At 41.7% G+C, this 60,948-nt stretch overlaps 1 protein-coding gene across 4 annotated transcripts; it reads left to right on the top strand.

Moving 5' to 3' along the window:
- Positions 1-415: 415 nt before the first annotated feature.
- Positions 416-32,900, top strand: LOC128837650 (uncharacterized). 4 transcript variants are annotated; one of them, XM_054028914.1, is made up of 12 exons: positions 430-497; positions 2,069-2,238; positions 5,704-5,818; positions 6,509-6,585; positions 9,359-9,467; positions 10,907-11,006; positions 11,423-11,493; positions 12,253-12,349; positions 23,836-23,934; positions 26,121-26,215; positions 26,370-26,443; positions 32,154-32,900. In XM_054028914.1, exons 3-12 carry the CDS (start codon positions 5,745-5,747, stop codon positions 32,198-32,200), a joined length of 843 nt encoding a protein of 280 aa, XP_053884889.1. In that variant the 5' UTR covers positions 430-497; positions 2,069-2,238; positions 5,704-5,744; the 3' UTR covers positions 32,201-32,900. The 4 variants fall into 4 exon arrangements, with proteins under 4 accessions (XP_053884888.1, XP_053884890.1, XP_053884889.1 ...); XM_054028913.1 differs by lacking the exon at positions 2,069-2,238 and having other exon boundaries at positions 416-497; XM_054028915.1 differs by lacking the exons at positions 2,069-2,238; positions 32,154-32,900 and adding an exon at positions 27,769-29,870 and having other exon boundaries at positions 416-497.
- Positions 32,901-60,948: the final 28,048 nt, after the last annotated feature.

Below are 60,948 nucleotides of genomic sequence, written 5' to 3'. Positions count from 1 at the left end.
TTTTGGAGCCCCCCCCCCCCCCAGATGTGAGCTAGATTAATCTTTTAGATTATGGTGTCTATTTCATGCATATTAGCAAAATTTAAAAAAATGCTGAAAAAATGCTTTTTTTAGCAAAATAACAAATGCTGGTGAAAGTATTAGTATTGTCAGTTAAATGTACACATGTGACTTAAAATATCACACATCAGGACTGGCCAAACATTTGAAATGATGTTGCCATGGGCTGTTGGCAAATGTAAGCATCTCATTTCCTTGCAAATCTACATGCATTTGAAAAAAAAAATCATAATAATATTCTCAGGCAGTAGAACCACAAAGACACTAACTAAACAAAGTTACATTTCACTCCCATAGCAACTATACATAACAACTAAACACTGCCCAGTCAGGCGGGACACTTATTACCTTCCTGACAAAGTGTATGTTAGTTGCCTTTATTTTAACAACATCCCCAGTTTTCTTCAGACTTCTCAAGCTTGGAACTTAAAAATAAGGTAAAATGTATATTTCACACTTCTGTTTGCACAGGTGGCAATATCCCATCATCACTGCTTCTTTTTGATATGTTTAGGTCTTGTTTCAACACAGGGTGGGATTTTATAATTTGGGGAGTCTTTTATGATGTGATAATGCAAAATACTTGTTAGAGAAAAACCTAGTCATCAGATGTTGAGCTAAATAATTAAATAAACCACTACGAACTTTTCGGATGCCTATTTACTTTCAGTTGAAGGAGATAGTTTGTGTGGAAAGATTGCGAAGTATCTAACTATTAAAGAGTAAATATCCAAACTAGTAGATCTGGATGGAAATTTTCTGATGTAAAAATATTTTATTGGAAAAAGCTAATTAATCAAAAGTGAAATATTTTGTGACACTGTGTTAATTTTGAGTAAATTTTGTTTTGAAAATTATGGACTGGAGCGTTCTGATAAGGTCAAAATATTCTGTTCTGACATTTTCAGAATGTAACATTTTTGTTTTCCATTGTGAAATTACTTTCCTTTAAAAAATGTATAATAGAATTAATATAATATAAAATGAATAAATTAGAATAAAACATTTTGATGTTATTAAAACAAAACATTCTGACCTTAATTTTTAAAATTTTGGGAAATTTTGACATTTTTGGTTTTCATTTCATTGAAATTGTGTTACTTTCCATGAAATAGAAAATCAACTCAGCTCTACAAACTAGACATCACTTGCTTTAGCAATCAATCACCAGGAGAGAATGGATTTGCAGATCGGGACCAAATTCTGTTCTCAGTTACATCACTGTAAACCTGGACTAACTCCATACAAGCTTATACATTTGTACCAGGGTAAATGAGAGTAGATATTAGCACATGGTTTCTTACAAAACCTACAGGAAGCTTTAGGTCCGAAGAGTTCTAACTCGTATGTAATTATAAGTTACACTATGTGTAACATCGTAAGGACTGGAATAGATTTCAAACTGAAACTAGGAGTTAGCCCTGCAGTTTGAAAATGCAACTCAAGACTCAGAGTTTATACAGAACCTTACACTTAATTAAATCACTGGTTGAGTTAATGATTATACTTGGCTTTTATGCAGCATTTTTCAGCTTCAAAGTAGCCTACAAAGTAATTAATTAAATTAAATGTACCATAGAAACCATATCATTGTATTAAAAGTAACGTCTTAATATATCTACAGCTAGTGCAGAATGTGGCTGCCTGTCAGTTAGCCAAGAGAGACATATTTCAGCAGTTCTTCAACAGCTTCATTGGTGTCCTATTCACTTCTGGATATAGTTCAAGGTGTTGATTGTGTTTCTATTTAGCATTATGTGACTTGATCCCTGGCTATCCAAGAAACCGCCTCTCTTCCCTGGAATCTGCCATGGCAGTTGAGGTCAGCTGGGGAGTTTACACTAACAATCCCTTACTTTCTGAAGCCTGAATTCAAAATTCTGTATCAACTGAAATAACCAATCACATCACAGGCATCTACATGGACATTTTAGATTGAGCTAGGCCATCTCATTTATTTGGTTTCTTTATATTTTTCAGTTCTAGATGTTTCTTTTTCTATTTTTAGATCTGCAAAAGTATTCTGAGGTCTTGTAAAGTGACGTTAATAGGAACCACTCTAATTCCTGCTAGATGAGTGACCCGGCCAGAGAGTTAGACCAACCACAACCACCAGACCATGCTGGAGTCCAAGCCATCTATCAGAAGCTGGTCTTGTTGACAAAGCACAACCTAAAAGTAACTATCCTTTACAGCAAGGATTTTTTTTTTAAGTGTTTAAGCGCTGGTTGGCAATTCATTTTGTTACATAAAGGAGGTTCTCTCTGAACAAAACCACATGTCCACATTGCAGCCCTAAGCTTAGGGCTTCAACCAGCTCTGTAATAACATACGTTACACCCAGCCCTGCAGTATTTTACTCTAGAGTAAGCTGAAAGTTTTTAGTTGTTTCCACTGTAGATCACTGTATATTTGCAGTATTTTATCATCAGAGGCCATAACCCAGTCCCAAACAGTCTTTGTAGCAGATGTCCCATGAGTCATGGGCCATTTTCCATGAGTTTCCACTCACGAGGGCCAAAGGTGCTGCCTGTTCTTAAGGGGAAAGATTTACTTATTCAGCCGGGGAGACCTTGCCCCGGTCATTTCAGGATCCTATCTTTGAAGCATAGGAGGAGGCCAGCCACACAGAGAAGCACACACCAGAATACAGTGCAGAGGCAACTAGATTGAAGTTAACCTTTAAAAGGTCTGGAGGCAGCTAGAGAAAAAAAAAGAGGGGTTGTAGTGTCTGAGGAAAAAGTGATTTAAGAGGACCTGGAGAGTAGAGGCTGAAAGGTTAGAGAAAGCAGAAAACGTCTATGCAGGCTGGATGGGTGGGGAGCATCATCTTCTGATTATGGTCTATAACAGGAGTGGCCAACCTGTGGCTCTGGAGCCACATGCGGCTCTTCAGAAGTTAATATGCGGCTGCTTGTATAGGCACCAACTCCAGGGCTGGAGCTACAGGCGCCAACTTTCCGGTGTGCCGTGGGTGCTCACTGCTCAACTCCTGGCTCTGTCACAGGCCCTGCCCTTAATCCTGAGCCTGCCATGCCCTCGCTCCTTCCCCCGCCCCCCCAGAGCCTCCTGCATGCCATGAAACAGCTGATTGGGAGGTGCGGGGAAGGAGGGGGAGGCACTGATCGGCGGGGCTGCTGGTGAGTGGGAGGTGTTGGGAGTGGGGTGTGGGAGATGATGGGAGGTTGCTGATGTATTACTGTGGCTCTTTGGCAATGTACATTGGTAAATTCCAGCTCCTTCTCAGGCTCAGATTGGCCACCCTGATCTATAACCTCCTCCTTTCCAGCCTCCTTGACACCGACAGGGCATTCTGCCATCAACAGAAAACATCTGCTATGATCTTTCTTGCCCATCGTCCTGATTATGTCACCCCAGTCTTTGAATGCCTCCGCTAACTCCTTCTCCACCACCTGAAGTTGAAGCTTCTTCTCATCACTTTCCAAGCCCCTCACACCTTTGCCCCTCACTACTTATCCACTTGGGTTTTTATTGAGTCACCTCTGCTCCCTTTTCTCTGCCATTGAATCTTGACTGCTAAAAGGATTGTTTTATGTGGCACAGACTACAGTCAACTGTGCCACCAATGTCTGTACTCTTGTGTTTATTACCATGGTCCAGAGAAGACAGCAAACAAAAAAGATGACAGTTTTACTTGACAGCAATATTATACATGCATTTAGCTAGAAAAGTTAATGTGCATTCTCACTCAATTAGCTTTCACTGATGCAATTACAGAATGGTCCTGGATGAGGAAGGCCAATTGAAGTATCAAAAGAGTAGGCAGCATCCCACAATCCCTCACTTCTGCAGGAGAACCTGGTCTATGTGCAAGTGGAAGAATGAAATAGACAAGCTTGGCTTCCTGTGTTAATTTAGTAGTGACTATATTGGGAAGAGATCCACCAAGAGCATACATTTCCCTATTACACTGGGTTAGTTGCTCTGTTTCTCCTGAGCTAACACCCATCCCTCACTCTGCAGTGACATGGAGGATGAAACAAGCATTCCACTGCACACTATTTATTACATATGTGGTAATACATTTGTTTATCCAAACACATCTTATCCAAAAAGCACTACTATCTGAAAATGTGCTGCATCCCCAGCCATGAATCATTTCCACTGAAAATTCCTCATTTATCAGAAATGTCATTAATCTGAATAAGTTCTATGTATCCATTCTATTTTAATCTACAGTTGTATATATGGTAGTTTATAAATTATTTAGGGATTCTTCAGGATGGAAAGTATTATCCAAGTGGAAGATAATATTGTTAAGGTAGAATTACCTTAGGCCAAGTGATTAGCCAATATTTGGGGACTTCCAGGTTGTTTCTGTGGGGAGGAGAAATCTAAAAGTCTGGTAATACAAGGGGAAAAGTAAATAGGGATTTTCAGATTACTGATATTTTTTCTTTTCAGATACCCTCTTTTCATAAATACAACACACCTTTCAGTGATGGGGATTTACAGCCTGCAAAGATAGTTGACCATTACCTGACAGGAAAAGAACTTTATAAAGAGATCAAAAAGTACTATGGACTGTCAGGAGTGGACTTAGTGAGGCAAATATATTCTGAGAATTTGCTAGAAGGTTAGTGGTACTGAAATTTGTTTCTAAGCACCATAGTCTAATCTTGATTCCAAACAAAGTCCAATGAGAAAGGATCAGGCCCAAAGTGAGGAATAATAGGCAATCCAACAGAGGAATTGTCCTATCAGATCAGACCACTGGTCCATCAAATCCAGCATACTGTTTCCTACAGTGGTCAGCTCACATGCTTCAGAGAGAATGGGTAAGAAACCCCATTATGTAGGGAAATTTCTTCCCAAGCCTAGGCAGTTAATCGTTGCTGTATCCACAAGTACAGGTATAAACTCACTGGGCTAGTCTTGTGGTAACTTCTGATCCATTATGTTTTCTACTTAGCTCATGTCCTTTTTAGAAGTTGTCTGTAGAATTTAATTTAAACAACAATCTTCAGTGGTCACCTTTAAAAGCATTCTGGTTTTGCTTTAGATAATGAGATGTTACCATGTTATTTACAGTATTGTCTTTAATATTTTCTTACACAGTAGACAAGATTTCAACGGCAATCATTGTAACAACAACAGAGTCAGCTGAACGAGGACAAGATAATACATTACAATATTGCATAGCTTTTCCCTCTGAGGCTTTGTACAGTTCACTTAATCTTTCTATTTCACTTTCCATAGCTGTAAAATTAGAGCTATTATCTAATTTATGGGGGTGTTCTGAGGAACAAATGGTTAATTTTTAGGAAGGGTTTGGAGGATGAGAAGTGCTAACTTCTGTTTTATGTTCTTCAGTTTTGCACTTATTCTCTATAGAGTTATAGTATCTGATTATGATCTCATCTGTGCTGATTTTACACCAGTGTAACTCCACTGACTTCTCTACAGAGTTACGCCTGGTTTACACCTAAGAATGCAAGATCAGAATAAATTGTTTTGTCTTTTTCATATAAATGTGTAAACAAACCAATGGGGCCAGATCCTGCATTGTTTGTGCATAAAACAGTCCCAGCAAAATCAACAGGAGTTTTGCATGCACAAGGAATATAATAGCATCATGCCCACTACTAACTTGAAGTTACTTAGTATATATTTTCCCTTTAGGGAACCAGTCCAATGCAGCAGTTTCACTCCCTAGCCAGAGGATGATTGATAACATCTTGGCCAGGAGAAGTATTCAACGGCTTGAAAAGAAAAGACAAACGGTCAAAATGATCAAGTAATAACATTTCTGCTTTGGTCAAGCTTTCTGTAAAGTTACTTATGACACTTTATATTATTGATATCTCCATGATTAATTCTCTATGAGCTCTACAGACATCTTATGTAACTTTGATACACTAGATATTATCTATTTAGCCTAGTCTTTTCTTGAAAGGATGAAAAGAAATTGAGTTTCCCTTTTTGCAAGCAAGCACCGTTTTGGAGGCCCAAAGAGAAATTTTAAACTTTCCCCACATACCAAGTAAGTATAGAAATGGATCACATGTTAATCAGAAAAAATAGTTTGATCCCATAATAAACTTGTGTAGTCTGTTACTGGCATCCTGATTGAGGAGCTCTGAAGTCATTTAAGACAAAGTTTCACTGCTCTTAATCTAGTTTTTACCCTTTGAAATATTCTCTGAAGGGGCTAGAAGACTAACAGCAGATTCCGACAGTATGTGTATTGCGTGCACTTTTTCATTTTAATCTCTTCCATCAGAATGTTTCTATTTTTGTATTATGGGAGCAATGGCTTTTGATTAATAGTAGTCTTGTCACAAATACTACCAAAGTAAAACTAAAGAACAGTCTAGAAACCGGGGAAAATAAAACAACCCAACACAGTGGAAGTATTCAGTCAAAAATCTAAGAAGGAATCAGAATGCAACCTTTTAAGAAAATGTCATCTGTTTTGGTTTTCCAGAAAGCTGAATGAAGAAAAAGTGTGTTTGGAGAAAATGCTCCAGGAGTTACAATTAGAAAAGAAATCCTTTAGGCATGGTATGGTATCACTCAATTTACATGACTGTAACCAGGTGGAGCCAGCAGCAACAAGGGCCGGGTTCAGTATCTAGGGGTTCCTTTTCAACAATACAACACAAAACCGGCTTGAGTCCCCACCCAATGACCTGGAACAATTACACACCACCCTATAAGAGGCAATACTTCCCCTCTTGCAAGCACAGATTCTGAGTGTAGCAAAAACTTTTAATAAAAGGAGGGAAGTAACTCAGAATTAATTTGGGAAAACACTGCAGCTAGGGTTCATAAACTCAAACCATGAGCAAAAGACCCACCCCCAAGTAAGTTGGGCAGTGTCCTTTTCCCCTCAGGTTCTTAAGTGCCCATCCCTTCTCTGTACCCCACTCACAGTTGCTGTCCTTGGCCAGTGCAGCCCCAGAGTTCAGAGGTTCATCTGCAGAGTTCACCTCCCATCCTATGTGGAGGGGCGGGGGTCAGGAGGCACCTTACACGCTCTGCTGCTCGGGCATTCACTTGTCGCCCCAATGGCCAATTGTCACGCCTCTGCGGGGCTCTGCTCTAGACCTCTCCACCAGCCTCCCTGCTGGCTCCTTGCTGCACCTCTCTGCCAGCCACCCTGCTAGCCACTTGCCACGCCTCTCCACCAGCCACCCTGCTGACTGCTTGTCGTGCCTCTCCACCAGCCACCCTGCTGACTGCTCACCAAGATGTCTTCAGGACACACACCCCCCCAATTAACACAGCACTCAGTGATTTCAGCTGTTAGTGTGGGAGGCAGAGTCTCACTGCTGGTGCACACTGGGCAGTCTCTTGCAATAGAGACACTGTCCCAAAGTAGGTCTAATACTTAGACATATGTATCAGCAATTTCAGCTCTGCAACATGTAACAATACTCTCAATCAAATCTAAATTAGCTCTTATTATGCCAGGAAGAAAGAAAGGCTCAAATGGTGTCTAGGACCATTAAACAGGGCCTACCCTCTCTCAACTCATTGGGTTTTGGAACCCATGTCTCCTGCCTAGTGAGTGCCATGTAGTTGAGGGTGAGTTCCTCCATCGGGGTATGCCAGGTACAGTTCTGCTGCTATTGGTTCACACAACAAGGATAACAACCCTTTATTACTCCTGCCCCAATAATAAGGAGACTGGGGATCCAACACAAGCCACAAATGATCATTTGGGCAAGCAATCCCATCATGCTGAGCACCTAGGCAGGGTGGGTGTGTCCATGCAAATGAGATCAGCTTTTGAAGTCTTCTTCCACAGCTCACCACTAGATGTCAGGGGAGAGCTCATTCAGACTCTGCTTACGTTACATTTATATAGAGCCTTTAATACCAAATATGATTACCCTGATCTAGATTTCTGAGTTAATAGGTTCCTTCTGTTGTATATTCTGCCTAAGTTCAAAACTTTTTCTGATTGCATTTTGATGTGCTAATATATGAGCTCCCTATGGTCCTGCTCCTGCAAACATTTATGCAGGTTGTCACAGTCCCAGAGTAACTACACCTCTGACCTCTTCCTGGCCTCATTGAGAGCACCCCTACTTAGGCCTCTGGCCACCACCTTTCTCTGGGAGGGAACTCGCATCCCTCTTCCTGCAGATTGGGGATTTAGGTTGCAATTCCTTCTCTTCTTCATAGTGATCACTTTAGTAGGTTACTTCAGCACTGTTATCTCCTAAGAGCTATGACAGGGAGATGAGTCACTAGCCAGCTTTCACAAAGCATAGTACATTTATTTAGGACAAAGCATTACAGAGAAAACATATCGTGAAAACAATAAACAGTTTAGATACATGCTTTTCCCACCTGGTGTCACCCATCTTCCACGTGGAGAACCTGGTAGGTTTCAAAGTCCTTCACACCTTTCCAACAGGGTTTTGACCTTGTGGTTAATGTCTTGTGTCAGTTCTTGCATCAAGTGAAGGTCATCACTCCTCTGTAGTAGGCTACCCACTTTATACAATGCTCAGTTCTTTATCTGTTGGGCTTCCTGAACCAAGTCAAAACCAGGGGCAGTACTCTGCAAACTAGTTAACCTATCTAAAGATTTGCAGTAATCACCCTTATTCCCCTGCATGGGCATGCAGCAGGACTCACAGCTGGGCCCACTCTGATTATACATTTAGTCAAAGGTTATTGCAATCAAGTTGTTAGTTTGTGTAGGGACTGGATGGCTCCAGGGATTTGTAATGGGTTAGAGAGCTTTCAGCTCTAGACTGCCAGTTGAAATCAAGAGCTGGTCAATAGTTTCCACATGTTGCTATCATCTCATGGCTGTATGATAGTCTGGATGAAATAATTTGGTAGTCACACTCCAATTTCCCAGTAGACAAGTTTATACCCTTCAGGAAATCCTACTAGAAGCGATACTAACTGTCAGGCTTGTTTGCTGCTTCATTAGAGAGGCCAAAGACTGAAGAGCCTAGAGAGAGATCCTCTTGCATTGTAGAAATGGTTCCTTTGGGGCAGGCCTGAAGCATATTTGTCAACAGGGAAATTTGGATAGCTGCATAGTGCTGTACCTGTTCTATGAGTAAAGAACATTAGCCTTAAGGGCTGTTAAATTGTCACCTTTCACAAATATTGACTTCAAATAATTTTTTGTAAATCTCATGGTTGAATTTTATTTTATTATTATTATTATTATTATTATTTACACAGAATGCTGTAGAGATCTTATAGTCTGTGATGTCCATGTTTATGAAATTTCTGGAAAATGTGTATGGTTAATGGATCCTGCACAAGATTAAGCCCCCTCTACTAATTTATGTTGTGCTTTTAGATTTCAAAGTGTCTCCTCGAGACATGGAAAATAAACGTACTCTACAGAATCGAATCCACTCTACAATGGAGTGTTTGCCTGAACTAGAGGCCAGAGTCCAGAACCTCAGGTAGCTTTCTACTTGATTTTCTCCACTGACGTAAAATAAGAATTGGGGCAAACATGCAGTATTTCTAAGACTACATCTCCATGGAAAGCGTTACTTTACTAAGAACTTCCCTAAAAGTTGTTATGAGGGTTTCTGATTAATTATTAATTCAAGTTCCAAATTTATGGCCCAATACTGTGCACAATGGCTATCTCTGTGCATAGACCTTGAATTGAAGTAAACAGCCCTTCCCCAAGTCAAGCGGCTACAGGATCCGGTCTTGGGGCCATTTCTTTGTTATATGTTGCCTCTTGAAGAAATATTCGCTGTAAGCCTTTGCTCCATTTCATTTGAGAAATAACTGATGTTTGCTATATTGTGCATCTGCCTTCAGACTCTCTGGATCTGTGATTTCACATCATATCTTAATTTTACCATTTCACCGCATAGTCATGTCACAATTGACTTAGTAGCTTAGGATATGCACATATTTCTCAAAATGATAAATCTCAGTTGTATTCTTTATATTATAACACATAAAATATACACTAAGTCACAATGTGTGTAAGACTGTAAATATGTGAAAGATGATAACATCAGGGCGAGAGATGTGGTATATGGCAGTATAACGCTAATCCAATCCTAATCTTCTATGATTCTATAATGAGGAACTATGGAATGAAATTTACAAAGAAAAATTTAGGCTGAATATTAGGAAGTTACCTTGGCAATGAAAGAATTAAAGTCTCAGAGAGATGGATAGTGAAATATATCAATTAGGCCATAGAATACTAAAGATGGTCAGGAATTATTCAAACAAAACGGTTTGTCAAAACCGTAACTAGTCAAAACCAATCCTTTTCCATGAAAAATCTCTCTACTGGAAATATTTTTAAAAAGTTTCTAAATTGTTGAAACTTTCTGTTTCAATATTTTTTACATTAAAAATTCTGGTTTTCCAGTTCAAAATGACTTTTTGTATAGAATTTGTAGCTAATTATAGAGGAAAAAAAAGTCAAAATCAAAATGAAACATTTTGAAGTTATTGAAATGAAACATGTCAATTGACCTAGACCAATTTTTGAGGGTTGAGGAGAATCAAACCCCCTCCCCCCGCAAATTTTGACTTTTTGTTCCAATTCAGGAAAATTTTCATGCGACAAGAGAACCATTGCCCACCCAGCTCTGTAGAATAGCCTCCCAAAAGAAGCCCCATTGTTTGGGACTGGACAAAATGCTAGCAAATGTATTGTGGTGACACATCCTAATTGGCAGGGGAATGGGCTTCCAATAGCTGGTAATAGATATTTTAGCCAGAACAAGTTTTTGGTTCTAGAGGGCAATTGGTTCTTTATTTAAAAAGACAGAAAGGGCCATTTAACATGAGTAGCAAGAACTTTTTTTTTTTAACCTTTTTGATTATGCAAAATAAGCTTAAACGATGATATGTTACTGTACAGAGAGGAGCTTCATAGAGAAGATGAGAAGAAGCTAAGGCCTTACATTGGAGAGTCCTTGTCAGTTGCTGCTGAGCCCTATCAGCTACAAGATATGAAAATGGTTTGTGCTTTGAATTTCTTATAACTTTTTTCATACTGTTAGAAAACCCAGCCTTTGATTCCATTTGAGAAACTAAGAATTAGAGTTGGTCCTGAACCAAAATATTCATCTGAGCACTCCTGAATTTTGGAAAAGTTCATATCCACATCCAAATTTTGTGGCTTTAGCTAATCGTTAGTAAGGCTGTTGCATGTGTCTTTAAGCCAAAACTGTAGAATGAATCTAACTGAAGGCTCTTATTGGCCTTCTAGATCAAACTTAGAAAAGACAGCTTTTGTTTATCTACAAAATGGTGTTATAATGGGTAAATTTAGAAGAATAATTAAATCATATAACACAAGAGCCTCTGAATTAAAACGATGTTTTCTAACAATGTGGTTAGCAATTTTACAAATAAGAAATATCCTGTCTCTAAGGTTCAAGAACTACTTGGTGAAATGGTGGAAAATCTGATGGATGACTACATAATACATGTGCCTCAAGACATGTATCCTTGCACCGTAGAATATTCTTTAGAGCTAATCAAAGTAATACTCGGCATTCTACTGTCACTTTCAAAATTTCAGTAGATTACTTTCAAAGCCTATTGTATGTCCAATTGTGTTTTAATGGTAGCTTCCCGCACTGTTTTGGTTTCCTCTGGATTGTACAATTGAATATCAATCAAATGAGAACAATAATTGTAGGAAAAACTGCAGACCTATCTATCCAATGCAACATATTTCCTTAGTGGGAGATAGACCAAAGTCAAAACCTAATTCACATTGTTAATGTATTTTCATCATCTCAGAGGTTGTTTTCAATGTTTCTTCCCCCCATCCAAGAGCCAGCTTGCCCTGGCTTTGTAATCTGAATTTCACAAAATCAAGAGATAAAATATATCTGGAAGTCTTGATGAGCACATGATGATTAAAGAAGGGCCCAAACCAGAACCTCAAATCCAAATACCCCCAAAATTACATTAGTCAGTTAGGCCCCTACACTCATGTGATGTTTATTTGACACAAGTGAACAGACATTGGGCCAAAACCACAGTACAACCCCACTGTCTTCAATGGTGCAAATGTGGGCAGAATTTATCCCATTGTGGTGCCGGAACTGGCTATGTGAGCTCATAACTGGGTATACGGCAGTAAACTGAAACACACAATGCAATCAGAATTTTTGGAACCTCAGCAAAACATGGCTTTTGGCAGGTTGTAAACGTTTTATCATTTCTGCCTGCTTATTCCATGACAACTTCCAGACAACCAGAGTGTGAAAAGGATAAACGAGTCAAGATACTTGAGGAAATGTCATTTGAAAGAGCAGTTCAGCTCATCATGGAGCAGTTGGTTTTGGAGGTCAGTATTTTTGGATCATTTTGTGCCTTGCTCTCACCTATCTTATGTAAGCAAAGCAGCTTGTCTTTTAGTCAAGAATCTGCTTATTGAAGGGATCACCTTTGGTCCTGGGGATGGGGAGGGCTGAAGAGAGTTTAGTAGAAATCAGCATTAAACTTTCACAAAATATACAAAGCTCTCTTTCTGTTCTGAGACAGTATGTTTATTTTCCACTGCCATAAATGCATACACAAATAATTCCTTCTTAGTCTGACTCTTCTATTTTATTGGCCTGTATTTTCCCCCCCTGTTTCTTAACTTTCCAGTTTTCATTACTGTGGTATCTGAAAGCCAAATACAGTAGTTAAACTGAAATTGATGTCTATTCTTTAACCCCTGGTTGTTTTATAACTATTTTCACATTACCAAGTATATCACAAGCCTATAAACTAACCACTACAAAGGTCTTCTGCAAGGGTCTCTTGTATGCACCTCTATAGAAACATACAAAGGAGCAAAACCTTTAGTTTTGACTGTGTATATTCAGTATAAACCTATGTTTTTACACGCTAGCACATTAGGTAGGTCACTTTCATTAGTTATCTTTTTAACAAAAGCAGCAGCTGTTGCAGGTTCTGCAACTAGAAGAAAAGCAGTGAGGGCCAAATCCTGAACCCCACATTAAACTCAAGTGAAGGGGATTAAGGCAACAGGGTTCCAAGGCAGTTGGGCTGGATGTAATCCTTGGATTCAGACCATTGAGGTGCAGGAATGGTACCTCTAAAAGTACATTGCATTAGCATGTCTTCTTACAAGAACATCAATATTACATGTATTAATTCATTCCACCTCAGATCTGGGAGGTAGGTGAGTATTTGATAGATGATGAAACTGGAGCAGGCAGAATAAATAACTTGCCCAGGGTCACAGAATGAGTTAGTGACAGACAGCAATAGAACCCAGAACTCCTATATTCCAGAACTATTTATTTTTAAACTATTTCTTTATTTAGAAAGTTTTAACAGGCTTAGAAATCCTAGTCACATAAATATTATAGAGAAGAGTGAACTTTTGTACAGAGAAACATTATACAGTAATATAATCATTGGATCTTCCTATTTCACAGTATTACCATGTTAAACAGAGAGCATCTTTACACTGCCCACATCATTTCTAGTGATTTTATTAAATTACCAAGACCATGGACCTGATCTTGCTCCCACTGAAGCCAATGACAAACTTTCAATTGATTTCAGTGGGAGCAGCATTGAGTTCAAGACACTAACAAAAATGTGGGCTTCACCAAAATGCTGGTTTGGTTTAAAATATTAGAGAATCACAGGTTAACATGCAATTATAGTCAGAAAGGCAATTCTTTAGAAAATATTTTGGATTCTATATTTATTCTATCTCAATTATTTTCATGTCAAATTTTGCAGAGTTTAAAAGTCAAAAGATTTTTTTTTCTTAAGTGCAAACTCAACCTTGGATCTTTTTTGTCTCTTGCAAATGAAACCTGACTGCAGACAATTCCTTGTTTATTCTAGTGATGACTTGATAATAGAATGAAAACTATTAAACTAAAGGATATCTTTTTAGATTCTCATTGTATCTCAGTTGAGTGCAGGCAAAATCAAATAGTTTTTCAAGGAAAATTGAGTGAGGGAAATAAAAGAGTGTCTTAATAGTATAGGTAAGAGAAGTTTTAATCTCTGCAATGAAATAATTATGTTGGAAGCCTATAAGAAGATATAATATTTTGTGCCAGCACTTTCATTATAAACTCCTAAAATCAGAAGTGTATAACCTGAACACAAACTAAAACGCTTTTGTTGAAACTTGCTATAGAAAGTCTCAACCAAGATTAAATGTTTAACAAACATTGGCAATGCCATCTAGTGGTTAGAGTAAGGAATTGGTAAAGCCCTACCAAATGTGCGGCCGTAAAAGTATACAAAAGAACACAGCATTTCTCAAACTGGGGATCACAACCCGAAAGGAGATTGCAAGCCTATTGTAGGGGGGTTGCGGTATTGCCACCCTTACTTCTGCGCTGCCTTCAGAACTGGGTGCCTGGCTAGCAGCTGCCACTGTCCGGCTGCCCAGCTCTGAAGGCAGCACAGAAGTAAGGGCAGCTTGGTATGAACACATCCATGAAATTTGCTATTTATGCTATGACCAACCCACGAAAAATGTATGATTTCTCCACGACTTAAGTAGACCTCTAGGAATTAGGAGTCGAGACTTCAGTTCTATTCCCAGAACTGAGACTGAGTTACTGTGTGCTATAAAGCTGATCACTTAAGTGCCTTGTGTCTCCATTTTCTATCTGTAAAATGAGAACCAAATGCTTAAGTGCCTTTGTAAAGTGGTTTGAGATCCTCAGATGAAAGGCTTTGTGTAAAGTGTCAAGTATTATTGTTATATCATCAAAATGTACTGGTGCTCTAGCAAAACAGAACCTCACTTGGTTTCCAATACCTTTACTGGCTCTGGAGTAGTAAGAACTTATTTTTGTCCATCAAGTAAGCAGCAAAGACACAGGGAACAATATACAGTATGTATTGAAGCATAAGCTTCCATGGGTGAATACCCACTTCGTCAGATGCGTCTGACAAAGTGGGTATTCACTCATGAAAGCTTATGCTCCAACACGTCTGTTAATCTATAAGGTGCCACAGGACTCTTTGTTGCTTTTTACAGATCCAGACTAACACAGCTACCCCTCTGATACATAACATACAGTATGTTGATTATGAGACTATTCCTCTTACCAAGTTGGTTTTCAGGTCATAACTATATTTTACATAAAATAAAATAGTCTAATATAAATGTGTATATTGTTGAGAAGGACGTCTCATTGTTTAAAAAAGTTTAAAATTACGGCTGAACTTGGATTAAACCTGTCTTTGTACAATCCAGGAAGGACACTGCAAAATGAATGAATAAATAAAAATAGTTATAAAAATTATTCAGTTTGCTTAAATCTGAATGCTGTATTAGGAAGATTGCTGTTAGCAGTGATAGTTGAGATGATGTCAGTACATGCACCCTCTTATTTTATCATTAGTATATTTTTTCATACAATCCTAAATGTTGCTGTCCTACGAAAATACACAGCACCGTCATCTATGCTGTTGTAGCACCCATAGTGCAAACACGGCCTCTGTTTGTTGGCAATTCTGTATATGTATCCTGGTTTTTCTGTCAGACACATCTTATGGCATCTACAGTAATAGCTTAATGCAGTATCTTGTTAAAAATAACTTTGTTTCATTCCGACGCACAAGCATTGCATTCACATACCATAGGTATTACCAGGTAATAACGTTTTGGCTTTTAAAATACTGTTTCTGAGTTTGTCATCCCACTCCAAAGCATGTAATTCTTCTGGATAAATATGTTTCTGATTTGTGATGGTATCCCTGGTGACAGTTGCTATAGTGCTTCCCAGGATTTCATTTCTGCTCATTCTTCAAAAGTAAATCTTTGGATATCTCTGTGGGAGGCTCTGAGTTCCACTAACCTCAGATTTTATTGACTTTACTATTCTGCCCCCACTCAGGAATAATCTTCCTATATATGTCATTATCATCTCTTTCATCTTGTTGCCATCTAGTTTATCCAAAATGCTTTTACCATAACAGTCTCTCTCTCTCCTGATCTAGGACCATATCACATGCCCGTTCAAATTCCTTTACTGGTCCCTGCTTGCTTTATCTCATGTTCAGGCTACTCTCCCTTAAAACACCATAAGGCCTTTCCAGTCAAGTCCCACCAAATACTGAATTTGAAATTTATTTAATCGATATTAAATAAAACATTTAAAAATACCAAGTAACCAACAAAAAATGTGATATTAATTTCCTCAAGTGATCTGCTCTATGCCCCCTGCAAGACCAGTTCACCGCTCACCGTGTATACAGATGGCAAGCAGGTGCTTGGGGCGGCCACTCCGGAGAGGGGCGGCAGGTCTAGCTATTCGGCGGCAATTCGGCGGACGGTCCCTCACTCCCGCTCGGAGCAAAGGACCTTCCGCCGAATTGCCACTGCAGATCGCGATCTCAGCTTTTTTTATTTTTTTTTTCTGGCTGCTTGGGGCGGACAAAACCCTGGAGCCGGCCCTGTTCCCAACCCTCTTTACCTTTTCCTACTCAACAAGGTCTTTTCTAATTTTTGTTGTTGTGCTCTTGATCTAACTCCTGCAGCCCAATTGCTGATGGAACTACTGGTATAAGGTCTAACCACACAGAGCCAAGTCTGCCACACTTACTCATGTTGAGTATGAATAGTACCTTGCCCCATGACTTAGTCCCACTGAAATTAAAGTTGCAGAATCACTGCAACCGTGGCAGAATCTGGCCCATAAGAGTTTGTAGGATCAGGGTCATGTTAACTCTCTAATCTATATAAAATGCTTATTACCAGCATTTTAGGGCCAGGACAGGATTCCTCTACTCACAGTGAATATACCATACTCCACAGAGTAGTCTTTTTATCTGAGTGTAATAGTCAATGCACCCCTGGTGCGCTATATAAATTATCCTCTTGTTCAGGGCAAGGTTTGAATATTTGAAGTGATTGAAAAAGAGACAAAAATTATTCCCATAATTTCACAACTGAATTTCTGAAACTGTTTAACCAAGAGCAAAGAACAAATCTACAGTACTATGAAAAAAGGGGCAGTGAAAGAACATTAAGGTTGGGATAGAAGTTAATGAAGATGAGGAAACTCTCAGTCACGGTTGGGCACAGCAGGAGAAGCCTATATGTGGAAAAGCTACGCAATAACAGTTTACAACTACTTTTGGGAAAGACACTGACTTTAGGCACAGCCCTGAGCAAGGGTGGTGCACAAATTGCACCACTTTAGGAGCAGCCCTGGGAAGCATTGTGCCTCAACTGATTCACTATATCTCCCCTGGTTCCTCCTTTCTCAAAGGAGGCAAGATGAAACAGCAGTGGGGTTTACTGCTGGTATCTATACCAGCATGCTTAGGTGTGTTGCCCAGCAACTACAGACGTTGCCTATTTCCCACCACCTCATCCACCTGCTTAAGTGGTGGATGGTGCTAGCTATCTGAATTGAGAGCCCCTGTCATTGTAATTTAAACTGAGACTATCTGTCAACCACTGCACCAAACAACTTTTCAGAACATTATTCAAAATATATATCAGTATAGAGGCAAAAAGGAATTGGGTAAAACTGTCTGTTTTAAAATTTTCTAGGAATGGGTGTATTTTTAGGCTTGCAGACTAAAAATTAGAGACAGGCATATGCTAACTCCCTATTCTGAACCCCTGAAGCTTTATGGTCAGGGTGGTATGGGATTCAGGATCCAGATGTGAATCTTGAGGCATTGGCCTACCTAGATGAAAAAAAATGGAAACCAAGCAATCAGGCGCATGTTTATCAATAAGTTTCTGCCTAGGTTACAGTTTGAATCAAAAGGGAAAACATTGTGTTAGCAATCCTTTCCTAATTAAACCACTCCGTGTTTAGTTTATTTCAAGCCAAAATAGAACTTCTTGCATAACTGGCTTCTTCTTTTATTTTGTATTTCTACCTCAATATAAACTCCTGTCATCCAAGAGGAAATTTCCAGAGAAGCTAAAGTCAACATTTATAAACATATTGTAGCAGATTTATTTTAAGACCAATTATATAATGTGTGTCTCTTGGAAACACCCAATAAAGATTTATAAATACTTTAAAAGAGGTTTTAAGTGCTAATGAAATAAATGGACCCGGGGCACTAGAAAGAGCCAGACATGGTACAGACAGGCGCCATGTAACCTTCCTCACATAGTTCTACCAATGCTCCTAAAACCTGACCTGCAACAACTCTTCTTTTCCAGTGATAGGACTCATGTGATTCAAGATCACCAGGGAGATTGTTTGCAACCTACACACCAGCTTTGAAATGTCTAGATTCCAAGCATGGTCCAAGCAGTGAGTGAGGAAGATTATTACATTAGCTGCAACATTTTTGATACACTGGAGGGGTGCGGTGGATAGGGCAAGTAAAGATAAAGGAAAGGATACAGAGACAAGAGCACAATGTACGGACAGGCTAGGTGGCTGTTAAAGATGACTGTTAAGGCTGGTATTCTGGAGTGAGAACAGAAAGATTAGAATATGATGATAGGAGCAGTTGAAGAGAAAGACCGTCTAATTTGTGCTACAATTTCACTAACTATCAAGGCAGCAGATGGCAGGGTTAAAAAATAGATGGCAAAATCAGTTCATTGACAAAAGTGATCAAATGGCAATAATCAACGTATAAAGTGGTTAAACACAATACAAGATAAATGACAGATCTGTCATATGGAGGAGGATCAGTTAATATGGCAGAATCAGTTACACAGCAAGAAATAATCAGATTCAAGATCAGTCAGTCAGCTGATAAAGGTCTCACTTAGATGCTAAAGTCTGTCAAATGAAAAATCAGTCAGCTATATCTCTAAATCAGGTAAGTGGCAAATGTAAGGGCAGAATTATTTACGTATCAAATCAATAAATCGGTCAAATGGTAAAATCCTTTTAACTGCTCAGGTTGTTGCTCACTTCCAGAATCATCACAAAATATTTATTGTGAGACACAACACAGCAATTTTTGTGGTTTTACAGCCACTCACTCATGTGTAGTAGGGTTCATTTGTTTTTTAAATGCTATGTAACAACTCAAATGGGAACCAAGTCCCAGACCCTCAAAAGCATCTAGGTACTAAATCCCCACTGAAATCAATGGGAATTAGGTGCTTAAATACCTTTGAGGATCTGGGGCCAAAGGACTGGCACTTGGCTTTGCAAGACCCTCAACTAAACCATGTGCATGAAGCTCAGATGGATTCCTCTACCCAATACATCTGAGGATTGGGTGAGAGTTTCCCAGCAGAGCAGGTTGGGGATGTAGATATTGCTATTTTGTTGTGTCAGAGAGAGGGGGAAAAGGATTTGAGTTCCAGTGCTCCTGAAAAAGAAGCCTGAGTATATGACAGCGCAACTGTCTGGACTAATCTTTTGAGAGAGAGAGAGAGCTTCTTTGTAGAAACCCTTTTCTCTTTGACTTCTGTTGTTGTTGTTAATGGAATTGTACATTCTTTTGAAGATGAAATAATTTTAGTCTTCCTGTTTTTTTCTTTTTTACCTCCCTGTTGCATTCACAATGTAAGTTAATTAAAAGCATATTTGAGTCGATAAAAGCTCTTTTATGTAACATGTTAAAAAGAAACATCCAGTATAGCCTAAGTAATTTAAAGTTGGAGAAACTGAGGGTTGTGTATTTATCTTTCCTAGTGTTGCAAAGTTTCACTATTAATGTGGCTGGTTTTAAATGACTATCAAGGTATCCTGATAGCATAAATTTCACCCAGTGTTTTAAATTCTTTCTTTAAGAAAGAGCCATTTGTCTTTTGGCCTCTGCTCCCATTGAAATTCACTTTTTTCCACGTGATAGCAGACAGTTGGGTTTTTTTGAGCTACTGGTATTTTTCTCTTAAAATCCTTGGTACAGCAGGGGTTCCACAGCTTCACTGTTCTTGGGATTCTTCCCCATCCAAGTCTGTTCTGAATTGTTTCTTTTGAACTTCTGTGTGTAGCCCGATTATATTGTCTGTGTTGAAAGTAGTTATCCTTGCTGATCTTATCTTAAACCATTTAACATTTTCATATACTTCAATTAAATCCTCCTTGAAACCCACCCCTTTACATTCTTTCTCTAGGTGGTATAAATGAAAGGTCTTTCATTTACCCGCCTTGCTCCTTCCCTCTAATCCAGACTATCCTTCTTGGTATGTTTTCCACTGGAATGTGTTGGGTTTTATTAAACAAGGTCAGCAATACTTTTGTTGTTGTTTTCAGTTTAATGTGGTTTTGCAAGAATAATAAGTTTTGCCTTTTCACAGAGTTTAGAAAGAAAGTTTTAACTGTTTTGACCTGGCAGCAAGGAAGCACTGTTGTTCTGATACCTTATTTTAACTAACCTAGAAGACAAATAGTTTCTGTTTCAAAACCCCAAATGTATACTGCCCCAGAAGGGAGTTGGTGCTTTATTAGAGACAGATGGAAATTTCATTGGAAAGTCTGCAGGTCAAACCTTTTTGATAAATAACAAAGAGTTAGAATCAGAAATTAAATGAGGAATGGCTCTATGGGGAAAGTAATTCACTTCCAGAGAGTTGTGTTTAATTTAGAGATGGGCTCAAGGGACAAAATTCTGATTCAAGCCCAGATTTAAAATACCCCCCAGTTTGAGATGTTCGGATTGGTGTGATGGTGCAATCCAATGTCAACATAAGAGGGCATTTTAAAATTCAGATCCTTGCCTCTACTAGAGCTATGCCAATTTACACCAGCAGCAGAGAATCTGGTCGAAGAAGCCAATTGACCTACGCCCGTTTACATCAGCTGAAGAGCTGAGCCCAACAAAGTTAATAAAGCTGCACTGATGAACAGCAGCTGAGGATCTAGCCCATTTTGGCTCAGAGAAAGAAAATCAAAAACCCTCAAAAAATAATGAAAAAGGGGAGTATCCTAAGTTGCTTTGGTGTGCAAAACTCCCAGTGATTCCAGTACTGCATCTCAGGAGCAGACCTATGACCAATCAAAATCTTGCTCTAGCTGTGCTGGGAAATGATACCTGTTTTTCCCATTTACTACTTGAACCCTTATTTTATATTTGTTCTTAAAACAGTGGACAAGATCAGGAGACATTGCAATTAAAAACTAAAATAAGTGCATTAGAAATTCATTGATATTTGCTTTTCTTCTTGTAACAAGTACTGAACAATTATGGTTTTTTTTTTAAATAAGAAAGAAAGATTAAAGCTTCACCTGGAATCAGAAGCAGAACATTTCTCGGAGTTCAGAGTTCAATCAAGGTCAGAGCTACAGTGAGTCGGAAGGGGAAAATGACTGCCCTCTGCATACACATGCAGAAGCCACACTTCCTGCTAAAGCCATTATCTGATCAGAGATTACTAAATTATTAACCAACTCAATCATAGGAAGGAGATTGTTAAAAGCTGTGAATGCTACTTTGTGGATGGCAAAGTTGAGGTAGTCATTATAAAGGTAGGACTTTGTACTGAGGATCAAATTTCATAAAAGCCTAGCTGGCACTTGCTAACAAGAGACCAATAGCCTAACCAGGCTATTTCTAACTATTGATTTGTGTCCTAAAAGCCTAAATTCTGGCCAAGGATCCTTCAGATGTCCCAACACCTTTAATATCTGCGCACATACTATAATGGATTAACCATCCATCAGGGTGTTCTCCACTGATACTTCATGTCCTTAGATTGCCTGCTTCCTGCCATCCATCCCCACCCTTCACCTGTAAATATACTGCATCACTCTCTTCCATTCTTCAGATTAAAATGGGCAATTTTTAGCCCGCAAAAGTATGTTTTTAAGAGTTAATTTAGTTCTATCTATTCAGAAGAAGTTACTTACCAGCCAGGTGGTTCTTTGAGAATCACCTCTGTGCATGCACATTTGCAGGCGACATTGCTAGGGGGCAACTCATAGCAGTGGGAATTCACACAGGCCCCCAAAGAACACCTGTTCTCTTCTTATACTATGTCCTTATGTCACTGTGGATCCCCACAGAAATGGCAGAATGCGAAATCAGCCACCAACCTAGATCTTTAGCAGGGTTAGAGCTGGTCAGAACATAGAATTTCCAACATTTCAAATTTTGCTCTCATTTCAAATTCGAACAAAAACAAAAAAAATTCCTGTGAAATGAAAATATGTTAAAGATTAGTTTTTGGTCAATTGGCATGTTTTGTTTTAATAATAATCTAAACTTTTTGTTCCTCTTTTGACTTTTGAAAATAATTTTAAATTGTTTTTAAATTAAAAAAATGTTTTTAAAAGTTGTTTTGAAATGAGAAATCAAAATGTTCCATATGAAAAATGTCAAACCAGAATGTTTCAGCATTATTAAAAACACTTTGCTTTGATTTTTTTTTTCAAAAGGAAATTTATGTGAAATAGCCGTGTTTCCACAAACATTTCAATTTGGACAAAATGGCATTTTCTGATGTCAGAAAATTTCCAAGCAGCTCTAAGAATGATACTGATGATGGGCTATGACTGGTGTGCACCTATTCCATTTTTTTGTATTCAGGTGACATGGACGTCTGTACACTCCACTTTATATGGAGAGATGACTGGCATAAAGAGGCTCCCAAGAGGCTAAGCCTGCCACACCATTACTTGATTTTTCTGTTTCTAAGTGTCTGTTTTGTAGGCAGTTCTTGCCTAAGTTTACCAACAGGCCAAACTATTTCACTGTTCCAGAATGAGACCTTCTAGGGGAAAGCACACACTTCCCACCCTCTTTAAAGTGGTGGCTGCCATGCAGAGTGTCCAGCTAGAATGTCAGTATGGGTGATCAGAATGAGAAGAAAAACAATCCACATACCATGCAGCACTTTGTAACAGGTTTAATTCATGCTGGGTGATTAATACTGTCTGGGGATTAGACCCGTCACACACAACTTGACAATTTTGTTTTGTTTTATGCCTGGAAATTTTTAGAATAAATGACATTCCACCTCACCCTCTGCTCCCCTTTCAGCACTATTCTGTCAAACAGCTTTCAAGTGGTTTATTTTAGACTTCTAGGAACATTTTGTGGAGTTGAAAGGCATTTTGTAACATACTGTATAAACAAAGAAATTTCTCAAAAAAGATCTACAAGAGGTATATTCCAAATAATTTAATTCAAGTTTTTATTGCTTGGTATTGTTAAAAAAGTATGTTTTAGATTAAAGGGTACATTGAGAAAAATTAGATAAACTAGCAAATATAATAGCAAAAATTAAGGCCCCAATTCAGCTAAGCATTTGAGTGCATGTTAACTTTAAGTATCTAAATAGTTCCACTGAGATCCATAGGAATTTTGCTGGAGTACAGACTTCAAGATTAGACATCTTTATAAACTTAAAATTTCATAAAAATCCAGCTGTTTGGGGGTTAAGAAAAAGAAATATACATGTTAATCCCAATCTCATCCTTCTTTCTTATACAGTGAAACCTCTACAAGTCATCATGGTTATTAGGCACTCTTCTGTTTTAGTTGACCGCATCAGCGTATCCCAAATTTTTCTGCGTACAATTTTGTTTCACATCTAATAGAAGGACATCTCCTTTAAGCACATTTTAGTCTGAGTAGTTGTTTAAGACAGGTTTCATTGTATTTTGTGTTCATAGGTAGCTGGACTAGGGACTTCTTCATGAAAGTTTTAAAAAATGATAGTTAAATGAGTCTTTTGTTGTATTTTAAAAAGGGGGGTTGTGTGTGTGTGTGTGTGTAAAACTGTTTTATAAATAAAGCTGTTATAAATGAAAAAAAAAAAAGTGGCCCAGACCCTCAGCTTCATCCAAAGAATGCACAGAGCAATTTAAGAGAAGGATGAGGAGCAATGGTGGCTTCTGCAAGACTTTCATTAGACACGTCATTTAGAGACTAGTAATTAAGAGTATTGTGTTGCAGGTAACGTTTGAGATGGCAAAGCAGCTGGGTCAGGAGACATTCACTGACAAGAGCCCAATGTGGACTTTAGGTTTTGACATAATCTTCAGAGCCACAGAAGTAAGCAATGAAGATCAGAAGTAAATGTACTTCATAGAATACAATATGTCGTGTTTTATGTGATGGCATGTATATAATACTAGCACTGTTCACTTTTTCTAGAGAATGTATGTACCATATCTTAGGTATTTCTAGATGATATCTAGAATTCACTCATATAACTTTACTTTTTCAAAGAGTTGTAGAAGCTTTACATAAACGGCACTTTTTGGGTTGGGGGGAAGGGTAAAGGGAAATATGTTTTATTGAAACTGTACAGTGGTGTATATGACTCACAATTCAGGATACAGTCAGATATAGTGTATCAAGCTATTTTATTCTGAAGAATTAACTTTTTGTGGTAAGTGGCCTCAGGCATCAATCTTAGTCTTATCGTGAACTGTCTTTTCAATTAATATTACCTAATGGACCCCGGATCCTTGAGGCAGTGACTAGAGGCACTAGACAGTGTTCAGTCTGGTCACAGTTTGTTCTTTTAATCCTTCATTACAGCTCTCATTCCATCCTACAACGAAGCTTTATGGGGCCTGATTGCTAGGTCACAAGATTAGCTTTTAGAAACCACTGTATTGTACATACCTGTCTTCCTGGTAATTTGGGAGACTTGAATTAATATTATGAGTTACATTATTATTCTGACTACTTGTAGCTGCCACAAATAGGCATAATTTTACCATCCTATACCCCCCAAAAAGTGAGTATGTTTTTGTACTTTCTACTACACCCTGGTTCTCAGGTGACTTCATATGCCTGGATATCCATTCCCTCACACCATGTGTAGGACTTTGCCAGACCTGTTGTCCCTGTCATCTTCTATATGATCTGATGGTAGAAGTGCCCTCCATCTGCTCATCAAAGTCTATCATTTGCCTTTGGTACTTTCCTGTACTGAGCCATGAAGCACAGAATGAAATGTCCCAGCTGTAGGAAATGCTCATTTGAGAATTAACAGATAATGGGAAGCTACCACTGGAAAGGAAAACAAAGCTGCATTTTTCACCCCACTCCTTGATTTTGTGCAGACCTGGATAGATGAACTGTTAGAGAAGAACTTTAATCCCGCCCATACATTTCTTTCACTCTGCTTTCAGCGACCACCATGCTCTGTTTTTCCTATGCCATTTAAAAATGCGTCTTTGGCAGCTTGTCAGAGACAGTCCATGTGTTCTAGAAAGCTGCTGCTGTGTTGTTCACAAGGGTAGTAAACAGTTGTGTAAAAGCAGGTTCTTGGACACATAATGTTACATGAAGAATATAAAATGGGGCCCACTCTGCTGAGCACTGCCAACTTGAGCATTGGCCAACACGCATCCCAGATTCATTCAATCACAAAGACCTTCACATCAGAATTGCAAAAAAGGGTCAGTTCTCTCTCTCTCTTTGTTTATTCATCTCTGAGTGAATGAGTGTTTCATGTATGAAACTCTCCACACTTTGAGAACGGTATGTCTGCAAGGCAAAAGTATAATTATCCATGGGGTAGGTAGACTAAGGTAAACGCCAGCTCCAGGTGCTCTGCTTTTGTGCTTATATTGGTGTGTGCTGGGAATGAATGAGTCTCTGTTTAAATGTTGCAACACGGGTGTCATGTTCTGGTTTTCTCTTTCATAATTAATTCCATGTTAAGCTGTTCCCCATCTCTCTATCATTACTAAATTAGCTGCCTCCAGTGCTGTCTTTGATGCTACTGGTCCCTGGGAAGTAATCTGGATTCTGCTTCCCTTCCCCGACCCTCCCTCCTACCCCATATGTTGAGTTTATCACCTTACTGATGCTCAGAATTGCTTGCATCCCCACAGAGAGCCCTATGATTATTCATTCTAATTTATACATTTTTCTGAAATGGTTCTTAAATTAAATCTTATTACTTTATCCAAAAAACAAGATCTGATTTTTATATGCCCTCTTTTTTATAGTTTGGAAATTTGAAACCCCATCTGCATAACAGAACTGTTCAAATAACTATTTTAGATTTAAAAAAAATTAAATAGGAAGAAATCAAATATGCAAAAGGAAAATTAGTGGAACTTTTATAATAAAGGTTGATAATGCATAAGAAATAAATACAGTCCTATCCAAAGTGTAAGTGATTAATCTGAGAATAATTTTGGAACACTAGAATGACTAACCTTCATGGTTGTAAATGTGAAAGGATGGGCAATAAGCAGTGTTATTTTTCTCATTAGGAAGCAAGTAACACCAAGAAACAGAGAGAGAAAAATCAAGATGATGTTCAAACCCATTTTATCCTACAACAAATCAAAGTCCGAGATCACCACAGGTACACAGCAATGTAAAATGAGAAAAAAAAATGGTTATTACAGGGCATTCATAGGTAATGCCTATGAATTTCCATGGTGAGAATTAGTATTTTGCTTTGGCATGTGAAGAGAATCCACTAATGTACACATTTTGTTTTCCTCCTTAATTAACAGGAAAGAAATGTGGAAACACACACTGGAGGAGCATACTAAGGATGCAAATGTGCAGAGAATTGGCTATATTGATGGTGGGTTGGCATAACTTTAACACGTTTATCTATAATGGCCCAATTCTACTCCCATTGAAGTCAGTAAGTATTTTCCTTTGCCTTTACTGGGAATAGGATCATGCCATAAATTAATTAGTTAATGCCAAAATGCTATCTTAAAGACAGTAATTTCATATTAAATACATATGAACATTCAGTGGTATCCAAAATATTGCCTGAAGCATCTAAATAATCTTTAAAAGTCATTCATATACCTACATTAAATGTATTCTATTATTCATTTTCATTCATGACTCAGAGCTTGATGGAAGGATCTTTCAAAAATCGTATGGGGACAGGCTTGCTTCGTAGATTGATTCTACCTTACTAACCAGCTATCTGTTCCCCCCACATTATGTGTGCATTCCAAACTCTGGCCCAGATCCTGCAAACACTTATGCATGTGCTTAATTTTGCTCACAAGCAGTTCTGTTAATTTCAGTAGGACTACACACACAGACACATAACGTTACTCATATGCTTAAGTGTTTACAGTAATGGGCCTTTTTCTCTCTCTAAGAAAAATAAACTGGACCATGCTCTCTTACTACAATGGATGCATTAGGATGTTTTATAACTGATGTAAAGACAATGCACCGGCCAGGAGATTTCTAGACAACTGTAAAATATTTAGTCTTTTTTTTTTTTTTTTTTTTTGGAGTCCAGACATTTCCTGTGCTTCAACCCAAAGCATAAACCAAGGTACAGTGAATGATTTCCAGACAAATAGCAAAAGTAAACTTCCAGTGAAAAGCAACAGAAAACTGGCCTAACTAAAGTAACAGATATAGGAAATGAACACATTTTCTTTACATACAAAGGTAGCAGAATCTTCATAAGCCAAAGAAGAGGACTTGTTAGAAACTTCTGGGCCAAGCAGGTAATTCATTTACTAGGTTCCAGCTATTGTAGTTAAATTAAAATCTGCAAGACAGAGATTTTCAAACTAGAGTGCTCTGGTGTAGAAGATCCTGCTGTTGGTGCAACACAGCATTAGGTATTTCAGAAACCTCTCACCTGGGGATGATTTGAGGAAAGCTGCCAACTCCTATGGGCTCGAAGGTGGGAAATGCAGACAGTCCAATATTAGAACGAGGCCCATGTAAATGACGTCTGAATAGTGGCTCCCTGTTGTCATGGTGTTTTTTTTTCAGGTCATTGATGGACAAAGTGCTCTGTGCTGGGTTCAGACTTGGCGTTAAGCATCTATTTGAGTCAGCTATCTGAATCCTATGGCAGTGCACCTAGTTGCTTAGTCATATGAAAAAATACACCTATCTGATCCCTACTTCCTTTCCTCATAGGAGATTCAGTCCTGCAGTTTTGTCATTGAAATCAATGGGAGCAGAACTGGACCTGGAGCAGTAGGCATTATAAAGGCAGCATTTCCTAACAGTTACTGCATGATGCATCTGACATACCTCAGTTTTTCAACAGGGAGCCACTATTCAGACCTCATAGAACAGGAAATGGTAACTGTGCTGTGCCTTTTGTGAGACATGTTTTTAACGGTGACTGCTGAATGGTGCACAGTATCCCTGTACATATGCTTTTAACAACTATTAAACTTCTTGATGACAACATTCATAGATCCAGTCCATAGTTTTGCTTTTGTGTTATGCAAAGGGCCAGAATGTAATTTATTGCGATATCAGCACTTGATGGGGAAGGTGACTATGCTACCATGGAGGCAGCTTTATCCCACTTTCCATGCTAGGTGTCCCTTTCACAAACCAACCTGATGGGACCCAGGAGTAGTTAAATTAAAATCTGCAACAAAAGGCTTAAAAGCTAAAGTACAATGCATTCCCGTTTTATTGTAAGAGGACACTTTTACAGGCAGCCAGGCAGACTCGTATCAGCCTCCTTCCTGACACTGCAGAGTGGTAAGGTCTGCTGTTAGCAGTGATATTATCATCAACCGGTGGGACCAGGAGAGAGGCATGTTTCAGTTCAACCCCATTTCTACTATATTAATTCAAAAATACATATCTTAAGTCAAGACGTCTTTGGACTGACCAAACATTAGTAGACTTGGTTAGTTCTGCAGCTGTGAACACTATGTAAGTGCATCATTTCAGAGAAATCCTTCAGCTTTAATCTACAACAGATGTTGTGGCAAGAGAGGCCATGTCAGTCCAGTCTAAAAACATGAATAAAAAAGTAATTATTTCCCTCTGTACATTTTGCATTTTGCAATTTCATTTCATTTGAAATTTTTTACTGTATTTATTGGTTGTCTCCCTTAATGTCTAGTATGGGGTCCCCAGTGATCGTGGTCATTGAAGCATTTTTTCCCATTGCTAATGGATCTGTGCCTCAAGGAAATGCGGTGGCGACTAGTGGTGGTTGGGATTTGAAGAATTACCCTCTTCTTTCATCATGTGGGTGGAGGAAAAACAGTGGCATTTGCAATGGAAACATACCATTGCTGTTCAACTAGTGCTTTGTTAAGCAAGACAGCAAAAGCATCTGGTTCTCCAGAGACCACTGTTGTTCAAACCCTGGAAAATGGTGCTGATTGAGAAGCTTATAAGATAGAGAGGAATGAAGTCAAATTACAAAGAGAAGCAACAGAAAAGCAAAATATGACATCAAGTAGTAATTAGGTAAGGCCAACTACAAACATACAAACCAACCTTAATCATGAATAGTCCATAATAGTGCAACCTAAACTGAATATTGGGAACTCTTTCCTGTCAGTGAGATCTGTTAGTCTGTGGAAGACTCAAGGGGAGTGATTATGTTAGACATTTAAATCCAGGCTAGCCAAAGTAATAGAAAATATATTGTAGGATATAATCCTGGAGTAGTAAAGGTTGGATTGAATACCCGGAGCAGGCCTGTTTCATCTCTAATACCTTTGAACCATGCCAAGTGTACCTAAGGAGACTATAATTTCATTGAGGGATTCTGATGACATTTATGATGCACCAATGTACTCAAGAGAGTCCTCTTCTAGGCTTGTTACTGCCTAGTTTTGATTACGTACAGTACATACTGCAATGTGAAGGGTAGACCTTGGTGAAGAGAAGAAAAGAGCCAGGTATCAAAGTCAGGATGAAAGAGAATGGGGAGATGTCAGCTAGGTGGCGGTAGTTAGCAACATGGAGGGAGAGGGGAGAACCATGTGTAATGAAACATTGTTCCAAAGAGAAGAACAAATGAGGACTGTCTGGAAGCGGCATGAGTGGAAGCCACGGCAAGGAGTGTGTGAGGAGAGGCACCAGGAGAGAGAACAGCTCAAAGGCAGTGCCAGAGAAGGAGCCAGGTTTCAGTGAGCCCCTAGCAATGGAGAACAGAGGAGATGGAGGACCTGGATGCTAGAAATGGGATAAGCATTCCAGAGGGATCAGGAGAAAGGGAGGGACAAGGCTGGTAAAGAAAGGCAAGGGCTGGAGGGAGGGTGAAAGGCTATGTTGGAGAAGGTTGAGAGAGATGATGGAGGGAGGGCTGGGGTGGAGGTGGGATGCGGATCTGTGGGGAAGTAAGGGAATGAAAAAGAGAGGGAGAGAGAACAGGTGATAAAGGTGGTGAGACCAGTATAAAAGAGAGGCTAAAAGAAGTGAAGCTGGAAAAGAAAACACTAAAACCCAGAATTGGTACAGTGAGAATCAAGGGTGAGTATTTGCAGGTTATGGTTAGTAACAGAAAATCAATTAACAAGTCTAGTTTGTAAGAGCTTTGGGAAAGGATCATGTCTATGTGTTTATACAATGCATAGCACAATGGGGCACTTGGGCACTACTATAATAGAAATACATCACTAATCAGATAAGGAGTCAAATTAAGGGGTAAATACATGTTTGAGGACAAATCCTACTGTCACATTCTCTCTCAGCTTAGAATAAATTTCATCTCAGTATAAATATTTAGCTTGAAAGTGTCCTTGTGGTCCGTGTTGTTCATTTCAGAATTTCTAGAGCATGTATTATTGTTTATAACGCTGGGATATCTGCAAAGAAATTAAAACATTGCTCATTTCCACACTCAGATGCTTATTTGAATCAAAGTGGAAAATCCTTAGCATTGAACAGGAACATGAGGGTTGTCATGTTGTAATAGACAAGACACTGTTTATCTAGTCTGGCTTGCCTCTAGTTGTGGCCATACTTAACATTTAAAGGGAAAGTGAACCTGAATCATACATCTGTTCAGCTGAGCAGCAAAAAATTCCAGCAAGGAGGGAAGGCTCCTCTCTGACCTCAGCTATAGGAATGCAATATGTGTTTGATTTTATAATAGCTACACACACTTTATGAATTACAAGGAAGCCATTATCAGTGAGAATCAAAAAACATGAAGTTCATCTACAAGAAAATGGAATCTGTTCTACTTTCTACACAAGATTTTTATTCTAGATTTAATTCTTTGTATTGCCATTTACCCTTAACGCTTATATGTATTGGGTGCATAGTATGTAGAGTATGGGACAGTATAATGGAGGCTATAGTTCTGAATGTCAATGTATATGAGATACAGCATGATGTCTATGCATAATTCAAATGGAGGATATCAAGAATTGAGGTTGCTCGGATACTGTAAGTCTGAATTTTTAAATTTTCTAACCTTTGGGCTTTTAAAAAAAACAAACAATCTTAATGTAGGATTTTCTGGTTTCCCCAATAACTATTTCATGGAAATGACCATGTTCAACTAAGAAAAAATAGTGGGCCAAATTATTCTCCAGTGCTATTCGTATAGCTATGGTTACACCAAGGATGAATTTAGTACTTAAGTTCTTCTTACAAACTTGCCAGTTTAACTCCAACCTAAATCTTGTCTGGAAATATTTTCTAGTTAGCTGCCCTTTTAGTAAAAACCTATCAATGCCCCAAGTTTGACCCATTTAAACATCTGTTTGCAATTGCAAATTCAATGCAATTTTAATGTTTTTTTCCCAAAAAAACCCAAACGAGTCAGAGCTATTTTTTCTTCCTGGTTAGTGCCTGCAGCCTTGCAGTTGTGACAAGCCCCAAATATTTCCTTCTGGGAGGGCGGGGGGTCGAGAAGGAAATCACCCAAACCTATATTAGCTATGGGGGAAAATAGCACCACAAAAGGAGAAGACTTGAATTTCTCTTTATTTTCAAGGTATGACGCACAGACTTAGGCCCTGGTCCTTCAAGCTGATTTATGCTGGCAGACTCCTGCTCCCACAAGGAGCAGGATCAAGGCCTTAGTACAGCATGAAACATGCACTGTCTCCTAGACTATATTTACTGGCCACAGATTGTCTTCTCTGCTTCTGCTGTTACCGCTTTCATATAGTCCTTAAAGATACAACTTTATCCATGTTTATAATCTTAAAAAATTCTGTAATTATCTCCCTTTCCTCATACACAATACCTTTTCATGCCACTGTTATGTCACCAGTAACTGCTGTATGTATGTAGTATATTGTAACTTCAACTGCAGTGCTACTTTAAGGATTTCTTAGATTATCACAAAGGCATAGCCAACCAGATGCTGTTGATTCAGCAAAGATGATAACATTATAGAAGCCCTGTTCTGAACTCCTTACTCAGACAGCTCTTCCATTGAAATCAGGTAGTGAAAGCTATCTGAGTAAATACAGAATAAGGAATGTTGAACAACTATCAAGTGCAGCAGACGTGAAGTTTGAGGACAGAGTGTTTACCAACAGGATGTCCTAAAATTTGCTATGATATTATTTTTTTGTTTTTAGAGTATGGTAGAAACATTGGAACAAATAATGTTCGTCAAAAGAGTTAGACAATGGAGTGAGCAGTAATTTCGGAGAAAAATGAAGATGGAATTTAAAGCAAATTTTTTCTTTTCTTTGGGAACAATCATGATTTCTACAAGATTATGAGGTCAGATAAACAGCAAAGTGAAAAATCACAAGAGAATTGGCCAGTGATTCAAGGAGCACTGAGGATGTGCATTAGAAGATAACACTCAGATATGAATCAAGAGCTCTAATCGTTAACTATTTAGTGTTGTCATCATTTTAAAAATGTAAAACATATTTCAAAGTGGATTCACTGTTTCATGTAGACAGTGTGGATGGGCTTTTCAAAAAGGCTAAACACTCACCTTACTGACTGCAACAGAGCAGAGTCTGGTCAATGCTGAACGCTTTTGAAAGTCCCACTCTATGTGTTTACTCTATGTGTTTATAAAGCAGAAGTGGGAGAGGAAGAATTGTCTAGTGATTAGAGCAGGGCACTAAGAACCAGAAGTCCTGGGTTTGAGTCTCGGCTTTGCCACTAAATCAGTGTGTGACCTTGGGCAAGACACTTAACCTCTCAGTGCCACAGTAGAACTGTGTACTATAATACTTGCCTACATGACAGGTGTGTCTGTAAAGTGCATTGAACTATTTGCTATAAGAGCAAAAAGTTGTATAGAGGGTTTTTGAACGATGAACTGAAATTATTGTACTACTTAACAATAAACAATTTTACTTTTTCTTTAGCACTGTTTTGTGTTTACAGTAGGGATTTTTTGTTTATTAAATGCTATAGTTCACTACTACAAATATGTACTCCCTTTTGTCCAAAACAGTCTGAAACTGATCCCATTGCCATTGTCTTCAATGGGAAGAAGATTAGACCCTTTACTGTCACAGTGACAGGTTTCAGAGTAGCAGCCGTGTTAGTCTGTATCCACAAAAAGAACAGAAGTACTTGTGGCACCTTAGAGACTAACAAATTTATTTGAGCATAAGCTTTCGTGGGCTACAGCCCACTTCTTCGGATGCATAGAATGGAACATATATTGAGGATATATATATACACACATACAGAGAGCATGAACAGGTGGGAGTTGTCTTACCAACTCTGAGAGGCCAATTAAGTAAGTGAAAAAAAACTTTTGAAGTGATAATCAAGCTAGCCGAGTACAGACAGTTTGATAAGAAGTGTGAGAATACTTACAAGGGGAGATAGATTCAATGTTTGTAATGGCTCAGCCATTTCCAGTCCTTATTCAATCCTAAATTGATTGTTTCTAGTTTGCATATCAATTCCAGCTCAGCAGTCTCTCGTTGGAGTCTGTTTTTGAAGTTTTTCTATTGTAAGATAGCCACCCGCAGGTCTGTCATTGAATGACCAGACAGGTTAAAGTGTTCTCCCACTGGTTTTTGAGTATTATGATTCCTGATGCCAGATTTGTGTCCGTTAATTCTTTTGCGGAGGGACTGTCCAGTTTGGCCAATGTACATGGCAGAAGGGCATTGCTGGCCATCTCAACCCACACCTGGATCCCCCCACACTAAGCCTCTCCACACCAGGATCCTGCCTTGCTGAGCCTGCCTGCCCACACCTGGTGCACCTGGCACAGAGGGGCAGGGCCCTGGGTTGTTCTGGGGCAGGCCCGGTTCTTGTCTTGTGTCAGGGTTGGGTGCTGCCTCACTGCTGAGTCCATGTTTGGGCGGGGATTGCACAGTGATCTCCCACCTCTATACAGCCAGTGGCCTGTGCTCCCCAATGACATGGTGGAGCCTCCACATTAATTTGACAAATAAAATTTGCAGAATTTTAAAATATTGTGTGCAGAATTCTTGATTTTTTGGTGCAGAATGCCCTCAGGTGTAACTCTAATGACACGTGATAACAGTGTGATAGACCTCAATGATGAAGTGGAGGTTTTGCCATACTGTGGCTGCTATTTGGGATTCCTCCTCTGCAGAGTTTGTTCTTCAGAAGCTTTTAAAAGCTTTGTATTAGATTTAGGCCTTGTCTACACTACGAGAGTAGTTCGATTTTACTTAAATCGAATTTTTGGAATCGATATTGCAAAGTCGAACGTGTGTGTCCACACTAAGGACAGTAATTCGACTTTGTGAGTCCACACTAACGGGGAAAGCGTCGACATTGGAAGTGGTGCACTGTGGTCAGCTATCCCACAGTTCCCGGAGTCCCCGCTGCCCATTGGAATTCTGGGTGGAGCCGCAAATGCCTTCTGGGTAAAAAAAATGTGTCCAGGGTGCTTTTGGGTAACTGTCGTCATCCGTCCATCACTCCCGCCCTCCCTCCCTGAAAGCGCCGGCGGGAAATCAGTTCGCGCACTTTTCTAGTCAGTGACAGCGCGGACGCCACAGCACTGCGAGCATGGAGCCTGCTGCAACCATCACTGCAGTTGTGGCCGCTCTCAACGCCTCGCAACTTATCATACACCTTTCCCTGAGGCAGATGCAGATAAGTCAGGCGAGGAGGCTACGTCAACGCGGTGATGGCCTGAAGTCTGAGAGTAGCACAGACCTCTCAGAAAGCAGGGGACCCAGCGCCGAGAACATCACGGTGGCAATGGGTCATGTTGATGCCGTGGAACGGCGATTCTGGGCACGGGAAACAAGCACTGAGTGGTGGGACCGCTTAGTGCTGCAGGTCTGGGATGAATCCCAGTGGCTGCGAAACTTTCGCATGCGGAAGGGAACTTTCCTGGAACTTTGTGAGTTGCTGTCCCCTGCCCTGAAGCGCAATGACACCCGGATGCGAGCAGCCCTGACTGTCCAGAAGCGAGTGGCCATAGCCCTGTGGAAGCTTGCAACGCCAGACAGCTACCGGTCAGTCGCGAACCAGTTTGGGGTGGGCAAATCTACCGTGGGGGTTGTTGTGATGCAAGTAGCCAAGGCAATCGTTGATGTACTGCTGCCAAAGGTAGTGACCCTGGGAAACGTGGAGGCGATCATAGATGGCTTCGCAGCGATGGGATTCCCAAACTGCGGTGGGGCCATAGATGGAACTCACATCCCTATCCTGGCACCGGAACACCAGGCCAGCCAGTACATTAACAGAAAGGGCTACTTTTCCATGGTGCTGCAAGCACTGGTGGACCACAGGGGACGTTTTACCAACATCTACGTGGGATGGCCGGGCAAGGTTCATGACGCTCGTGTTTTCAGGAACTCTGGTCTGTTTAGACGGCTGCAGCAAGGTATTTACTTCCCGGACCACAAAATAACTCTTGGGGATGTGGAGATGCCTATAGTCATCCTCGGGGACCCAGCCTACCCGCTAATGCCCTGGCTCATGAAGCCCTATACTGGCGCCCTGGACACTGAAAAAGAACTCTTCAACTACCGGCTGAGCAAGTGCAGAATGGTGGTGGAGTGTGCTTTTGGCCGTCTCAAGGGGAGATGGAGAAGCTTACTGACTCGCTGTGATCTCAGCGAAACCAATATCCCCATTGTTATTGCAGCTTGCTGTGTGCTCCACAATCTCTGTGAGAGCAAGGGGGAGACCTTTATGGCGGGGTGGGAGGTTGAGGAAAATAGCCTGGCTGCTGATTACTCACAGCCAGACAGCCGGGCGATTAGAAGAGACCAGCGGGAAGCGCTGTGCATCCGGAAGGCTTTGAAAGCAAAGTTCCTGAGTGAGCAGGGTAACCTGTGACTTTAAAGTTTGTGTATTGAGAAGCTAAACCTGCCCCCGTTTCTTTGCCCAGTTAATGTTGACTATCCTATCCAGTTACATACCCCCTTCACCCCACTTCCAACACACGTTTCAAAATAAAAATAGTTCTACTTTGTTAAAGCACACCGTTTTCTTTAATACTGTATTCGCGGGAATTTTTTAAAACTGGGACGCAGACTGTGGTGCGGAGCGGGTGTACTGTAGTGGCGCGAATGCAGCTTCTAAACTCAAGGATTGACAGGCTCCGCTGCGGTGGGATGGTTGTTTCAACGGAGCCTGTCACCCCTCCTGATAGGGACTGTGTGTATGGGGGGGTCTATGTGACTTTGTGGCAGGGGGAGGACGGTTACAGATCCCCTGCTGTGTGGCTCTGTGATCCTGCCTAAGGACCGCCGCTTAAGATCTGTAACTGCCCTCCCCTGCCACAAAGTCACAGAGCAACCCACCCCCCACCACATAACATGAAAACAACCTCCCAGACTAACCAGGGTAACTAGTCACTGCATCACTGCACTATGTATGTGCCCTGCTGCTGTGCCTGCCCCCGACTATATACCCTGCCAAAGGTGACTGTCCTGTCGAATTACCAACCCCCTATCCCCCCCTCCTCCAAAAGAACATGATGGAAACAGTAGTTAACAGAAACGTATTTTTTATTATCAACCAAACATGGAACTGGGAAAGTGAAACTTGGACGGGGGCTTGTGTCAGGCGGGAAGGAAAGAACTTGTCAAATTTTGGGGAATGAGAGCCTTCTGCTGCTCGAGCTCTCTGCAGGGGTGGAGTGAGAGTTAGCAGGGACTCTGCCGCCTCTCCTTCTGTGCACTTTGGGTGAGGGGAGTATGGGACTTGGTGGCGGGGGAGGGCGGTTAGAGATGGACTGCAGCGGGGCTCTGTCCTCCTGCCTCCGTTCCTGCAGAACATCCACAAGGCGCCGGAGCGTGTCCGTTTGCTCCCTCATTAGTCCAAGCAGGGTTTGAGTCGCCTGCTGGTCTTCCTGACGCCACCTCTCCTCCCGATCCATGTTGGCTTGGTGCATTCGGGTCAATTTCTCCCGCCACTGGGTCTGCTGTGCTGCCTGGGCTCTGGAGCAGGCTATAAGCTCCGAGAACATGTCCTCCCGTGTCCTCTTCTTCTTATGCCTAATCCGCGCTAGCCTCTGGGAGTGTGATGACAGGCTAGGTTGTGAGACAGTCGCAGATGGGGCTGTGGGAATGGGAAAAAGGGAGTGAATTCCTCAGAAAGATAAATGTAGTTGTGAACAAAGAACATAGTCTTTCTCTGTTAACAAGACCATGCACAGCACCTATCACATGCGCACTCAGCACAAGGTCGAATTCTCGGCCTTCGCATTCAGTGCCTGGGGTCTTCTACAGCACATTTGAGAAGCCTCTCAGGAGAACGGAATTTCTGTTGCAGGCAGACATGGTAAGCCGTAGACTTGTGGCAGCTTAAAACTTTAATATTAGCAATGGCCTCATTTCACATTGAAATCAATGTCGGTCCCTGCTGCCAGCAATTCGGCAAGCAGGAAGTCTGCTCCTGTCCCACACCCTCGCGGCTGTCCCCGGGAACGATCCCTTTCGGCTGCCCCTCTCCCGCCTCCACCGCGTGGCTGCAAACCAGCGGTTACAGTTCTGTAAAGGAACGGCAAAGCAGTCCCAACACTAACATTCCCCTACCTCATTCAAAGCAGGTCATCATGAGCGACATCACCCTCATGAGGATCTCTGACAGCGAGAAAGAGCGAATGCTCCGGGAAAGCCTGCAAAGACCAGGGCCGTATGCCGCCATGCTGTGCAGAGCAATGATTCCAGAGTACTTGATAGTCTCGTGGCGTGGCAACGTGTCCTACTACGGAGGACCCAATAAGGCCGCTCTCCCCAAGAACCTAATGCAGCGGATTTCCAATTACCTCCAGGAGAGCTTCCTCGAGATGTCACAGGAGGATTTCTGCTCCATCCCCGGACATATAGACCGCATTTTACTGTAGCTGCTGTAGCAGTGACTAACCAGTAGAGCGGCTTGGGCAGGACAATCATGCAAAACCGGACATTGCTAGATTTTTTTTCAATAGTTGCACTGCCCATGACTGAACCGTTAAGCTAATCAAACTAATCATGAGAAACCCATTTTTTAAATTGTTAATATTCCTGTTCTGTTACAAATAAATGTTTAGATTTTTACAACACTTACTGGCTGATCCTTCCCCAGATTCTGTGTCCGGGGTAACGGCTGGGGAGGGTTGGTAGGGGATCTCTGTAAGGGTGATGAAGAGATCCTGGCTGTCGGGGAAATCAGCGTTGTGAGCGCTGTCGACTGCCTCGTCCTCCTCATCTCCTTCCTCATCTTCCCCGTCCGCTAACATGTCCGGGGATCCAGCCGTGGACACTATCCCATCCTCAGAGTCCACGGTCACTGGTGGGGTAGTGGTGGCGGCCGCACCAAGGATGGAATGCAGTGCCTCGTAGAAACGGGATGTCTGGGGATGGGATCCGGAGCGTCCGTTTGCCTCTTTGGTCTTCTGGTAGCCTTGTCTCAGCTCCTTGATTTTCACGCGGCACTGCGTTACATCCCGGCTGTATCCTCTCTCTGCCATGTCTTTAGAGATCTTCTCGTAGATCTTTGCATTCCGTCTTTTGGATCGCAGCTCGGAAAGCACGGACTCATCGCCCCACACAGCGATGAGATCCAAGACTTCCCGATCAGTCCATGCTGGGGCCCCCTTTCTATTCTGAGATTGCACGGCCATCACTGCTGGAGAGCTCTGCATCGTTGCCAGTGCTGCTGAGCTCGCCACGATGTCCAGACAGGAAATGAGATTCAAACTGGCCAGACAGGAAAAGGAATTCAAATTCAAATTTTCCCGGGGCTTTTCCTGTGTGGCAGTTCAGAGCATCCGAGCTCGTACTGCTATCCAGAGCGTCAACAGAGTGGTGCACTGTGGGATAGCTCCCGGAGCTATTAGCGTCGATTTCCATCCACACCTAGCCTAATTCGACATGGCCATGTCGAATTTAGCGCTACTCCCCTCGTCGGGGAGGAGTACAGAAGTCAAATTAAAGAGACCTCTATGTCGAACTAAATACCTTCGCGGTGTGGACGGGTGCAGGGTTAATTCGATGTAACGGCGCTAACTTCGACATAAACGCCTAGTGTAGACCAGGCCTTAGTGTCTAGGAAACGGATCTTCAGCAGGTGTAAACTGTCATAGCTCCATTGACTTCAGAGAAGTGATGACAGTTTACGCTACCTTGAGATCTGCTCCTAGATATTTACTATAGAAACAAGAAGACTCTTTCAGTCAGATTTTGTCATTTTTCAAGTAGTTCAGTGATGGGACTGTAAAACCCTGACAAGGTCACTTAAAAACAAAAACATTTTCCTTGTTTTGTTTGCAAAAGTTTAAGAACTCTGTTCTCTACAGCCCTCTAGGCACAACACGATCATTCAGCAAGTTCAGTACTTGGATATATCATGTGAAAATTGTTTGAATATAAAAATAATCTCTTCTGCCTGCAGCAGAAGCCAGCCAAGGACAGGTATATCCAATTTTACCTCTGTTTCCTTTGCAAATCTAAACTGAGCCAGGGAACACCAGAGGAACTGTAATTATTTTGTTGCATTATTAAAACAAAATATTCAGAAAAACTGCTAACATTTCAATGTCACCTGTGTGAGTCCTCAGAAGAAAACCAACCATCTCGATCATGCTGAGAGTTTAATGTAAATTAAAACGATCACCTGTTTCAGAGATCACTAACTTTTGCTGCTTTATTAAATGAGCCAACACATTTCCATATGTTTCTCTTATTAGTAACTGAAGTTGTTTGCCTGGTAGCAATTATCTCAAAGATTTTTCTTAAAAATAGATTATCATAAGGACTATAGCTTACAACTTACATGATTTTCATTTGTTCGCCTCTATTTAAAGACTTTACCGTATTTACTTGTGGAGTTCTGTTTTATGGCCCGGTCTTACAAACTACTGAGTGGACTACATGCTCATCTCAAAAACTGGCACAAAAGTAAAACCACTGGGTCTGATTCTCATGAAGAGCAAATTCCCTTTACACCATTCTAGCAATGCAAAGGGACAGTAGCGTAAATGAGAATCAAGTCTATTGTTTGGACAAACTGTGGTAGCACAACACTCTACACTGAAAAAAGCAGAGCAACACCTCAGGTTTAATAATGGAATAAATCAGAAGTAGTGGGTCAAATTCTCTGTTGGAGTAAATTGCAAAGGTCCTCAAGCAAAAATGAAGATGTGAAGAGCTGATCTTTCAAATATAAAAAAAACAAACAGAACATTATAAAATAAATTTGAGCCAATTCTTTGAAGCAAGAAAAAAACCAATAAAAGACAAAAATAAATGCTATGGTGTATTTGCTTGGCTGTTCACCTTTTAACATTCATGTACTGAGTAACAACAGCTCTATGCCTGCCAATAATAAAATCTTCATAAGAACAAAAAGGATAAGAATTAAGCTTGGAGATTCTTGCATTGTTATTTGAAGTGGTCATAGACATACAGCAAAGCAAACCAAACCAGAAGGCTCTTTTGCCATGTAATTATGAAGACAGTAAGGAAGCAAGGCCAGGTCACTATAATTTGCCTCTGCTATTTACAATTATGCATTGGTGTAATGTCAAGGTAAATTTAGCTGCAGTAATCGGCTGTACATATTGCATTATATAAACAATCCAGCAGCTTCTTGTTTCTGTGTTTAATTAAGAGAGTCCCTCTGTGCTTTAAAATTAAATACTCAAATAATCAACAATGATTTGTATGTCAGAGTTTCTACAGTTTACTCCTGAGAGAATTCTGTGCCAAACAATTAAAAATTCTGCACAACATTTTTTAAAAATTTTGCAAAATTTTATTTGTCAATAAATAAATGTGGAGGTTTCTGCACGGCATTGGGGAGCACGAGCCACTAGCTACATGGAGGTGGAAAATCATCCTGCAGCACTTTCCGCCCCCCCACCCCCACTCCCAGGCCAGAACCTCAGCAGTGAGGACCCTGACACAGTGCAAGAGCCCTGCCATTCCACGCCAGGCAAGCTCAGCCCAACAGGATCCAAGTGTGGAGGGGCTCAGTGTGTGGGGGGCTCCAGGTATGAGGTAAGAGGGTTTGGTGTGAGGCAATCTGGGTGCAGGCAGCTCAGTGGGGGTCTGTGTGCAGGGGGGATCTGGATACACAGGGTCTCGTTGTGGGGGGGGTCTGGGTGTAGGGGCAATGGGACTCTGCAGGGGGGGTCCAGGTAAAGGTGGTTGCGGCTCAGGAGAAAGTGTCTGGGTGTGGTGGGCTGTGGCTCAGCAGGATGGTCCAGGTGCAAGGGGGTGAGGCTTGGTAGGGGGTCTGGGTGCAGGGGGGGTCTGGATGAAGGGGGGTGAGGCTCAGTGGGGTGGGGATTCCAGTGCAGGGGGTCTGGTGGTGGGGGTTCTGGGTGCAGGCAGGGGTTGGACAGGGGACCCCCTCCCTCCATGGCTGAGGAAAGCGGGCAGGGGGAGCACCGAGCTTCTTGCAGCCGGGGGAGGTTTCTGGAGGTGGGTCTGATTCAGATGCGGCCACTCCTTGCAGGGGAAGAGGAAGTCCCCTCCTCTTGCTCCCCCAGCCCAGCCAGAACTAGCAGCTGAGCCCCATGCAGGATAGGAACCACAGGCCAGGACTTCCCTAGCCCCACCCCACCCCCTGCAATGATTTACCTCTCCACTGGTTGCTCCAAGTGCCCGAAATGGTGCTCCTGCACTGCTGGGGAGGGGCACATCACCGCTCTTGCGGCTTCCCTTTGCTTTCTCATCAGAAAGTCATTTTTCTGCAGGGAAGCAAATAAATCTGTGGGGGACATGAATTCTGTGCATGCAGCAGTAGCACAGAATTCCCCTAGATGTAACAGTTGACCTCCTTATGGTAATACAGTCTCTTCTGAGCCATGGATGATTGTGCTAAAAATACATATACTGCATATACCATTTATTGGTTTAAGCTCATGGACTGATGGTTATCACTAAGACCAATGTTTACAGTCCAGTGTTTCATTCCAGTTCCCTTAATCAAAGCTGATCTCAGAAGAGCAGCTACAATGAAAGAAATGGAGAGTTTAGGACTATTTTGGATTGCATATGATGCAATTTTAAATTTTGTATATGGCACTTTGATATGAATGTGGCAGCATTAGAAATGCAGCTAAATAGATAAAATAGACAAATAATTGTGTCAACATTTACAGAATGCTGGGTGGCCCTTCAATAAAGCCAGCTCAAAGCGAAGATGCAGCATTCAAAAGAAGGTTCCATGCACACATGTAAAGTGTCTCATGAATTCCCTTAGGGTTTTTTCAGTGCCAAGCTTTGCACAAATTTTACACCCAGCTGGTTACCAAGGAGAGGGAAGGAGCAGATAACTAAAGTGAAGTCAATCGTGGTCATCAAACACTCATCACTTTCCCTGCGTGAGAATGTGCCCTTTTTAAAAAAAAATTAAAGAAAGTTTTAGTGAAATCCCCATATTTTACTGCTTGAACTTTGCCTGGTGGGAATGGGGAATTTCCACACAGGTGCTAGCTGCACACTCGATTTGGCAAAATTTCTCCTCTCTGTTGCACTTGCATAAAACAAGGGCAACTCCAATGCAATCAGCAGAAACACACCAGCATAAAATGGGTGTACGGAGTAGAGAATCAGGCTTTCACTTCTGAACAGATTTAAGGCCTACATACCACCCACATAATGTCCGGGGCCAAACGTTGGCCCTCTGTGTGAAGTCTGAGTAAATGAGCTTTGAAAAGGAGATCTTTACAGGCTCAGAAGGGGGAAAGAATCCTCCATACACGGATGCCTCTACAGTTCTCCATATGGAGGTTTTTGATTAAGGATCTCTGTAGTCACGAACCCACTAGTCCCTCCCTAGTATATTACTATCTCTAGCCCCTCCTTTGTGGTGCCATGGAGCAAACCGTCACAGAGCACTTCTCTGCAGCACAGAATAGTGCAGAGTTTTCTTTGTATCCTCTCCACAGCAGCAGAATTGCTGTCCTTATGCACTCATCCGAGGTGGATTCAGATTTTCCCCAGAGTTCTGTTGGAAGGTGATGCTATGCTTTTCCCAACAAGGAAAGGCATCCAGAAATATTTTTAATACTAGTATTATAATCTCCCTAACCCCACCTCGGCCATCCGAAGTAAACAAGTAACTATACAACAAAAGAAAACCTTCTGTGCCAACTCACAGTTCTGAGTGCAATTAAAGGGTTTGTATAGGAGCAATCTCCAAAGGAGTGGGAATAGGCAGGGACCTAGCACAGAAGCAGGCTTTTACACCAGCAGGCCAAAAACCAAAATAAATGTCAATCTCAGTAGATGCTTGTAGTTTTTCTTGCAGTCTAGCTGTAGAAAAAACTCCATCTGCAGCATTTGTAATTCACAACTAAAGATCAACTACACATTTTGGTCCCATTTTAGAAACTTGTTAAGGTTTTGATGCGTAGGGTGCAAACCTGAGGTAATTCTTGACAACTAAGGCCCAGATACTCAACAGGTATTTAGGCACTTTTAACTCCTATTAATTTCAATAGAAGTTAGATGCCTAAATACCTTTGAGGATGTGGGCCCAATGGCTCAATCTTGCAAGGTGCTGAGGCAGAGATGACGAACAATTAGCATCTTAAAGGGTCAAGCCCAAAATCTCCTAAGTCTATGACAAATCAGACCTGTGAAAATTTGATTACACAGCAATAAATACTCCCAAATTTTCGATTCATTGGGGATAGCAAGCCCTGTCAGTACAGTATGTTGTAAGTGGAGAGAAAGATGAACTTCGCTAATGGTGCGCTAGCCCCATCAATACTTAGGCCCTCATCCAGGAAAGCATTTAAGCACATGCATAACTTTAAACTCTTTTAGATAGTTCCTTTGACACAAATGGGTTTATTCACATTTAAAGTTATGCACATGCTTGAGTGCTTCGGAGGCCATGCAGAGCAAGTATGGTGAGAATTTGTTCAAATACCCCACAAGGGTGTGTGGAAAGGTCTTCGTCCTGCAACGTACTACAAATGGCTATCCTGGATGAATTAAGTAGTCCAGGGGCCTCAAAGTTCAACCTGCAAAGTCATACATAACATGTGGCCTGTATAAATTGGCCCTTTGTTTGTAATTGCAGAAACATTACTGCCTGAAGTTGTTGGTTGCTAGTGAACTCAAACAAGAAGCAATTTATTAGTTTTTTAGCCAGACTTAAGTATAAGCAAATAGTCTGATTGCATGCCTTGTTTTCCCTCTCCCCCCTTCCCTAACACTGTAGGTAAGCTTATAATTTCAACTTGCCCTGGGGCTCTTGGGTGATTGCCAATGTATAGTCTTCATTGTCAGGAAGTTTTAAATGCCTTATGATAAATTTCTGAATTTTGTTATGAAAGGGGAAGGCCAAAATGCATTCCAGAAGGTAGCCTAAAGTAAAAATTGTGGCGCCACCTGTAGATTACAGGAGATATTAAACTAGCAGAACTATTTTTCCTTTCTAGTGTGTATGTTAACTGTGAAAAAAATATTGAACAACATGTTCAGAACTATTTTGGTGGTCTTTTAAAATATTTAAAAAACACCGCCCTGTAGATTTTACATGTAGTTATTTTATGCTATTTGGTCATTTGGGCCAAATTACAGTTCAAATAGTATGTTCTAATCCATAAGCATACTTAAAGATCGTTCTAAGTAAAAGCAAATCTAAGCCTTTGTTCAGGGTCGGCTCCAGGGTTTTGGCCGCCCCAAGCAGCCAAACAAAAACAAAACAAAAAAAGCTGCAATCGCCATCTGTGGCGGCAATTCAGCGGGGAGGTCCTTCGCTCCGAGCAGGAGCGTGGGACCTTCCGCCGAATTGCCGCCAAACAGCTGGACGTGCCGCCCCTCTCCGGAGTGGCCGCCCCAAGCACTTGCTTGGTAAGCTGGTGCCTGGAGCCGGCCCTGCCTTTGTTATTGCTGTTTGAAAAATCCCCATGGAAACTGTATAAAACTAGCTTTCTGACATGCTTTGTATTGCTTAAATAATAAGTGGATGTGAACTTAATTTGGATATTTTTATGGTTAACTATGGTAGAGCAAGTCCCTTGGAACATGCCATAATGGAGTTAATTGCTATACTTATTATGTCTAAGATACAAATTAATACTAGCTTTGCTGAGAAAGGCGGAAAGGAGGCATAACTTTTAAAGCACAAGTTGATGATCAAGTTTATTTATATCTCAACCCATTGTAAAGTTTTAAAATTTGAACACAACATTTGGCATGTAAACTGGTGCATTATTTCATACAGATTTGGCTGAATCCAATTAAATCAATGTAGTCACACTATGAGTGAATTTGGCTCACTAACTTCTGGGCTGAGGCATGCTTTCCTGAAGGCCCTGTGCCTATTTAATATTCAACTTTCTGATAATAGCCAAAGGGACATAGCCATCATTATAAGTTGGATCAAACTGTAACACAGGTGACACCTTCCCCCTTCCCCCTCCCCCACAAGTTCCCTGAGATAACTCAGGTAAGTAGAACTATACAACTTTGCTTGGTATAGAGTCTTTCACATAAACAATCCCAAGATATTTTATGGAGTTAAATACTGTAACGTTAAATGCTGTTGATACACAATGAAGTCAGGTAAGCAATGATTATGCCTGTGAAATTAAGGTAGCAGCACTCTCTTATTTATACACACTTACATTCAAGAATTAACTTTTAACAACAATTCCTCCCTTGTAAATTTAACTCAATTACCTTGTCTTTTTCCAGGCTTAATTCTCTCACTAACCATCTACTTCAATAGGAGCTCTGTTTAAATAAGATCTGGCCCCTAGAGAGGACATGGATTTGATGTAGCCATGAATCTGCTCCTTGAGTACAGTCTTTTTTGTTACAATGTCTCCACACAGTACAAGCTCTTCACAATCTTTATTACAAGCAATTCAATAGCCTTCGCCTTTCCATAATATTCCATGGCTTTTACCATTTAAAAAAACCAAACAAAACTGTTAGGGCTTGTTTCCTTGTAACAGACGGCACTGATCCTCTATTGACCCAACCTCTTAAGAAGTGTAAGGTACCCTGCTGGAAAATGCTAATTGATTCCGGATTCCTCACTGTGGCAGGTGTGGCTTGTTAACCCCATCCTGGATATGATATAAGGGAGATAGGCATGGCTCTGGAGGCAGAGGGAAGAGTCCTACAAGAACAACCAGGCCTGGGGAAAAAGCTTTGGTTAGAATTCAAGTTTTACATTGTTTTGTTTTTGAGTGTAGTTATGTAACCAAAAAAACCCTACATTCATAAGTTGTACTTTTTCAATAAAGAGATTGCACTACAGTACTTGTATGAGGTGAATCAAAAAATACTATTTCTTTTATCATTTTAGAGCACAAATATTAGTACTAAAAATAATATAAAGTGAGCACTGTACACTTTGTATTCTGTGTTGTAACTGAAATCAATACATTTGAAAATGTAGAAAAACATCCAAAAATATTTAATACGTTTCACATGGTATTCTATTGCTTAACTATGATTAAAATTGTGATTAATCGCAATTAATTTTTTAAGTTAATCGCATGACTTAATTGCGATCAATTAACAGCCCTAAAAATTATCTTTAAAAGTAGCTAGATGAAAGCTTGGTGTAATGGACTGTAAGAAGATTTGAGGTTTTTGTGTGGATTTTGTGGCATAGGCATTTGAGACTGCCCAGATAAGATTTGTTTCCATAAATGACAAAGAGAGACCTTCCTCTTCCCTGGATGGTGATTAATGGCTAGTCTTCATGGAGATCCTTTTGAGTTTCTTTTGTACCAGTTAGACATAATGGAGCTCAGTATACAAGGCCAAGAAAATCTAGAATTGTCTTTACTAGAGATGGTCCAAAATTGGTCCTGAACAGCCCCAAAATTTAGATCCAGATCCAAATTTTATAGCTAGCTCTTCTTTCTATTATGGGCTGAACTTAAATCCAGACCAAACATCAGCTAAAGTTTGGGGAAGCATGGGTCTATCTGAACTCTGTGGCCAGGGGTCAAAGTCTAGTCTTTTCCCCTCATCATGACGAGACTGTTCTAATTGACTGCTCTCTTCTGAGAAATTCTTAATTCTATTACCCCAAAATAAATACACAGAATCTCATCTTACTCCTTAGCCTCTCTCCTGACCCATTCACGATGTGCCTTTTACTGATGTTTCTTTTTTTATTTCATTTGAGATGGTTTTCTGCTTATTTTACATTTGAGCACAGTTTCAGATGCCTCAAAGAAAAACATTTTCACACTCCTTCCTAAAACATGGTGGAAAACAGGTTTTTCCATGGATAACAGTAGACTTAAGGAGCTCCTCCCCACAGCTGATGCTGATTCCTGTTTGTGGAGAGGAGACTGGCTCAAAACATGCCCCAGTCAGTGTTGTGTTTGGCAGCGAGAAAGCAAGGGAGAGAGGTGACAAATCCCTCCTATTCCCAACCAGCCAGGTGTAGAACAATATACACTTTATGCTTTCAAGCATCCTGTTCTAAACTCTGTCTCATTTTACCTATATGTAGTTTATCAGCTAATAAGTACACATTAGACTGTAATAACTGGATAATTTATCTGGGGCCTTATAAACAGAGTTTTGACTTCAGTAGGAACAGGATCAGACCCCTTTTTTGGAACCTGTCAGGATTGTCTTTTGTCACTCTAAAATTTTAACAGTGTTACAGACTGGCCCACTACTGAAGTGTATGGTCACAGGTCTGTTGCAAGTTGACCCAGTCACTGGCTTCTACATGCTTCCAAGCCACATGGGGAGAATCTAGTCACTGTTTCTAGTTCTGGGACTATAGGATACATTCCCAGACTCAGATCTTCTGAGACCCCTTTTTTGGGATGTGGGACATCACCAACTAGCCATCCTGCACCCCATAAATCAGTGTCAGACCTCCCTAGCCACCCCAGTCACTTACACATGGTCCCTCACTGCTCCATCTAGGCTCAGGGCTCTCTGGGCTTATTAGTTTAACTTCTTTGGGAACAATGTGGCAGAAAAAGCAAGGACCGTTTGCTTAGCAAAGAATTTCGTAACCACCATGACTTCACTTTTAAAGCACTTGAGAGTTACAGATGTGTGAAAATAACAAAAGTCCTGAGGACCCCCCCCCCCCCCACCAGTCTGATTTCACTGCTGCTGTGAGCCTGAAGTTTGTCAGCATTTCTGGCTGGACAGATTCCCTCCTACGCTCTGTCTCCTGCACATCCTTCTGACATATAGGATGTGGCCCCTTGCACAGAGCAGAACTGCACTCTTAAATTGGGCCTCGGGCTATGTAAACATTACAGCTTACATTGGTATAAGTTATGTCGCATAGGGTGCGAATAAGCCACCCTCTCAGTGACGTAAGTTACACCAACCTACGTGCCGGTGTGGACAGCACTATGTTGATGGGAGAGCATCTCCTGCCAACTTGGCTACAGCCTCTTGCGTAGTAATGAAGTCGATGGGAGATGCAGCTGCACCACTGTAAGCTCTGTAGTGTAGCCATAACTCAGTCTCTGTGCCGTGTGCTCGCACTGAGAAACCTCCAGATCCACCGCTTTTCCCCCTACCTCCCGCAGTGTAGGAAAATCACTGATTGTCTATCAATTGCTGGCCACTCCCATGAAACAAAGTCAATGGCCTTCGACTGCAGTGTTTGGGCTGGTCCACACTAACCCCCCACTTCGAACTAAGATACGCAACTTCAGCTACGTGAATAACATAGCTGAAGTTGAAGTATCTTAGTTCGAACTTACCGCGGGTCTACATGTGGCAGGCAGGCTCCCCCATCGACTACACGTACTCCTCTTGTGGAGCAGGAGTATCGGCATTGACGGCGAGCACTTCCAGGATCGATCCCAGAAGATCGATTGCTTACTGCCGGACCTGAAGGTAAGTATAGACATACCCTTTATGGCTCTCTGTGAGGCAAGTGGAATTCATTTACCGCTGGTACAGCCCCGCCCGGGGGCACATGACCTCCTCACATGACCCTCCATGTTTCTCCACCCCACCCTCAGCCTGGGGCCCCCATGCTCTCCGCGTCTCCTCCCCATGATCCACCCCCCTTACCTGGGGAGGGGGGGCTCTGTCCTTCTGCTGCTGGACACTTTGGTACCACAGCAGCAAAAGGAGCGGAATCACCCCCAGCCCTTCCACGCAGGGTCTCTTCCATCTGTATAGCAGCCAGCCCCACAGAGGACAGCCCTGGGGGCGGTACAGCAGCCATACCAGAGGAGCTGCCGGCGTGGGGACTGCTAAAGTTCTGCTCCTTTCCTGGCTGCGGTTCCTGGGAAAGGAGCAGAAACATCAGCAGCTCCTCCGGCAACCGTACTGCCCCCAGTCCTGCCCCCCCCCCCAGCCCTGTCCACTGGTGGGGCTGCTGTTGGGAGCTGGAGAGATGCAGCTCAGTGGAAGGGCAGAGCTGGGGTTCTGCTCCTTTTCCCACTGGGAGGGGCAGTGAGGAAAGGAGCAGAATGCCAGCAGCTCCTCCAGCAGCTGTACTGCTCCAGCCTTGCCCCCCCAGCCCAGTCCGCCCGTGGGGCTGCTGTACAGAGGGAGGAGACCCTGTGTAGAAGGGCTGGGGGCAGTATAGTGCACAGGAGGAGTTGCCAGTGTGGGGCTATCCAGTGGCCCCATGTTCTGCTCCTCCTCTTTCTGGTACACCGTACCAGCTATAAATATCTTGCTGGTACGGTGTACCAGACTGTACTACCCTACTTGCATTGCTGTCAGTGATAGCCCTTCAGCCACATGTCAAAACACTGTTCCCCAGACAGGGCAACTGTCTGGAATTCTGTACAACTGGGCAAGTCCAGACTTGTGCAGTCACGGTACCTAATTGCACACAAAGTACAATGGAGTCAATAATCTGATACTATGCCAGAGTGAGATGTGTCTGTAAGTGTAATACTGCTAGAAATGAGAAACTAGTAGCAGTGGCTTGATCCCATTATGCTAGGTATAAACACATTGTAAGAAACAGTTTCTGGCCTGAAGAGCCTAAGTGTAAACAGGCAAGGCAGACAAAGGGCTGTGAGAAGGGATACCACACAGAAGCAGGCTGACCAATTTTTTTTTTTTATAAACAAAATTGTGTGGGGTTTTGTTGGGAAGGAACTAGAAAAATGGAAATGGGACACTGACAGGAAAGGAACAGAGAAGGCAGGTGGCGTGAGGCTGAAGTGAAGAGACCATGAGGGAAAAAATTGGACTGACTTGCATTGAATTGGATTGAAATGATTTATAACACCTATGCTAGTCCAGGTCTGCATCTAGGGAGCAGAGCGACAATCTTTCAGTAAGGAACACATGAAGAGTGAGAGGGAATCACCAAATTCATTTTCATGCATGGTCTAAGGCAAGATGTGAACCCATCTCTCCAGAGGTGGAAGCTCTAAGCTACTGCACCACCCTATTGTTAGGTGTAGAAGCACCTGATTAACTACAGCCAGGATAACTGTACACACATTCTAAACATTCAATTTTCAAAAGAGAAAAAAAATGTTTTTAAAGGAATTAACTTTATTTCCCCCAATCTGCTAAACTGGTTTCTGTTTTTAAGAGGGAACAAATGTTATCTGCCTGAAGGCTTTTGATGATTATTGAAATTCCAGGGATTTACATAAAACTTTCCCACATCTGTATTTTTGCCACCATCCAACTTTTTTTATTTTGAATGGAGCTCCTGTGTCCCTGTGCAGCAAAGTTTAAGTAAGAGCCACATTCTATTTCATGTCAGTAGCTCATTATTTAACATAGTCTTGAATGACAGGATGATAGATACAGCATTGCTAACCCTTAGTGGTATCATCTCGATGTAGACAATACATAGAATAATAAAATACTCCAGTTCTATGCAACACACACAAAATGTGGCAATCCTCACAACCCTCTTCTTCCTAAACTAATTAGGATATTAAGTAAGCAACAGGTATTCTAATCAGGCAATGCTGATGTGCACTTAGGCAAGAATAAATAAAAATGGTAAAGTCTGCGGTGGTTGATCTATAGCAGAGGTAGGCAACCTATGGCACGTGTGCCAAAGGCGGCATGCAAGCTGATTTTCAGTGGCACTCACGCTGCCTGGGTCCTGGCCACTGGTCCGGGGGGCTCTGCATTTTAAATTAATTTACTTTACCTACAACAATAGTTTAGTTATATATTATAGAAAGAGACCTTCTAAAAACATTAAAATGTATTACTGGCACGCAAAACCTTAAATTAGAGTGAATAAATGAAGACTGGGCACACCCCTTGTGAAAGGTTGCCGACCCCGATCTATAGTGTGTAAAATACAAAAAGGTAACCAAGGGCCATATGCTGCCAATGTGTCATGTGCAGAATTTCTATTACAGTCAATGGAAGCTTCATGTAGGCCTGTCAATTAATCACAATTAACTAAAAAAAAAAATAATTGCGATTAATCACAGTTTTAATTGCACTGTTAATAGAATACGAATTGAAATTTATTAAATATTTTTGGATGTTTTTCTACATTTTTAAATATATTGATTTCAATTACAACACAGAATATAAAGTAGACAGTGCTCACTTTATACTGTTATTTTTATTACAAATGTTTGCACTGTAAAAATGGCAAACAAAAGAAATAGTATTTTTCAATTCACCACAGACAAGTACCATAGTGCAATCTTTTTATGGTGAAAGTGCAGTTTACAAATGTAGATTATTTTTGTTACACAACTGCACTCAAAACCAAAACAATGTAAAACTTTAGAGCCTGTAAGTCCACTCAGTCCTACTTCTTGTTCAGTCAATTGCTAAGACAAACAAGTTTGTTTACATTTATGGGACATAATGCTGCCCACTTCTTATTTACAATGTCACCTGAAAGTGAGAACAGGCGTTCGCATGGCATTTTTGTAGCCGGCATTGCAAGGTATTTAGGTGCCAGATATGCTAAACGTTCGTATGCCCCTTCATGTTTCGGCCACCATTCCAGAGGACATGCTTCCATGCTGATGATGCTCACTAAAAAAATAATGCATTAATTAAATTTGTGACTGAACTCCTTGGGGAGTGTATCTCCTGCTCTGTTTTACCCGCATTCTGCCATATATTTCATGTTATGGCAGTCTCAGATGATGACCCAGCACACGTTATTCATTTTAAGAACATTTTCACTGCAGATTTGACAAAACACAAAGAAGGTACCAATGTGAGATTTCTAAAGATAGCCACAGCTCTCGACCCAAGGTTTAAGAATCTGAAGTGCCTTCCAAAATCTGAGAGGGACGAACAAAAAGAGCAACACTCCAACATGGAAACGATAGAACCCGAATCACCAAAAAAGAAAATCAGCCTTCTGCTGGTGGCATCTGACTCAGATGATGAAAATGAACATGCATCGGTCTTCACTGCTTTGGACGGTTATCAAGCAGAACCCATTATCAGCATGGAAGCCTGTCCTCTGGAATGGTGGTTGAAGCATGAAGGGATCCATGAATCTTTAGTGTATCTGGCACGGAAAAATCTTGCGGCTACAACAGTGCCATGAGAATGCCTGTTCTCACTTTCAGGTGACATTGTAAACAGGAAGCAGGCAGCATTATCTCCTACAGTTGTAAACAAACTTGTTTGAGTGATTGGCCGAATAAGAAGTAGGACTGAGTGGACTTGTATGCTCTAAAGTTTTACATTGTTTTATTTTCGAATGCAGGTTTTTTTGGTACATAATTCTACATTTGTAAGTTCAACTTTCATGATAAAGAGATTGCAATACAATACTTGTATTAGGTGCACTGAAAAATACTATTACTTTTGTTTTTACAGGGCAAATATTTATGAAAAATAAATATAAGGTGAGCACTGTACACTGTGTATTCTCTGTTGTAAACGAAATGAATATATTTGAAAATATAGAAAATATCCCAAACTATTTAAATAGATGGTATTCTATTATTAATAGTGCAATTAATTGCAATTGTTTTTAATCGCTTGACAGCCCTAGCTTTATGCAAAAATCAATGTCAAGGATTTGTTATTGTTATTATTACTATAGTAGTTTAAAGCACAAATGCAAGTATCAGAAAAATAGTTGTATAAAAACAGTTAATGTTGCAATGATCTATGTGAAATATATTAAGTAATAATCAGCCATTTTCCTGTCTTTGCACTCTGGTTGCAAAACGTGCACCTGATCTCTTCATATGGGAACATAGATGGAGTAGTATAATGAAATGAAACTGCAACAAGGGCCCTTGTGCTAGTGCTTTTCCTAACAAGTATCTCTTGTCTTATGCAGCCAGTTGAGTAAATCCAAGGTTTCTCTTGCACAACTGGAGCCAATCTAACACACAGTGAAGTCAGCAACAGAGAGTCCTGTGGCACCTTTAAGGCTAACAGATGTATTGGAGCATAAGCTTTCGAGGGTGAATACCCACTTCGTCAGATGCATGTAATGGAAATTTCCAGAGGCAGGTATAAATATGCAGCCAAGAATCAGTCTGGAGATAACGAGGTTAGTTCAATCAGGGAGGGTGAGGTCCTCTGCTAGCAGTTGAGGTGTGAACACCCAGGGAGGAGAAACTGCTTTTGTAGTTGGCTAGCCATTCACGGTGAAGTCAGTGGAAGGAGTCCCATTGACTTCAATGGAGCCAGTTCAGAACTCTGCTGAATTGACTTGACTACACACAGTTAAATGAATTATATCTTGTTATTTCTGAAAAAAGAGGAACAGCACAGACAATAGCTCAGAGGCATCTCTATCAGTCTATGGCCTGGTCTACACTAGGCGTTTATGTCGAAGTTAGCGCCATTACATCGAATTAACCCTGCACCCGTCCACACTGCGATGCTATTTAGTTCGACATAGAGGTCTCTTTAATTCGACTTCTGTACTCCTCCCCGACGAGGGGAGTAGCGCTAAATTCGACATGGCCATGTCGAATTAGGCTAGGTGTGGATGGAAATTGACGCTAATAGCTCCGGGAGCTATCCCACAGTGCACCACTCTGTTGACGCTCTGGACAGCAGTACGAGCTCGGATGCTCTGACCAGCCACACAGGAAAAGCCCTGGGAAAATTTGAATTTGAATTCCTTTTCCTGTCTGGCCAGTTTGAATCTCATTTCCTGTCTGGACACCGTGGCGATCACAGCAGCACTGGCAACGATGCAGAGCTCTCCAGCAGTGATGGCCGTGCAGTCTGTGAATAGAAAGAGGGCCCCAGCATGGACTGATCGGGAAGTCTTGGATCTCATCGCTGTGTGGGGCGATGAGTCCGTGCTTTCTGAGCTGCGCTCCAAGAAACGGAATGCAAAGATCTATGAGAAGATCTCAAAAGACATGTCAGAGAGAGGATACAGCCGGGATGCAACGCAGTGCCGCGTGAAAATCAAGGATCTGAGACAAGGCTACCAGAAGACCAAAGAGGCAAATGGACGCTCCGGATCCCATCCCCAGACATCCCGTTTCTACGAGGCACTGCATTCCATCCTCGGTGCGGCCGCCACCACTACCCCACCACTGACCGTGGACTCTGAGGATGGGATATTGTCCACGGCCGGTTCCTCGGACATGTTAGCGGATGGGGAAGATGAGGAAGGAGATGAGGAGGGCGAGGCAGTCGGCAGCGCTCACAACGCTGATTTCCCCAACAGCCAGGATCTCTTCATCACCCTTACAGAGATCCCCTACGAAGCGTCCCCAGCCGTTACCCCGGACACAGAATCTGGGGAAGGATCAGCCAGTAAGTGTTGTAAACATCTAAACATTTATTTTTAACAGAACAGGAATATTAACAATTAAAAGAATGGGTTGTTCATGATTACTTTGCCCTAGGCACTTAACGGTTCAGTCATGGGCAGTGCAAGTTTTGAAAAAAAATCTAGCAATGTCCGGTTTTCCGTGATTGTCCTGCCCAAGCCGCTCTACTGTTTAGTCCCTGCTACTGCAGCTAGAGTAAAATGCGGTCTATATGTGCAGGGATAGAGCAGTAATCCTCCCGGGACATCTCGATGAAGCTCTCCTGGAGGTAATTGGAAAGCCGTTGCATGAGGTTCCTGGGGAGAGCGGCCTTATTGGGTCCTCCGAAGTACGAGACGTTGCCGCGCCACGAGACTATCAAGTACTCGGGAATCATTGCTCTGCACAGCAGGGCGGCATACGGCCCTGGTCTTTGGAGGCTTTCCCGGAGCATTCTCTCTCTCTCGCTGTCAGAGATCCTCATCAGGGTGATGTCGCCCATGGTGACCTGCTTTGAATTAGGTAGGGGAATGTTAGTGTTGGGACTGCTTGCTCGTTCCTTTACAGAACTGTAACTGCTGGTTTGCAGCCACGCGGTGGAGGCGGGAGAGGGGCTGCCGAAAGGGATCGTTCCTGGGGACAGCCGCGAGGGGGTGGGACAGGGGCAGAGTTCCCGCTTGCCGGATTGCTGGCAGCAGGGACTGACATTGCTTTAAATGTGAAATGAGGCCAGTGGTAATATAAAAGTTTTAAACTGCCACAAGTCTACGGCTTACCATGTCTACCTGCAACAGAAATTCCGTTGTGCTGCCCCGCTTCTCAAATGTGCTGTGGAAGACCCCAGGCACTGAATGCGAAGGCCGAGAATTCGACCTTGTGCTGAGTGCGCATGTGATAGGTGCTGTGCATGGTCTTGTTCACAGAGAAAGACTATGTTCTTTGTTCACAACTACATTTATCTTTCTGAGGAATTCACTCCCTTTTTCCCATTCCCACAGCCACATCTGCGACTGTCTCACAACGTAGCCTGGCATCACACTCCCAGAGGCTAGCGAAGATTAGGCATAGGAAGAAGAGGACACGGGAGGACATGTTCTCTGAACTTATGGCCTGTTCCCAAGCCCAGGCAGCACAGCAGACCCAGTGGCGGGAGAAATTGACCCAAATGCAGCAAGCAAACATGGATCGGGAGGAGAGGTGGCGGCAGGAAGACCAGCAGGCGACTCAAACGCTGCTTGGACTACTGAGGGAGCAAACAGACACGCTCCGGCGCCTTGTGGATGTTCTGCAGGAACGGAGGCAGGAGGACAGAGCCCCGCTGCAGTCCATCTCTAACCGCCCTCCCCCGCCACCAAGTCCCATACCCATCTCACCCAAAGTGCAAAGAAGGAGAGGCGGCAGAGTCCCTGCTAACTCTCACTCCACCCCTGCAGAGAGCTCTAGTAGCAGAAGGCTCTCATTCCCCAAAACTTGAAAAGTTCTTTCCTTCCCGCCTGACACAAGCCCCCGTCCAAGTTTCACCTCCCACTTCCATGTGTAGTTGATAATAAAAAATACGTTTCTGTTAACTACTGTTTCAATCATGTTCTTTTGGAGGAGGAGGGGAAAGGGGGTTGGTAATTGGACAGGACAGTCACCTTTGGCAGGGTACATAGGCGGGGGCAGGCACAGCAGCAGGGCACATACACAGTGCAGTGATGCAGTGACTAGTTACCCTGGTTAGTCTGGGAGGTTGTTTTCATGTTATGTGGTGGGGGGTGTGTTGCTCTGTGACTTTGTGGCGGGGGAGGGCAGTTACAGATCTTAAGCGGCGGTCCTTATGCAGGATCACAGAGCCACGCAGCAGGGGATCTGTAACCGTCCTCACCCTGCCACAAAGTCACATAGCCCCCCCATACACACAGTCCCGATCAGGAGGGGTGACAGGCTCCGTTGAAACAACCATCCCACCGCAGCGGAGCCTGTCAATCCTTGAGTTTAGAAGCTTCATTCGCGTCACTACACTACACCCGCTCCGCACCACAGTCTGCGTCCCAGTTTTAAAAAATTCCCGCGAAAACAGTATTAAAGAAAACGGTGTGCATTAACAAAGTAGAACTATTTTTATTTCGAAACGTGTGTTGGAAGGGGGTGAAGGGGGTATGTAACTGGAGAGGTTAGTCAACATTAACTGGGTAAAGAAACGGGGGCAGGTTCAGCTTCTCTGTACACAAACTTAAAAGTCACAGGTTACCCTGCTCACTCAGGAACCTAGCTTTCAAAGCCTCCCGGATGCACAGCGCTTCCCGCTGTTCTCTTCTAATCGCCCGGCTGTCTGGCTGTGCGTAATCAGCAGCCAGGCTATTTTCCTCAACCTCCCACCCCGCCATAAAGGTCTCCCCCTTGCTCTCACAGAGATTGTGGAGCACACAGCAAGCTGCTATAACAATGGGGATATTGGTTTCGCTGAGATCACAGCGAGTCAGTAAGCTTCTCCATCTCCCCTTGAGACGGCCAAAAGCACACTCCACCACCATTCTGCACTTGCTCAGCCGGTAGTTGAAGAGTTCTTTTTCAGTGTCCAGGGCGCCAGTATAGGGCTTCATGAGCCAGGGCATTAGCGGGTAGGCTGGGTCCCCGAGGATGACTATAGGCATCTCCACATCCCCAACAGTTATTTTGTGGTCCGGGAAGTAAATACCTTGTTGCAGCCGTCTAAACAGACCAGAGTTCCTAAAAACACGAGCGTCATGAACCTTGCCCGGCCATCCCACGTAGATGTTGGTAAAACGTCCCCTGTGGTCCACCAGTGCTTGCAGCACCATGGAAAAATAGCCCTTTCGGTTAATGTACTGGGTGGCCTGGTGGTCCGGTGCCAGGATAGGGATGTGAGTTCCATCTATGGCCCCACCGCAGTTTGGGAATCCCATCGCTGCGAAGCCATCTATGATCGCCTCCACGTTTCCCAGGGTCACTACCTTTGGCAGCAGTACATCAACGATTGCCTTGGCTACTTGCATCACAACAACCCCCACGGTAGATTTGCCCACCCCAAACTGGTTCGCGACTGACCGGTAGCTGTCTGGCGTTGCAAGCTTCCAGAGGGCTATGGCCACTCGCTTCTGTACACTCAGTGCAGCTCGCAACCGGGTGTCATTGCACTTCAGGGCAGGGGACAGCAACTCACAAAGTTCCAGGAAAGTTCCCTTCCGCATGCGAAAGTTTCGCAGCCACTGGGATTCATCCCAGACCTGCAGCACTATGCGGTCCCACCACTCAGTGCTTGTTTCCCGTGCCCAGAATCGCCGTTCCACGGCATCAACATGACCCATTGCCATCGTGATGTCCTCGGCGCTGGGTCCCCTGCTTTCTGAGAGGTCTGTGCTACTCTCAGACTTCAGGACATCACCGCGGTAACGTAGCCTCCTCGCCTGACTTTTCTGCATCTGCCTCAGGGAAACCTGTATGATAAGCTGCGAGGCGTTGAGAGCGGCCACAACTGCAGCGATGGTCGCAGCGTGCTCCATGCTCGCAGTGCTGTGGCATCCGCGCTGTCAATGACTGGAAAAGTGCGCGAACTGATTTCCCGCCGGCGCTTTCAGGGAGGGAGGGCGGGAGTGATGGACGGATGACGACAGTTACCCAAAAGCACCCTCGACACATTTTCTTACCCAGAAGGCATTGCCGGCTACACCCAGAATTCCAATGGGCAGAGGGGACTGCGGGAACTGTGGGATAGCTGACCACAGTGCACCGCTTCGAATGTCGACGCTTTCACCGTTAGTGTGGACTCACAAAGTCGAATTACTGTCCTTAGTGTGGACACAGACGTTCGACTTTGCAATATCGATTCCAAAAATTCGATGCAAGTAAATTCGAACTACTCTCGTAGTGTAGACAAGGCCTATTTAAAGTTTCTCTACTCTCTTTAAGAGACCCCTTGTTGTAGCAGCACTGCCACCTACTGCCCAACGTATTAAGAAAACTCATTAACTTTTGTGGCTCTATCTTAACTTATAAGGCAGTTGCTTTCTCTCTTGCTATATCCCCAGCACAATTTTGTTTAACCAAATTCACCTCTTCTAAGCAATCAATTTTTGCTGATAGTTTGTGTGGTCGCTGAAAGTAAGTTTCACTGTACCATTACTTTTTATAAATTTTGCACCAAATAATAAATACATAAAACAAAAGTTAGACTTTAGTCTTCCTTGATCTGCAAAATCTTCACTACAGTCATCTCACATACCCTTTACTGTGTAATAACAGGTACCAAGTAAATGATACATTTGCAAATATGATCTGTCTTGATAAATACTTGGAATCTGAATACTTAAGCATGTCTCAGATCTGTGCCTGCATCAACTCCCATCCAAATTAATGTATCAATCCAAAATATAATATATCTGAATAATCAAACTCCAGAAAAAACACATTGACAGGCAATTAAAACTTTCAGTTTGTCGGAGAGTATAATAAAAAAAAAAAATCAAAGCACATCACCTTTCCTACAAACTATCTTATCCTAAAACTCCCTTACTTCTTTTGTATTTTAACTAGAATTTCTGTTATCTTTCACTATTAACACTAATTTTCTGTAGGCTATCTGAAAGAAAGTCAACAATTAGCACGCAACAGATTTTTCCTGTTCGTAAGAAGAGGAGAGTTCTCCCGTATATGTCAATCATATCTCTGTCTCTGCCATATCAAGTTGATTTTTTAGGGACGATCTGATTGATGAACAGTTGGGGATAGAGAAAAAGAAGCCATTTAGTAAGGCAAAAAATACTTACTAAAGGCAAAAAATATCAGCTTCTCCCACTCTGTGGGTATGAATCTGAAACACATGAATAAATACTCAAAGACTTTCTCTGTGCTCTTTGAAGTTTGCAGTTCAGGATAGCAAGGCTTGCACTTCAGCTTTACATCTCAGATAGTCTAAGGTGGTCTCCTACAAGATGAGAATGTATAAAACACTCAGTTTCCATGGCAAAACAGTAGATTAGCAATGCGGGTGGCCATCATAATTTATTTCAATCATTTTAAACTTTCTTTATAGTGTACTTGTTTCAAGATGGCAAACCTCTGATTATAGCAATCCTGCTATTAAGCTGAGGATTATAGGTCAAGGCAATAAGCGATATTATTTTCAGACATTATTTTTTAAAAATGTTATCACATCTCCTGGGACCAGATATGACTCTCTCAATAGGAGGCCATGGCACATGAAAGAAATAAAACTGGAGAACAAGAGCTGGATTAGTTTACACTTGTTCTCATCTATGAGGGACGTCTATATCTTGAAATCTAGCATGAAATAATACATAATCAAACATCACTAGCCATGAGCCAAAGCAAGCTCTCTTGCATGCTAGTCATACACTGTGGTCCATTATGGGATTATAGATTTCACCTGTCTAAAGTGCATCAAAACTAAAAGGCTACTTTTTATTACAGATGGAAATGCCTGGGGTAGATCATCAGCTGGTTAAATGGTTAGAACTCGTTTGGAGCTATGACGACAACTTATACCAGTGGAGAATCTGCCTCTTGCTGTACAGTAGCTTACCATTTTACTTGAACTTTTTTCTTTTTTAATTCAAAAAAAAGTAATTACACTGAACTTATTGCTCATGAAAGCGACACAGGTAATGGCACAGGAAAATGAAGTTGTCTAATTAGCCACAGAAAAGGAACAGCAATGCACCTCAATCCTAACATAAAAAGACCACCTCTTGGGGTAAAGGAGATTTCATACCCATATCTTTACACTTATCCACCCCGGCCTATTTGCGGAGACTTGCCACAACAATGGTGCTAGATGCGCTAGTAATTTTTGTGACGTGGATTCTTATCCACTAAAAATTAGAGTTGGAAAAAAAAAGCCACACAAAAAAGCCACAAACTTCTTTTGCAATTGGCTTCTAAATATGAAAGAAAACATCAATCAAATGGTAACAATTTTCAGTTTCCAACCACCTGGGAGAACATTTGAACCATTGACCTACTGGTTTAAAAAAAAAATCGCTATACAATTTATATTCTCCCATAATTTAGCAGAATGTCTGAGGTAATCATGACCTGTTTTCTACAGACTTGTAATCAAATTCAGGAAGTATACAAAACAGAACAAACAATTATTTTTCATCATGTATGTCACATAACACATTGGTTCTATTATCAGAGCTTGTCAAGCCGGGCTACTGGAGCTTGCTCAAGTAGGTAAATATGGTGTCTGTTACCTTTTTCTTTCTCAAGTTACTTACTTTTGTTTCAGCTGAAGAATGTATATACTGCCTTCTAGGGACAGTAATACCAGTGTAAGTTAAGTGCTATGAAAAGCCATTTGGGTGAACAGGATACATTTG

The sequence above is a fragment of the Malaclemys terrapin genome, chromosome 5 (assembly GCF_027887155.1).
Source record: "Malaclemys terrapin pileata isolate rMalTer1 chromosome 5, rMalTer1.hap1, whole genome shotgun sequence".
Taxonomy (NCBI): domain Eukaryota; kingdom Metazoa; phylum Chordata; order Testudines; family Emydidae; genus Malaclemys; species Malaclemys terrapin.
This window is presented reverse-complemented; position numbering and strand designations above follow the sequence as displayed.

Bases quoted from the DNA above. Each gene is read 5' to 3' on its own strand.
- LOC128837650 (XM_054028913.1), top strand. From the start codon at position 5,745: ATGATTGATAACATCTTGGCCAGGAGAAGTATTCAACGGCTTGAAAAG. The intron at 9,468-10,906 runs GTAGCTTTCTAC...GTTACTGTACAG, and splicing joins GCCAGAGTCCAGAACCTCAG to AGAGGAGCTTCATAGAGAAG. The intron at 11,494-12,252 runs GTATCCTTGCAC...GACAACTTCCAG, and splicing joins ATACATGTGCCTCAAGACAT to ACAACCAGAGTGTGAAAAGG.